A 68,802-nucleotide genomic window follows, 5' to 3' on the forward strand; every position below is an offset into this window, starting at 1 on the left:
AAGGCGGCTAGCTACCGAGTTATAGGAGGTGGGGGCGTGATTAGGCGGGAAACAGGGGCGGCTAGTAGCGTAGCGGGATTAATAGGAGGAAGATTCTTAATTAAAATAAGCTTATTAGAATTATTAAGGGACTATTTAGGGAGCTAGTAGCGACTAGTAAGGTTAGGGAGAACGAAAGGAAATCCTAATGGGGTAGTATTAGGGGCGCGAATAGGACGCTAGTCGCGGCTAGTAGGGGACGGGTTAATGGATTTAATTACCCTTTTAAGATAAGCTATTTACGCGGCATATTCTTTATAGTTAGTACGCTAACTGTTAATAAGCTAGTTAAGGGTCTAAGTAATACCGGCCTAGTTACGGTAAAAATCCGCGATTATCGCTTAATAGCCGGGATCCTAGTAAATAGCAGCGCTCCTATAACGGATAACGGGCGTAAGGGACGTGCTAAGAATAACGGCTTACTAGGCCGTGAACGGTAAGTCCTAGTTAGACTTAGCGGGGGAGTTAATCGTTTAAACCAGATTAGAATTAACGCGGGTATAGGTAAGCATAGACCGGAATTTTTTCGCCGTAAAGGAGAACTCGCGCGAGAACTTAGCCCGAGAAGCCTTAACGTTAGCGCTCTTCTTAACGGCCTTAGTAGTAATATAGTTATTACAGGCGGTAATGCGCTTAACCTTCTTTTACTAATAATAAAGCTTAGAATTTGCTGCGTAAATATATAACTCCTAGTTATACCATTAACAAGTATTGCGGTAAGGTTAGTAGGCTGTACTAGGACTAGGGGCGTATTCGTAATAACCGGTATTTAAAAGTTAGTTTTAATACTACGTATAGGGGTTAACGAGCTCCTTACCATTAGAAATATCGTCCTTACTAGAGTTACCTTCCACGATAAAGTCGCCTAAATAGCGCCTAAAGCGCGGGGTAAAAGGGGGTAAGGGAGCGCTGGTAGTACTAGTTATATTATTGTTTTTCTTTTTTTTTTTTTTTTGAATTAACGCAAGAATAAAGGGACCGGTTTAAAAGCTTAATAGATAGATTCTATAGGGAAACGCGTGTAATAAGGTTTAAAATCGTTCTAAGAAAGGGGCAGGAATAGGGGGTTATAAAGAACGAGAAGGAGATACTATAAGAGATTTATTTTATACCTAGCTTACCCCGCCCTTGCAGAGAAATAAAAACAAATAAATACGAGGGGCAGGAAGGGGGTATAACGCGCCCCGCACGGCCGTTAGCTAAGCACTAAAAGGGCCCGGGTAAGTGAGGGGGTATATTATAGGCTTAAGCTAGCAGCTTAAGCCTAGGCCGAACCTATTACGGAGGCAGCTCGGACCTAACCCGGATAATCTACGGGCTAGGTAGGGATATAAAGGGGGGTAAGAAGGGGGAAACCTTTCTTTCTCTTTCTCTTTCTTCTTAAGTTTATTCTTACTTTCTAAAGACGCATACTTGCAGTAGTATAGTATGGCCAGTCCTTAACAATAATTATAAATACTTTTAATTATTTTTATAAGATTATATTAATTATTCTTTGAAAGATTATTAATACGTTAATAAGCTTAAAAGATATTATTAAATATTTATAGTATTCTTTATTAATTTAAAATACTATTATTTACTTATAACTTTTCTTTATTTATATAAGATTATAAGCTTCTTTTAAATTAAGTATAATAAACTATTTAGCTTTTTTAAGTTTATCTTTAATTTCTATTATAAGTAAGAATAGATATTAATTTTTAATTATAATCCTATTTAGGTATTAATAATTAATATATAATTATAGTTTCTTATTCTTCTTTAATACCTATAAAATTAAGTATTTTATTAAAAACTTTAATAGTTTTATATATCTCTTTTATAATATATTCTTTAAATACTCTTTAAGCGCTTTATTTTACTTAAGGTTTTAAGAATAAATTTTATTAAATATTAATTTAATATTAAGTTAAAGTTTAATCTTATAATCCTAATATAAATACTTTAATAGTTTTATTTTTAACTCTCTATTAAATAGCTTATTATACTTTAAGTATTTCTTAAGAATCTCTATTATTTTAGCTTTTAGCTCTTTAATAATTATATATACTCTTAAAGGCCTATTATAATTTAATTAAGGTACTTTTTATAAGCTACTTTTAACTTTATAATTATATTCTAGTAAATTCTATTAAAGTTAATTAGTTCTTTAATTAACTTATAAATTACTTACTTATAACTAAAATATTCTTAATATAATATTATATTTTAAAATTATTATAATACTTAATATAACCTAATATTTTATATCTTATATATTAATAAGAAGTTACGTTACTTTTATATTAATTACTTTTTAGTTATACTTTATTATAATTTCTTTTATAATTATAAGTTAATAAAGCTTATTTTTAAGTATTTAAGGTAATTATAATTTATTAATAAGATTTAATAAGATAAAATTTTCTTATACTTTATTATTAATTATTACTTAAATCTTTTATTTTATTATAATTATATTAATTATCAGGTATATTATACTATTAATATTTATAATATATAAAAACCTATTAGATTTTTATTAAGAAATTAATTTTAATTATAATAATAGCTATTATTTTTTAATTTATTAATTTTATTCTTATATTATTCTTTAATACGTTATTTTAAGTGCTATTATTAATAGTTATTTTTTAACGTATTATTAAAGCTTTCTTAATAGTTACTTAATTTATTATTTATATTAATTAAACTTAAGTTAAGTAAGTTACTTATAATTATATAATTCTCTTTCTTCTTATATTATAAGCTTATAATTTAAGTAATATATACGTTATTCTTAATATAATATAATTTTTTATTTAATATCTTTAAATTAATTTATTATAATTTTAATTATATTATAAAAGTTCTTTTTTTTTATTACTCTTATAAAAACTATTTACTTTTTTACTTACTATTAAGGTATATATAATAATTATTATTATAATAAAAGGTTAAATAAAAAGTTTATATTTAATTTTAAGTTTATCTTTCTTAATTAAATAATTCTTTTTCTTTTAAATTAACTTTAATAAAGATTTACTTTTTAATAAAAGTATTTAATATTTTGAAAAGTTATTAAATATTAATTAGGTTTTAAATTTCTAAATTTTATCTAAAATAATATTATTTATTAATATAAGGTTTTCTTTTTTACTTATTATATTAAGATTTTATATAAGTAAGTTTTTTTAGTTTATAATATAAAGTTTCTTACCTTTAAAAATTAACTTTTATAGCTTTTTTAAGGCTTTATATTTATCTATAAAGTATTTAATTTTATTATAATTATAATAAGTCTTCTCTTTTTTCTTATTTATAATATTAAGTTTTATAAGTTTAATATAATATTTATATATAATAAAAGTTTATTATAATCTATTATTATTAGCTTTATTATACTTAATATAAAATTAATAATTCTTATTATTTCTTTCTTAATATTATTTATATAAATAATTATTTATCTTAATAATTATTTTAATAAAGTTATTAAATAACTTAAAATAATCTTTTTAATAAATATTATTCTTTACTTTTTCTTTAAGTTTTTAATAAAAACCTTTTATTTTAAGTTTAATATTTTAATTAAGTTTTATTATAATACGTTTAAATTTCTTAATATAATAAGCTATAAATTTAATTTACTTAAGTTAAGTAAGTTATTATATAGCTTTCTTATACTTATTAGAATTTTTAAGTATAATAAAAAGTTATTCTTTAAAGGTTTTATAATTAAAGAAAATATAAATAACTTTTACTTTAACTTTAATATTATACTTAAAATATATATAAAAAGTTAACTTTTATTATTTTATTATCTTTTTAATTAAAAGATTATTAATATAAAGAATTTATAATTTAAGTATCTTATAAATTTTCTTATTAACTTAAAGGTAAGCTTAAACTTATATAAGAAAGTTCTTAATATTACTTTTATAATTATTATATAATTTTAATTTAAGAAATTTTAATATATTATAAGTATTTATAAGAGTTATAAGTATAATTTTATAAATTATTATAAGTTTCTTTTTTTACTTATTAAGCTTTTTATAAAGGTTATTCTATTATTTAAAAAGCTATTAATTTTACTTTTTTATTTTAATAATCTTATTATAAAGATACTTTATTATTTTCTTAAGGTTAATAGTCTTTTTACTTAAAGTAAATATCTTAAAAGTTATTATTACTTATAGTTTTAAGGTAACTTATTAAATAAAATTAATTAAAATATAATAATAGCTTAAGTTTTAAGGTATAGTAGATTTATTTCTTAAAAAGTAAGTTAAGTTAAATACTATAAAGTAGCTTTTAAGTAATATTATAATAAAGCTATTAAAAGTATAACTCTTAATAATAAAACTATTACTTAAATTAATTAATAGAGATTTAAATTACCTAATTATAAAAATACCCTCTTTTTAAGTACTTGTTTATCTCTTTATTATAATTCTAGATTATTTAAATTACCTAATAATTCTAATAATCCCGTCTTATTAGATTATTTATACGATTTAATAAGCTATTATATAACCTAATATTCTTATTAATTAGTAGCTATATCTTCCCTTACTAGTATAGTCTAGCTTCCCGCGTCTTATATAGTAACGTTCGTAATACTAGGCTAGTAGTAGCCTTAATTTTAAGCTTATTACGTAGTTTTTAAAGAATAGTTATATTAGCCTTTAATTTAAACGAAAACTAAAACTAAATTAAAGCTAGAGTTAAGGGTATAATAAAGGTATATACTTAAGGCTTAAAAGTATTAATAAGCTTAATAAGCTTATCTTAAAGTTAAGGTAAAATTAAATAGGTTTTAATATTAATAAAAACCTATAAAGTATTAATTAATATATAAAAATAATAAGATTATAGGTTAAGGTTAAATTAAACTTAACTTACCTTTAAGTAAAGATAATTATAAACCTAATAATTAAAGTAAGTAATAATACTAGATTTTATAAGAGTTAGTAAAGCTAAACTAAAGTTAAGGTATAAGAATAATCTTATTAAAAATAATATAATAAAGATAAGCTTAGCTTTTCTTTACGTTAATAATAACTTAAGCTATATAAAGTAAACATAGAATTTAACGCTAAGCGTTAACCTATACGAATATTAATATAATACTAGGCCGAAGTGAAATAGAGGTACTTATAGTAACCTTTTACTTAATAGCCTTTTTCTTCTAGGTAAGTGTAAGTATCTAGACCTTTAAATGTATTATATTTTTTGTATTTTTTACTATACTATATTATAATGTATTGTATTATAATATATTACAATACATTATAAGATAAGAATACCTATAAATGTATTATAAGGCTATAAAATATCTAATAATAGAAATAAATGCTTACATAAGCATATTATATATTAAAATAAAGCTAAAAATCACGTGATTTTAAATCTTTAAAAATTAACCTTAAAATGTGGATATTAAGCGAGATATCAAGCTTTAAAGTTATGTCTTAAAATAAAAAGTAAGTAAAGTGAGGCGAATTTTTAATTGCTTATAACTTTGAAAGATAATGACTTATAGTAAAAAAAAGTAAGGCATTTTAAAGAGCTAATTTAGCTCTTTTAAATGATATAGAATTTTCTCTTATAACCCTTATAATTAGCCTTATAATCTTAAGTTTAAAAAAACAAGGGTTTTTTTTACTTATAATATATTTATAGGTATTTTAGTTATATAGTATAATGTATTTAAATATAATACACGAAAATACAATATAATATAAAATACAATACACAATACACTTGTATTTACTATATTTGTAAGAGCTCTATAAGTATCTTACCCTTAAAAGGGCTATTCTTTTATAGCTAAGTTAATATTATTACTAAACTAGACTTAATTAATTAATTAAAACGTACCTTAAGGGTAATATTAAGCATAATTATTTTAAAAATAATAAGCTTTTATAAAATATTAATAGAAAGATATTAAGATTAAGTTAAAGTTAAGTAAATATATAAAGTAAAATAAACTAATATATAATTAAAAATAATAAATAAAATAAGAGAAAGAAACGCTTAATATTAAGCTAACGTTAGGTAAGAACTTACCTTAAATTAAAAAAAGCTTATAAAAGTTATAAAAGATAAGAAAAAGCCTAAAAAAATAACGCGTATTAGTTAAATTCACCTAAAAAACACCTAAAAAATAAGCTAATATAAGTATAGCTTTAATAAGCTTATAAAGAGAGCTAAGAGCTATTATAAGGCTAGCTTAATATTAAAGGCTATAAAAAGAGGTTATACGTATAAAAATTAAGGGTTTAAAGAAGAAAGAAAGAAAGGAAAATTAATAGCTTAATTTAAAGCTCTTATAAAAGCTATAATAAGCTTTAAATAATTAATAATAGTTAATTAAGCTTAGTTAAATAGCTTTAAAAGTAAAAATAAAGTAAAGTTTATTATAATATATTAATTATAATAAAAATATTTAAAATATAGTATTACGTTAAGCTTAAAATAATATAATATAATATAATACCTAAAGAAAACTACGTAATAGCCTTAAATACTTAAATACTAAAATAGCTATTTAATTAACGTATTAAAGCTAACCTAAACTTAGCCTAAACCTTTACTATATATACTTTAATAAACTACTATTAAATTAGCTAGCTTAATAGGTACCTTTAACCTATATAATTTAAAATACGCTTTATATAATTATAGGTTATAGTAAGGTAAAGATAATTTAAAATAAAAGTAAGGGGGTTTTTCTTCTTATATAAAGGGTTTTCCTACTTAAATTACATGTAAAAGTACTAGAATAGCTTATAATAGCTCTAGGGTACTCAAATAAATAAATAAATAAATAAATAAGTAAAATATAGTTATAATATTATTTATTAAAGTTAAATTATTAGCTTTTACACATATAATTAAAGAGATTATCGTAATATTTAAGCTTTTTTAATAGCTAAACCTTTAATTAAATTATTTAAAGCCTATAATATAATATAATAATTTAGCTTACCTTAATAGCTATTAATAGCTTTAATAGCTAACTATTAACCTAATTAAAGAGGTGTATTAATGCTAAAGGCCCCTTTTAATAGAAAAAGGCTATTATTTATTAGAGACTTTAAAAAGCCCTAAAACGCTTTAAATAGCTACCTTTTAATTATACGAAAAGCTTTAAAAAAAAGCTCGTATTACTATTATATTAAAGCTAGACCTTTAATAGCTAAATATTATAAAAACCCTTAAATTACTAACTTTTTAGGTAACCTATTAAATAACCTTAATATTTATAAATAAGAACCTATTTTCCGTACCTAAATAGCTTTAATTAAGGACAATTCCACTCTTTAATTTGCTTTTATAGCTGCTAACGTAATACGTTTAAACAAGCAGCGAGCTGGGCTCTTAAGGCTCGAAATCGTTTCTTTGCCTGCAAGGACTGTATGGGAGGAACGTATCTCCCGCTCACGGCCCCAGAACTCCTGGACAGGGAGAAAACATACGGTGATAAGTTGGCTGAACTGAAACAGATGAAAGCAGAGGATAATCCGAATAGGGTCTTCAAGCATACTGTACCGGCTTTAATCTAGACGAGCAGTCACAGACGGAATTACAAGGTTCTGGCCGTGGTTAAAATAAAGGAATAAACTATCCAAGGCTACTAAACCCCCGTTAAACTACGTTCTACACGATCTAGAAAGGCTTGCGGGGCCTAGGCGCCGTTCCAGAAGGCAGCTACAAGCTATTTACCACGGATAAGGTAAAGTAGGCGGTGGCACATGTAGAATTTCTGTCGTAATAGTCCGGGATCGAGAATTATGAGCCGGCGTATTTGTGGCCGCTTAATTGTCAGAAAGATCTGCTCAACTTACGTCTGCAAAGAGCCGGGACGGAGCATAGACCGCGGTTCAATGGATTTTCCACTCTTCTTCGGCGACGACAATAGATCAAGTCCTCTACTTGGTCTGATGACGAGTGGTAGACTTAGGACTTAGTAGCAACCAAGAACGTTGTCAAATGTCGGTATTTCCATATCCGTCTGAGTTGTCACATAGGTGTATAGAAGTGATTGACCAATGCTACCCCAAGTCCAGTCAACAAGCATAGTCTCTCCCCGCAGACAAAGGTAAACATGGTCAGAACTTAGATGATCCACGTCCATTTTGGGAGTACTTACATTACTAACACTATGTATCACCACTAAGCTTGTAACCCTCAAAACAACAATGTAGGTAGCTTCTAAAGCATATCCATTGTATCTAAGGTTGCCTTCTCACTCGTAACAGCGCCGCCACAACTGGCGCTAAATCTAGTACACCTATAGTTCGCTCTGGACTCTTTCACCCCAACTCCTCGGGCAATCTCTCCTCTGTGAACCATTTGAGCTTTTACGCGGTCCTTGGGCGCTTTCCAGGTCTGCATAGAGGGCATGCTAGGAGCAGATGGTGCTTGACCTGACCATTTTTTATTATTCATAGCGACAGGCCAGTCTGCCCCAACCCTTATACTTCACGTTGGCTTGGTATTGTATATGGCGCGGATAATGCCTTTATACGGGCGCGACTTTTCGCGCGAGAGACAGCGACAAGGTAAACTGTTTCACTATCATCTTTGACCATCATCCAGAAGGGCAGATACCTGTGCGGGAACCACGGCGATATTCTTCTCTGTAGGCGTCACACCATTGCGTGTTGGGGAGGCAATTTGCTGTATGATACCGGGTGCATTAAGGTCCTCAAGGTTAAAGGTATTTTTACTCCAGGCAAGCATAAACGCACTCGCAGGCTCCTTGCTATACAAGGGGCCTAAATTTAGGCCTTGGGCCATAGCATTGCCAAGCTGCTGTGCCGTGAGGTTTTGGCCGTCATGTGGTCTGATTGGTTAGCTTTGCTAGAGTATTTTTCACGTTATACGATTTGGAACGTACAGGTAGCCATGATTAGTTAGTGGGTTTAACATTGGGGGGGGGGGGGGGGGACTGCGAGAATCATCTGGGGCTGGAACTTGCCATGGTCTTATGCTCTGTTTTGTAGCGACAGCCAAGGCAGCGAGATTAATGAGGACGAATGTGTAGAGCATGGTTGTAGGAAGTTTCTTTTCATTACACCAAGCAACATGAGAGATTGCTATCAATTTACTGGAGTGGCTAGAGTTGCTTTATATAATCCCTTTCGCAATAAGTTTTGTGAGAACCTCCAAAACACCAAGTCCGTTGACCCTAAGGACTCCGATACACATTCCAAGTACCTCGCTCTCTCCCCGAGGAAAATGTTAGAAACAGACAGATTACGCACAAAATTTAACTTAAATACTACCTGAAAAATCAAAGGTTGGATCACTGTTCGATATCTAGTCGGCGCCCACGTAATTGCTGCGGAAGGTACCTACTTGGCGCTGAATGTGTTGGCAATAATACCGACTGTGGCACGACCACCTCCTTCAGTGGCCATTCTGACGAAGTTGCCATCTCGCACGAGCCGGATGGAAAAAGCTAGGCGTGGACAGGTAAAAGAAAAAAAAAAAGTTGCACTCTTGATGTAGTCTATCTGTGGCCTGGCTCAACCCGTGTACGTAAACGAAATGTGCACGAGAGTGCGTGAGCTTGTCATGCCGTGTGCCGCCCGACGCGTTTGGGGCTATCGGGATCACAAGGGTATCAGGCCTGCACATTATATAGCCTGGAGTACTGTACTGTACACACATTTTGGTGACGGTCTATGTATATGCATTGGCACACTCGCTGTCTTATCGTTAGTTGACATACTTGCTTGAACGCCTCAAATCGGTCCAAGGAGCTCTGTATTTTGTAATGACTGCGGTAGCGTAAAGATTCTGGTAAATCTCCACTTTTCTCTTCCTGAAATTAGGACCTAAGAGTCAAGACTGACAACCGGTCGGACTTCGCAGCTTCTATCTCGAGTAATTCCAGCTGCAGGGGGTGGAATTACGCCTGGCTGTCTCCCTCAGCATGCATAGGTATGATGCCTCCTACATCGCCACCCAGACTTTGTGACTTCAAGACTAGCATTATATCTGCCGTGCTACTGGAAACTTAGCCTGTCAAGGAGATATTCAAAAACATTTGTGAGGAAATCGACCATGATGGGGATGGTGATGGAGTTGGAAGGGCTGCGGCGGGCAATAACGTATAGTCAACCGGCAAGATTGGCCGTTATAATATAATTTTAGCGTATATACCTGGCGGCTGTGGTGACATCTAGCCTGAAACAAACCTTCGGAAGCATCAAGCATGTATACTTGCTGGGATCTGCGGAGCACTCTCCAAAAATGATACCGAGAATACCACCAGGCGTGATATTATGCTCGGAAAGCAGACGATCTAATACGGTTTTGGGCTGCAGTATCTAGATGGATTTGAGAGTAGAGGCAAACTAGAGGACAGTTTTGGCAAGCGAGCGCCCGAAATCCGAGCGTCCGAAATCCGAGCGTCCGAAACCCGAGCGTTTGCGGCGAATCCGGAGTCCGCGCGGCGGGGCCTGAAGTACATCCAAATATCTCATACCAAGCCTGATTTCAAGAACGCTATCAACCCTCGTGCGCTTAAGGACAATCTCTTCTCCAAATTACTGGAACATGCACCACGATCGTGAGACTTGTGAGTGTAGCAGTAGCGACCAAATTTGCGAGGCTGCAAGGAACTGCTCTTGCAGAGGAACTCCAGTGTGATGTCGATAGATTGGAACGTCACGGGAAGCTCAAACAGAACCCGACATGTAATTTGGCTCGATTGCGTCTGGCGATGAAAGTTTTGAAGTCTGTAAGGACCGCGATAGACTTGCCACGAAAGACAATGCAATTGATTCTTAGAAAGATGGCGCAGGCATATGTCCTATGTGGTAGTTGATGGCGTTTGTGATAGCTCCCGGCTCGATGATGGTTTCTTCAGCTTGAAATGCTTGGTAAGATCTTTGGGAGATCGGCCCGAGTAAAGTGGGTGAGCTCGGATATTGCGCCGAGTCCCAAGGCATTCCCGGACTATGGTTTCAGCCCCTGTATTTACTAGTGAGGCCTTTTGATATTGTAGTAGACGATTATCCTCAAAGATCCTGTGGAGCAAGTACAAAGCTTGGCATATTGAGCGATTTTTGGATTTCCATAGATAACAGACTGTGGGTCTCGGTATCTACCCGTCGACACTTTCCTATCGCAGTTAATCTCTATTATGCGAGAAGCTAGAAATGAGAATTAATTCGATGGAAGATTGCGGGACTTCTGACAATCCTTTAGTCAGGTGGAGGCGAGGATCCCACACACTGGCTCAGTCCCTGATTCTGCCCAATCCTGCAATTTAATGAAGTCTGGAATTTGTAGGCTGAGTTGACGCGCCGATCATCCGGGAAAACGTACCAGTTTAGCTAGCTCCTACCGGCATGCTGGGACAAGTGGAAAACTGCCGGCTCGTTGAGACTTTTTCATGCAATTACGTCTGACATTTCGTGTTAATGGCATGATAGTCTCCACCGCTAAGTCTCGACATAAGAGGAGTCAAAGTCATTGTGGTATTAGTACAAGATGGAAATAACAATCTTGGGGATATAAAACCGCATGAGAGAAGCAGCAGTGCTTTTCTTCCAACCAATGTATCCAATACAGTCTTTTACTATGCTTCGTCAACTCGTTCTTCTCAGTACTTTGACGGCCACCTTGGCCTGTCCCACTCACCAGATCAAAACCACTTCCAAATACGACTACATCATTATTGGTGGTGGTACTAGCGGTCTGGTCGTTGCTAACCGCTTGTCGGAAGATTCTAATGTCTCCGTGCTCGTGATTGAGGCAGGTAACTCGGTGCTCAATAACCCCAATGTCACCAACGTCGGTGGCTATGGACTAGCGTTCGGCACGGATATCGACTGGCAATACAAAAGCGTCAACCAGACCTATGGGGGCAATAGAGAGTTAGTTTATCGTGCCGGTAAAGCCGTGGCTGGAACTAGTGCTATTAACGGTACTAACCCCCCCCTTTTCTTTTTTTTTTCCCTTTAAACGGTTTCTTTAAGATGGCATAAAAGTCAATCTAATCTTATCATCAAGGAATGGCCTACACCAGAGCCGAAGATGTCCAGATTGATGCATGGCAGACCATCGGCAACGAGGGCTGGACATGGAAGAAACTGCTGCCTTACTATCTGCAGAGTGAGAATTTGACCATTCCCAGCCAGAACCAGGTCTCCAAGGGCGCATCCTATAATCCCTCCCTTCATGGTACGTTTGGCCCTCTGGATGTTGGTTTCTATGATATCCCCGACAATGACTTCACCGGGATTCTCAATGCCACCATTAATGGACTGGGCATCCCCTGGGTTGAGGATGTCAATGGCGGGAAGATGCGCGGTTTCAACATCTTTCCTTCCACTATCAATGTGGCGGCCAACGTGCGTGAAGATGCCGCCCGCGCATACTACTGGCCTGTTGCCTCCCGCGACAATCTGCATCTTCTGGTGGACACCTTTGTCAACCGCATTGTCTGGCAGGACAAGGCTGACAATAGTGGCCATGTCACCGCGTCCGGAGTCGAGGTTACTTTGGCAAACGGAACGACGTCGGTCATGTCTGCCAACCGGGAGGTCATTGTCTCGGCCGGAGCCCTCAAGTCTCCAGGGATTCTCGAGTTGTCCGGTATTGGTGGTGCCACCCTCCTTGAGAAGCACAAAATTCCTGTCCAGGTAAATCTTCCCACCGTGGGCGAGAACCTCCAGGATCAAACCAATGCCGAGTCGGGCGCTGCTGTCAAGGCCAGCATGACTAGCGGGATGCACGTCGTGTACCCCAACGTGTACGACATCTACGGCAACCAGACCGAATCCCTGGCCCTGTCTATACAAAAGAAAATTAAGGATTATGCCAAAGTCACTGCCGAGGTCAGCAACGGCGTCATGAAGGCTTCAGATCTAGAGGAGCTGTTTCAGGTCCAGCACGACCTTATTTTCAAGCAGCGTACCCCCATCGCCGAGATCCTCTACGGCGCTGAAGGGGGTAACGCTGTCTTCTCCGAGTATTGGACTCTTCTTCCCTTCTCTCGCGGTAATGTGCACATCTCCTCAGCTGACCCTAAGGCGATGCCCATTATTAACCCCAACTTCTTCATGTTGGACTGGGATATGGACAGCATGGTTGCGCTGGCCAAGTACATTCGTGCCTCGTTTAGTGCTGGACCCCTTGGGAAGCTCGTCGAGCGTGTGACTATTCCCGACCCTGCCGTTATCGGAAATAATGCCTCTGATGCTTCATGGAAAGCGTGGCTATTGGACGGGCACTGTAAGTTTCCCGACCAAGAAAAAAAGTCATGGCTATAGCTAAACCTTCCGTTGATAGACCGCTCAAACTTCCACCCCGTGGGAACTGCTGCCATGATGCCCCGTGAGAAGGGGGGTGTTGTTGATAACAGGCTGAAGGTGTACGGCACCTCTAACGTCCGTGTGGTTGATGCTTCCATTCTTCCTTATCAAGTCTGCGGTCACTTGACAAGCACCCTATATGCCGTAGCTGAGCTTACTGCTGAGTTAATTAAGCACGACTCTACTTGATTCTAGAAAAAATTATGAGCGATTTTGCGCTACTATTGGATCTTTCTTATCTAGACAAGGAGCCTGCTATAGTGTGATAGCAATTATATTTATATATCTGATTATTAGTCTCCGTTTGTTCCGCCTTATCCCTCTCAAATTAACTTTTATTACCCTTTGGGGATGTACATAGTTGCCTGGTTATTGATGACCCCCCATATCTAGCAAGTCGGTCTGATGACAGTCTCGTTCCCGATATGTCTTCCCATGGATAATCCATTCTGCAACTGTACGCTAGTCTAACCACTCCAACCTCCTGATGGTTGCTAAATTCTTCTCATCTAGAATTAAGTCAAGAAATTAACCGGTTAGACTTCCTGAAGCAAGCTTATGCCTGTCGTCGATGTGCACATGGATAACTGAACATGCGCGGTGGTGTATTCGCACGCCGACGACTCCCCGACTGTATGTCTATTAAGTTTTAAGTCTATTGCTGTGGACATATGTCTATAGAGTCAAGCCTGCCCTTTTGTAGGAGGATAATTTCTAAATCAACACGATTCCGCAGTACACGTGCGAAATCTACCCAGCCAGAATCCTCGCGGACGTTAACGCTTGACCTATAACTCGCCTCCTAGTGTAAAACAACGTCGGTTGTTGCATGCAGATGTAGATATCGATACGGCGAGATCTGCCTGGCTGGTTAATCTTGTTGGATAGATAATATACACCAGACAGTAATGGCGTAAAAATTGCCGTTCTTGATGGCCAGCCTTCAAGCGGTGCACCGGGCACAGCTCCTTGGTGATTTTTCTTTCTTTTCAAAACTATAACTTGTGGTTGTAAGCGACCAGGCGGAAGGACTGGAGATGCGAATCAGGTCCGGGTTCAGGCTCTTCATAAAATATGGCACTTGATCTCGAAGCCATGTCTGTTCCGCTATGCGAAGATGATTCTTGGCAACCTCCAGATGAGAGCTGATAAACGGAGAAACTTGGCTGTTGGCCGTAGGAGCTGCCTGTCGAGCAAGCTGGGCAGCGTCAGCGACCTGTTGAAGTAATGTCCGTCATGTTGATCACAAAAAGCATGTACCTAGTTGGTTCATTGGCCTCAATTACAGGTCCAGCAACGAACGCCTGTCGTTGAACAGGGTAACATTGTCCAGTCTCCGAATCTACAAAACGCCCAGTCCCTTCTCCATTTCATCTCGAATCGCCTTCAAGATACCATCGACTCGCGCCGCTCCATAGAACGCCTCATTGTAACACGCACTAAACACCATCTGTCCCCTCCAAGTCCAGAGGTAGACCTGGAAATCACCCGTCAACATGGTCGAGCTAACCCAATACTTGGTAAGCTCCCAATATCCATAACGAGGACTGATAAAATCATCAACGACACCCATACTTGAGAGGTATCGCGTGCTGGTTGGGGGTACCTGGCCGGCCGCAAGCATTTGCTTATACATGGCCATACCGGGGACGAGACAGCTGACATCATCGTGTGCGAAAGTAAACGGCTTTTTATAATCCTTTTGAAGGCATTGAGAAATTTTGTCAAAGTTGCTTTCCTTGCCGAGATCGACCGCAAATGGAAGCGCTGTTTGAAGACTGCCAATGGAGTGCTGGTGGGCGCGGAAAGGCTCTGGAAACCAACGTCGTAGATCAATAGTGGTGAATTGAGTGTATGTTGTGCCCGCTTCACCTTTTTCTTTTTGAATTCTCTATTGTAACATGATTAGTGTTGATACTTCTTTGTACCGTTCTTGAGTTAGATCAAAGGACACATACCTGGACTGCTATGGCCAAGGCAGCGTGCCAAGCTGTGGTAACAGTTAAGCCCTTAATCCTGCAAGCATCAACAACCCTGTGCGAATCTTTCTCGCTTAAAGACAGCTCTCTGTGAACTGGCCGACCAGGTGTGCGTCTCAAGTCCACTTCGGGTAGTCTAACTGGCTTGTCTTGCACGAAACGCTTAAACAAATCTCGCGCATCCTCGATATTCTCCTGCGATGGACTTTGCGAAAACTTGAGCCACTCTTCCAGCGGTCTTGCAAGATTTGGACTGCTGGTGCAAGTACTGCCGTTAGTCTGTTCATCTTTTGGCTGCTTGGACAGGCTCTTGAAGAGGGCATCGAAAAGATACAACATGCCGCGGCCGTCCAAGAGGGCATGCATTGCCTGTATCGCAAGTTCGTTTGTGTCACGCAAGAAGTGAAGTGTGATGAGTTAGAGAAGAGTTGATCAGCTGTAATACCGTCGTGGACTTCAAACGAGCTCTGCAGCCACTCCTCCACCGATGCATCGTCGTCGGGCCCAACCACCAAGCGTTGATTGACCGGGTCAACCGTGGCGGGAATGCTAAAGAAGTCATGGCGTATGTCCTTCCATGCTTGTTTCAATGCCTCTACTACGTCCACAAAACCCTTTCCACGGTACGCAACGGAGACGCCAGATCCAATCATCCAGTGGACTGGCGTTTGGCAATTCAATGGACAGGATCCCAAATCTTTGTACGGTTCTCGGTTGACCCGCGCATATGGAATACAGATTTGCGCATCAATACCCTCTGCAAGCCGCGTGAATTTCGACCAAGGAATCAAGAAGATGAGCATTTCCCGCATCTAACAGTTGGCCAAACCCTCTCCTTTGCCGCGGCCGCCCGTGTACCACGTCAGCGCCCCCCCGACCTGACGAGACAAGAGTATGTCGACACCATGGTCAGTGTTGTCATGGCCGTGTTCGGTCTGTCGCACACCTTTGACACCAAGGTCGGCGACAGCTTCGTCCACGGCGTCAGCGGCGGCGAGCGCAAGAGAGTCAGCATTGCCGAAATGTTCCTCTCCAGAGCCCGCGTGGGAGCATGGGACAACAGCACTCGGGGCCTTGACGCGGCGACGGCACTTCAGTTCATCAAGTCCCTGCGGCTGTCGGCCGATCTGGGCCGAGCCTGTCACGCTGTTGCCGCGTACCAATCCTCGCAGTCCATGTACGGCCTCTTCGACAAGGTCGCCGTCTTGTACGAGGGCCGCGAGATCTTCTTTGGCCCATGCGGCGACGCGGTTGCGTACTTTGAAGACATGGGCTGGCATCGCGACTCCAGACAAGTCGCATCAGACTTTCTGACGGGCATCACGAGCCCGGGCGAACGCACACCGCGGCCAGGCATGGAGGGCAAGGTGCCTCGCACGGCGGCAGAGTTTGCGGAATACTGGAGGCGCAGCAAGGAGGCTGCAAAGCTCAAGGCCGACATGGAAGCGTATGAGCGCGCGCACCCGCTCGACGGCAAGGCCGGGCAAAGGTTTCAAGAGAGCCACGAGAAGCAGCAGGCCAGACACACGCGGGCCTCGAGTCCATATCTGCTCTCTCTCCCGATGCAGATTCGCCTGTGTCTGCGCCGAGCGTCCCAGCGCATGCGAAACGACATGCCGACTACCATGTCCACCGTCATTGTCCAGCTCGTCTTGTCCTTCATCATCGGGTCCATCTTCTACAACTCGCCCAACACCAGCGACGCCTTCTTCCAGAAAGGAGCCGTCCTCTTCTTTGCCGTCCTCATCAACGCCCTCATCACCATCAACGAGATCATGCAGCTCTATAGCCAGAGGCCAATCGTCGAAAAGCAGGCCAGATATGCCTTTGTGCACCCATTCACCGAGGCCCTGGCAAGCTCCATCATAGACTTGCCGATAAAGTTTCTGCGCTGCTCCCTGTTTAGCGTCGTGCTCTATTTTCTCGTGGGCTTGCGCGCGGAGCCTGGGCCGTTCTTCGTCTTTTATCTCTTCCCCATCACGACCGTCCTGGTCATGTCTGGGATCTTCCGCTCCGCGGCGGCGGCTACAAGAACAGTCGGCCAAGCCATGGGAGTCGCCGGCATCCTGATACTTGCCCTAGTGGTATACAGTGGTTTCATGATACCTCAGTCGTATATGCACCCCTGGTTCGCGTGGATTCGTTGGATCAACCCCATCTTTTACGCCTTTGAAGCTCTCCTTAGCAACGAATTCCACGGACGCGAGTTTGGCTGCGCCCAGCTTGTTCCGCCTTACGGAACTGGGAACTCGTTCACATGTGCTGCCGTCGGCGCGGTGCCTGGCCAACGGTCGATTGCTGGCGATGCATTTCTAAGGGCAAACTATGGTTATCAATACTCTCACTTGTGGCGGAACTATGGGATTCTGGTTGCCTTCCTTGTCTTCTTCCACGTTACATATCTGACCGCCACCGAGTTCAACAAGGGGAGACCCTCCAAGGCCGAGGCTCTAGTCTTTCGCCCCGGGCATGCGCCAAAGCGTCTTTATCATGGCGATGTTGAGGCACCAGAAAAAGACCGCGCGTCTGTTTTCCCGACTCCCGGCGACGACAAGATGGGTCACTTGCCTCGACATGGAGACGTTCTCACATGGAGAGCGCTCAACTATGACATTCCCGTTAAAGAGGGCACACGCCGACTACTGAACGATGTCAGTGGATGGGTCAAACCAGGGACACTAACTGCGCTCATGGGAGTATCTGGCGCCGGTAAAACCACGCTCCTGGATGTTCTTGCGCAGAGGGTTTCCATCGGAGTCGTATCCGGTGATATCCTGGTCAATGGCCAAGTGACTACTTCTGGGTTTCCGAGACGAGCTGGCTACGTCCAGCAGCAAGACCTTCACCTTGGCACAACTACAGTCCGAGAAGCGCTGCGCTTCAGTGCTGTGCTGCGCCAGCCTCGATCCGTGTCCAAGGCAGACAAGTACCAGTACGTCGAGGAAGTGATTCAAATGCTGGGCATGCATGAGTTTGCGGAAGCAGTGGTCGGTTCTCCCGGCGAGGGACTCAACGTGGAACAGAGGAAGCTGCTGAGCATTGGGGTGGAACTTGCGGCGAAGCCCTCCCTGCTCATCTTTCTCGATGAACCGACCAGCGGCCTTGATTCTCAGAGCTCCTGGACCATCTGCGCGTTTCTGCGGCGGTTAGCCGATCACGGACAGGCAGTGCTGGCTACAATCCACCAGCCCAGCGCTCTGTTGTTCCAAACATTCGACCGCCTCTTGTTCTTGGCACAAGGAGGCAAGACTGTATATTTTGGAGACTTGGGGCTCAAGTCCAGCACTCTGATTGATTACTTTTCTCGTGCGGGGGTAAGACGATGCGGCGAGCGAGAGAATCCTGCCGAATATATACTGGAAATGGTATCCGGGAGGGACGACACTGGCATTGACTGGGCAGAGCAATGGAGCAAAAGCCCGGAGCACAGCGAGGTGCTTGAAGAATTAGAGGCTCTAAACAGGCAGCAGGTCGTCTCTCGCGCCGCGAGTACAACAGATCAGGATGTATCCCACGAGTTTGCCCAGCCCTTGCACGCCCAGTTTGTCCACGTCGCTGGTCGTGCGTTTAGGCAATACTTTCGACAGCCAGAATACATCTTCACCAAGTTCGCCCTGGGTATCGCCTCGGGCCTGTTCATAGGATTCTCCTTCTGGAAGGCCGACCGCACCCAGCAAGGGTTTCAAAACGCCCTGTTTGGCGTCTTCCTGCTGGCAACCATCTTCCCGACCCTGGTCAACCAGATCATGCCCAAATTCGTGGCCCAGCGCGCCCTGTACGAAGTCCGCGAGCGCCCGTCGAGGGTCTACTCGTGGAAAGTCTTCATTCTGTCCCAGATGCTCGTCGAAGTGCCCTGGCAGGTCCTCCTGGGCATCTGCGCATGGGCATGCTTCTACTTTCCCGTGTTCGGCACCGGCGGCACATCAGACACCCTGGGCTTGATCCTCCTCTTTGTCGTTCAGTTCTACATGTATGCGGCCACGATTGCGCAGATGGTGGTGGCCGCGATTCCGGACCCGGCGCTGGGAGCCATGCTGGCAGTGCTCATGTTCGGCATGTCCTTCATCTTCAACGGCGTCATGCAGCCGCCCGATGCTCTGCCAGGCTTCTGGATCTTCATGTGGCGCGTCTCCCCCTTTACGTACTATGTGAGCGGCCTCGCCGGCGCGGCGCTTCACGCACGCAGCGTCGTGTGCTCCGAGGGCGAGATGAGCGTATTCGATCCGCCCCCTGGGCAGTCGTGTGGTGCGTACCTGGCCGTGTTCCTGGAGAAGGCTCCCGGCACGCTCTACAACCCCGACGCGACTTCTGGATGCGAGTACTGCGCTCTCTCCTCTGCGGATCAGTACCTGGCGGCTCGCCGGATCTACTGGGATGAGCGGTGGCGCAATTACGGCATATTCTGGTGCTACCTGGTGTTCAACGTCTTCGGCACGGCAACGCTGTACTACCTGTTCCGCGTGAGGACGTGGAAGAGTCGCAAGGTAGCAAGGCCGTAGGTGGATTTCTCAAAAATCAGCGAGGGATTGATGTTTATCATTCATGGACTCTGTAACCTTTTTGTGTATACTAGTATCCGCCTGTGGATGGCGGGTGGCCAATTTTTCCTGCTGTGGGATACATGCATTCATGAAACTGCTCGCTTTGCAAGGCGAGACCTCTGGCACGTTCATCATTATCTCCGTCGTTGATGATTAGGCAACCGTCCTTTCTGAAACCTGCACCCACATGTCTGTTATGTGAAGCAACCCGAGGCAATTCTGCAGTGTCCACGGCCGGGTCGGGTCAACTACCGCCATGTCAAAGTTGCGAAACGTCTAGACTTCAGAGTTAGCCCAGCATGTCTCTTTTTTTTTCACATCTCACACAACAGGTCCACCCGCCCCCTTTCTTTCTTTCTTTCTTTGGTGCACTCACCTCGAATATCAACTTTCCAATTTCAACCTGAGCGACCCTCTTCCCGAGGCATTGGAACTTGCCATGTCCGAAAATGAGCTCGTTGGTGGCCGTCATGACGCGTAATTTAGCCTCATCTGCCTCGAACCAACGCTCTGGCCGGAAAGCGTCCGCATCGTCGCCGTAGATTTCCTTGTCGCGGTGCATGGCGTATGCCGAGTAGCCAATAGACACGCCGCCAGGCAAGAAGGCCTCTGTTCCATCACTGCTGCTAATGGTCACCATGTCACCGGTCGCCGGGACGTCGCGAGAAAAGATGTTGGTGACGGGAGGGTGAACGCGGAGGGCCTCCCGCACAACAGCCTGCAGGTAGGGAAGCTGCTTCGCCTGCGCGGCAGATATGAGACGGTCTCCAGGCGCGGGCGCCCGGCCGTCACGCACGGCTTCGTCAATCTCACGCTGCAGCCTGGCGTAGACGCGCGGATTGGTCATGATGTGAAGCAGCGTCGCCCGAATAGCCGTGGCCGTGGTGTCGGACCCTGCGATGATCTGCTCCAGAGCCTCGGTCCTCAACTCGTCGCCAGACAGGCCGTGTCGGATAAACGACGCCAGCATGTCGGACCGCTTGTCTGTCGGGTTGGCGGCGCGCTGGTCCACGTACCGGAAACACGTGGCCATCATCTTGCCAAACCCGTTGTTGTCCTTGGGCGAAGGGGCGATGAATTTCCCGATGACGGGCGAGTGGGCGAGCCAGCTGAACCCCATGGCCAAGGCTGTGTTACCAACGGTGAGACCTTCGGCGCTGGACTTGAGATAGTCGTCGATGTCGTGGTCGGCTTGGAGCATGCCAAAGGCCGTGCCGAGCCCGACCTTGCTGATGACGTCGAGGGTCAAGAATTGGATTTTTGTGGCTAGATCCATGTGCGGTGCATTATCTGTGGAGGAGACATATTTACTACGGATAAGATGTATGAGTTGGCTTAGACATTCGTCTATGGAGGCTTCGAGATCAAGGTTCTCTCTGCCAGAGTACTGTCGCAGGCCGTCGTCAGTGGGATTAAACTCAATGCGCCCCTGCCCCAGGGCTCTCTTGTCTTGGGTGACGTGTGGATGAAGGGGATATATCGACATACGCCGGGGGCCATTTGCTTTCTCCTCCGGTCGTGCTTTTCGTTGTCAGTCTCACTAAAGACATTATCGCGGCGGTACTCGATGCGGCATGCGTTGTAGTACCACGGCGAGCGTCGGTACCCCGGAGTGTTGTTTACGTGTGTCCAAACCTCGGGAGATGAGGTGATGAGGACATTCGGAGCTACCCTCGCAATGGGGCCTGATGATGTCCCAAGTCACCAAGGTTAACAATTTGGCAGCAGCTGGATGGATGTGTTGCTACTGACCGTATTTCCTGTTCACATCAGCATACCACCTGTGGCAGTCCCCGCGAAGCATGGCTCGGCTGTGAGGAATATTGCTAAGACCTGTCCATGGCGGGCCCGCAAATCTTCTGAGCTTTAAAAATTGCCATGTCAGTCTCAGAATATACAGGCCGATGAGGCCCAGCGCCAGCGATGTCAGCTGCATCACGACAAAATCAGCACACGGACTGACAGATGTGGAATGCGATGCCGAAAGCGAAAAAAGTCACTAACCACTCCATGCTCATACAATATCCTCGCCGCGGATTTGGAATTGTGGCCATGACCTCGCCCCAGGACCATATAATCAGTGGCCCCGAAGGCGTGGAATCGAATGGCCTCCCTGTCGGACACGACATGGGTTGATGCAGCAGTGTATTACGGTCCAACCACGACTTGGCCCTTTTCAGACATTGCGTGTTGCCATTGGTAGCCAGTGGCAGCATGGTTTCTGCATGGTGGACTCGCGGAGCCCCCTTGCCTCCTGGGGGGGTCCGATTCACAAGGCCCTTTGTTTCCCACCCGGACCACGAGGCCGCTGCAACCTCGCTGCAAGAGGAAACCGACGATGGGCTGAACAGTTGGGCGGGAATGGTGGCAACATACCGATGCAGCGCCGCAAACCTTGGCTCGGTTTGGAAGCTAGTTTGGACTGACGTGTCGGTGAATCGGTGATAGCTCCGCGCCAAGGAAATTCCTTTGCTCTTCAACAACAAAGTGAAATCCGGTTTAGCTTTCCCTTAGCGGCACCACAGTTCCCTCCTATTGGTTGACTGAGAGTATCAGTGATTCGATAGGTGCGCACTCCACTTAATTTGTCGTCATTGGCTGCACGGCGTCGTGGTGTTCCGAAAGTCGATTCTTGCCCCACCTTGGACATTCGTGGACTTTGCTGACTGCAACCTCATGCAGACTTCCGCATTGTACATAACAAACTTTACCCGAGACATTGATTTATGACAGACGGACGGAAACGCCACAAGTCTACGGAGTAGCTGACGCCCACAACCAATCTCGGCTCATGGCCGCCGCCGTTTCCACATCAAGAGCCGTTACTTTTCAATGGCCTGATGCTGGTCGGATGTAATAATACTGCTGGGGCACACTCAAGAAATCGAAAAGGTGCAATGTTTGGTCTGGAACACTTGGCACGGGAGACACAAGACACGAGGACGCACCAGCTTGCGTATCCATCGGCGAGGGACTGATTGGGCAATCCGAGTTAAATCCCCCATCAATGCTCGACTGTTTTATCATTTGCACCACCCATCATTGTCTTGACTACCTTTTTGCTTGCGACCTTGAGCAAAGCAAAAGACTATTGACGCCTGACCTCAACCGCTTCTCCACGACTCTGTTCAAATGGGCATTCTCACCAGAGTTGTCTTATCATGCGCTTCTCGGAAGCCATAGAGCAAAACCCCCGTTCTTCGACTTCGTTGTAGACCACGAAGCGACCGAAATCATGTCTAGCCCCAAGATGCCAGATAAGGCGAGGCAGTCTCCGTCGCCCAAGCCTCTCTCACCTGCGAGCGACCCTGCGCCTCCCGTGCTCACCGACGACCGCCCTAGGAATACGCAAATCCCGTTTGTACGAAGTTACCCGTACCAGTTCGGTTGCCAATGACGAAAAACTGACTCTTGATCAACCTGTAGAGATGGACTGACGACGATACCGACTCGGCGCTGGGCGACGAGGGCAGGTACGAAACGGGCTGCATTATTCATTGGCAAACCAAGTCAATTTTCTAACTGAATCGAAAAGTATTCTGTCATCGACTGTTTCCCTAAACGAAAGCATCTACAACTACCGCAACCTCCATGGTCGCACGTACCAGAACTCCAGCACCACCGAATACTGGGGTCCAAATGATGACACACAAAACCTAGGGCTTGACATTGCCCACCACTTCATTACCCTGCTCCTGGGCGACCGACTCTTCGAGGCGCCAATCCCCGAGAGACCAACCAAAATCCTCGACGTTGGCACCGGAACGGGCATCTGGGCCATCGACATGGCCGACGCCTACCCGTCCTCTGAGATCATCGGCACAGACATCAGCCCCATCCAACCAGTGTGGGTGCCTCAAAATCTCACCTTTGAGATCGAAGACGCACAGCTCGACTGGACCTTCAGCCCCTCCACCTTTGACTTTATCCACATGCGCGCCTTATACGGAAGTATCAGTGACTGGCCGCGGCTCTACCGGCAGGCGTACACGGCCCTCAAACCCGGCGGGTGGCTAGAAGATTTTGAATTCACCATCACCCTTCACAGCGACTTGCCCGAAATCAGAGACGACCCTGATCACATCTTCAAGCGGTGGGGCACCGTCTTCATGGAGGCGGGTGACCGGATGGGCAGGAGCTTGCGAATCGGCATGAACGGCCGCATAACACGATACATGCGCGAAGCGGGATTCGAGAACATCACCCAAAAGTATTACCAGGTGCCGGTAGGCGGATGGAGTACCGACCATACCTACAAACAGATTGGACTGTACAATCTGACCTTTATGGAAGACAGCCTGGAGGGGTTCGCGTTGTTCCTCTTGAGAGAGATCATGGGCTGGGAGTACGCGCGCGTCCAGGTCTTCTTGGCCGAGATGCGAAGTGCGCTGCGGAATACTAAGAGCCGGCCTTACTATCTTGTGTAAGCATGCCTGCTTTATTCGAACTCGTTTTTCCTGACAAGCTCAGTATGCTAATGTGCTTATAGGACGAATGCGTTTGCGCAGAAACCAGAGACTGCTACGGGCTAGAGGCGGTCCATAATCCATAATGTAGCTGTGATACCCTCGCGGGCGTACAAGTGTGTTTAGGCGTTTTTATATTGCAAACATGGTACGACTTTACATCATTTTTCAACCGTCTTGGTGTCTTACTTTGAAAGCCCAACGCCTTGGCCGGCTGTAAGCCCTTCTCATTGTCACCCTTTCTCGACACCCGCCATATCGAGCACCACTTCCTCTATTTGATTTGACTACTCGGTCCTTTGTAAGCAAATAACTCACAGAGCCCTGGGTGTGCAAGCAGCGAAGTACAGTGCGTCAGTCCTTTTGTAGACACCCTAGACCGGTGTCAACTCATCTACTGTCAAGGTGTTGTAAAATCAAGACTTGCTCGACTGATGGATGACCTGGGCGCGTCTTGCCATATTGAATCAGGTACCATGCTATAACTGAGCACTGGTTCAAGCTATGTCATATGTGTGATTTCTTACGCCGTAGTCCCAATCTACTAGACACGTGGTGATGCTTTCGACGGTCCCAGTCCTCTCGGCCATCTCGCTTGCAACTGGGGATATGCAACAGCATGGCTGGTCTCAACAGGATCTGGCACCGAGCGCTTCTCTCCAAGTCCTGTGCACCACCTGACAAAACCACCATATCTGCGGCGCGTACATATACTTTAGAATAAAACTATAATTTCCACAAGAGACGTGTAAATCTACGGGTATTTTTCCATTCCGTCGGCATCACATCCTTGCGCCGGGAGGAGGGACCGCAACCAGCCCGGCGATCGGGGGTTCCACAACCCACTGCTGACGGCGCCGGGAGCACCGACATGTCGACGTCTCTTCTTACCACAAAACCCCAGCCCCAGCCCAAGGCAGCGCCCGCCCGACCAAAGCCCTCGGAAATGAACTGGCTCAGATCCCGTCCGGACACAAGCTGGATCCCCGCCGGCCCGGCGTCGTCGTTCCCGAATCTAGGCGAAGACGCCGCCAGCCTCATCCAGCCGCGGCTCTGCGACGCCCAGCTCACGCCGGGGTGCAAAATTTTCCACGTTCCCAAAGACCAGCCGTCGCAGGCGTCCGAGATACACGTCTGCCCCGAGAGTCTAGAGTCGCCCGTTGCGGGAGACGAGCTGAGAGATCAAGTTCTGGTGTTTCGGTACCGAGGGAAATTCCACGCAGTAGACCATGTGAGTTTTTTTAGTTTTTTTTCCGCTACAGACCCCCTTTTTTGTTTTCTCCTTTTCACAGACCAAAGATGTTGCTGGCTAATGAGGGCGGGGGGGGGGGGAAACGTGCAGCGTTGCCCGCACCAGTCTTATCCTCTATCGAATGGGAGCCCGTTCGACATTGAGGATTTCGGAGTTGTCCTTAGTGCTGGGCTGTCTTGTCCGAAACACGGCTGGTCGTTTGACCTGTTTACTGGCATGGCGGACCGCGCCGCTTACAAGCTTGCTGTTTGGGAGGTTCAGTTACGCGACAAGGATGGGGTCAAGGTCGTGGATCGCAGAGGAGACGATGATGTGGACGCTCGGGATAGGACGGTATGGGTGAGACGGAAGCCTAGAATGGGCTGAGCGGGTCGCCACGGGGGCATCAGCTTTGAACTCATCTCGATTGCTGTTCACGACTGAGATCGTATCTGGAGTATCGACGGGCAGTCTTGGTATGGTTGGGAGCAAAGGAACTGGTGCCGCCCTGAAAGCTGGTCTTGCATCCTTGTTGCAATGGACTCGACCCGAGGCAGAGAACAGCTACTGTTTGTGATCTTGGACACGATGCAGACCCGAGCTTCGAATCGCTCTCTAGGGAGCGGAGCTCTTTTTGCTACGGAACAAAGTACGGCCTTCAGACATGTACAATGGCTACGATTCGAACGCTGTTCTATCGAGCTTCAATGGCCCGCCACACAACGCAGTTATGTCATTGACTGGAGTCGGGGTTTGTATTCCTTTCATGGCCGGAACAAACCCATTGTTAGCATATAAGCATGGACTGCCGCACATGCCCTGACTTGGGGACCGTGGCAATCTATATCTCTGAAGGATAGGACATAAAAATAGGAACATAGACGTGATGCTGGAGAGGGCGCATGGCGGCCAATGCAACCAGATCCTAGCTTAGAACATGTGCCACACGATGTTCTCGAACGTTGCGCTCGTGGAACATCACAATGTCAGCTGTGAATGGAGAGTACTTGTGTGAATACTATGTGATTACAGTATGGTTCTCATTGGGGTGTTCGTCTCGTGGAATTGCGCGTCAAGGCCGGGAGCCGTGTTGAATCAGACTCTAGCCGCCGTGGCCGCAACCGTCCATCTAGATGAACCACTGATCAGCTTAGGCTGCTTCAATGGTTGCACATGACCAATCGGGTATAATCTTGTTCAGACATGCCGATTTCCTCCCACAGCCAGGCGGTTGATGGCCCGTAGTGTGTGACAATGCACACAACCAAAGCCATCGACTACAATCATGGCTGATAGGTTTACCAGAGATGCACGTTTCATCACTACCAATGCGGACAATGCACAAAAAACATGTCCCGTTGCGATCGTCATCACAGTGTACTTACCAGCTTGAGAAAACATGTCAACAGCTATGCATAACAGCTATTCAGACCCGATTCAATGGAAATAAAGAGAGTGGTTTGCGATGATCCGGGCGGACAGATTTGTTCGAAACCGCAGCATCCAGAGAGCGAGACGCACGGAAAAAGCTACCCAGCAATTGTTCTAGGTGGACAATCGAAGGCTGTCGTACAATATGTCACTTGCATCAGGTCATCACCGCATCATGGTAGCCGCACGAGGGGCCCTCGTGATGATGGTTTTAGGCAAGGTTAAACGGTTGTTCTTGACCACGGCTCGAAATCGTCAGCAGCGTCGGGGTTGAACAAAGTCAGTGCAAACTGCGATTTGTTTGCGAGTAGTGGTCTTGTTTGTTTAGAAACGAAAAAAAAAAAAAGGATAAGAAAGGACTATTCGTGCAGTTCCCCACCAGTGGGAAATATTATTCACAAGAACGGCATCATGTGACTTGTCGCGTGTCGCCGAACAGGCCATCTCAAATTGGCTAAAGGAACTACTTGCGCCCGATTTGGAATACGGAGCAACTTCACTAGCGGCTGTTGCATCTGCATCATTTACACTGCTCGAAGCGAGGAAACCTTCACTGCGATGGATGCCAAAATGGCTGTTTTTGGGCTAAACCGTATGACGAACTCCTTGCATAAAGTTCAGCCTTCAGACGTACGTATATATATAGGGTCTCGGCCATTCATTCACAGCCTGAGTGAACTTGACAACCTCAACAAAAAAGGCTGAACCTCTCCATCTAGTACGGTGTACTTCCAGGCAAAATCCGCCCTGATCCACAATGCTGGCCAGGGCCCCGCTTTTATCGGACATCTGCTCTCAGGGCGCGAGCCTCCACCTGGGCGCTCCATATTCTCCGTCCTCCACCACCGGCTGCATCACCATCCCACACTCCTTGTTACAAAATACTTCGGCCAGCGTAGCAGCAGTCGCAAACCTCGTCGCCCTCGCAGCCCAACAAGCTATGTCCGACGACTCACCGCACAAACGAAAGCGCTCGCTAGGCGATACCGGTGACCGCGACCGCGACCGCGACCAGAAGAAGATGCATCTCGGGGATAGCCGGTTGGGTATTGAGGACCTGCACCTGGACGTCGGGGAGAAATACCTTCTTTGCAGAACACGTACGTGACCCTTGCCCTTGCCCTCTGCCCGTCTTCATGGTTCAAGGCTTCTGTCGGTGTCGGTATTTCTCTGGGAGAATGGTCCTGTTGATAATCTTGATGCAGCACATCCTGAGCCTCTGACCAGGATAGCCCAAGACCTGTACGAGATGTGCGGCCTCACCAGCCTTGCCGCCGAAGTAGCGCGAGAAAAGCCCAACGGGGAGAAGAACGCTTTACGGAAAACATACAAGGGTCACATAAAACGATTAGGGGTAGCCGGTCATTTCGACGTTCAGAAGAAGAAGGAAGACGCGCCTTCAGGATTCATGGCGATCCTCCAAGTCCCCGAGCTGGAGTGGAATGTTCATCAAGTCAAAGGTCGCGAAATTACCGACGGGTTATCCGCGACGACGCTCTCGAATCTTGGCCGTGCCATGAACATGTCCAAAGGATCCATACCCAAGGCGGTCTGGGACTCGTCGGTACTGGGAGACTTAGCACCGTCCAGTGGCAATGCGTCAAAACCAATCTCTGCGAAGCCATCAGCACCGGGCACGCCACTAGCTTCAACACCCAACACTATAGGCCGACCAAAACCTCCGATTCTAGCTGGGCAGGATCCCAACCGACCTCGGAGGAATGTCAAGAAGCGATCATATGGCGACAGCAGTTTCGAAGGCTATGGCGAAGGATACCCCGATGACGACGGAGGTATGGATACCGGATACTCTACGGGAGAAGGCGAGGGCGGTCAAAAGCGTCGGAAGAAAGTAGGTTATGACAGCACAAATGGAAATGAGTCACTATCGTCTGACATGGCCTTGAAGAACACGGCAGCTTCGCCACCTAATGCTCTCATGCGTCAACAAAGTTACGGCCCGGGTATGGTCGGTGCTTGAGAGACACTAATGTACACTTGTATATAACTAAACCATAAAGGAGAGATTATCCATGATCCAAATACACCAATAAGAAACAGAAACGCTATGCCTGGTTGTCCTTCAACTCCGTCATCTCACATTGTCTCATTCCGAATATTGCGTCCAATATTATGTGTTGCCATTGACAGGGCATCAAGTGCTCATGCTGAAACACAAGGACGTAATGAAGCAGACATCTCAACACCTTGAAGGGAATTCTACGCACTATCGGCCGGTTGTGGACAGATCTGGTTGCTCGCTACCATAGTTCCCATTCTCAACTGACGGGTAGGCACCGCCGCTCATTTCGGCCCAGCTCCAATCCAACGTCGCTGGAAGACCGAACAAGTCTTGTGGGAGCAGGGGTTGCGCAAAAGGCCGAGCCGTCAGTGGTATAGGAGGCGGGGACACACCGATGGCACCAAAGGCATTCATGTTGTTGTATGAGTCAAAGTCTCCATTTTGAGGAGGTTGCAACTCCTGCTGCCAGCTTGTTGAGCCACCAGAGGGAGATTGACTATTCATCGACATGACTGCTGAAGGATCAAACGAACCTCTTCTGTCTGCTGGACTGGTTGATGCGAGACTTGCCAGCGCATCTCTGGAGGCAGAAGAAACGGAGAGATTGCGTGGCATTGGCGTGGATATTGTCGCGGTGGTAGGCCTGGGCGTTTCTGAGGATGCTGTCTCGCCCGGTGTAGTCTGTACAGATGGCTTGCTGGAAGTATTTGTTGCAGTGCTGTTTTTCGATCCCGAGTCTACGTTCTTGCGCTTTCGCCTAGAAGATTGCTCCTTTTCTGCCCTTTCAATCACCACTTTGGAAATACGTACGAATTCGGAGCATATGCCGAGCATGCGGTGCACGCCTCCTTGTTCAGCCTCCTGGCCCAACATCGACAAGAATGTAACAACAAGGTCCATCAACTTCGTATCGGACTTGGCACGAGGGTCAAGGGGATTTTGAAGAATGTTGCTAAACAAGGTCATGAGTGCTGACACGGGAAAATAAAGAATGAGCCTAGTCATGTATTGTTAGCCCTGTGTATATCCCGTCATGGAGACTACGACTTACCAAACGCATGAAAAGTCACCTTGCGGGACATATTTCAGCAGAGAGATAGAGGCTCGAGCGGCTGCTGTGCACAGTTGAGCAGAAGAGAAAACCCTTGGATTCAGCGGCCTCGAATTCAAGCCTTGAATGGCATAGTTTGACAGTCTGCTTGTCCAATAACCATGGTGAATTGACATACGATGAATAGTCGTCAAACAATTGTAGTATGTGAAATGAAGCATGACAACATGCAATATCAATGGTGTATGGGACGCCTTTATCTCATGTTCCGGTCGGAAGTCAACGGGAATTCTGTCTTTCCATTCTTCCAGTTCCTGGTCCAGTTCACCGATGGTATTTAAAAGCTCTCCATCGGATTGTTTCGTTGCCTTTGTCGAGTACAGCCGCTTGTAAACATTGCTTTCAATGACAGTAAATTCACAAATGACACGGAAGAGGTTCATTTTGCCCTTTCCGTCCGCCAGAGGGATGTTTCCAATGTTGTCGGCGGGGTTAGCGTCCGGTAGCTCCACATTCATATCGTCATCATCTTGTGCAGCTGGCCGTCCAGATCGAAGGCATAGGTCCTTGTCTAGCATGTATGCAATCCAAAACACTCTCTTTCGTTGTTCGATTTCGATGGGGTTTAAGTTGAATCCCGTTCCACGTTTATGAAGTCCGATACTGTGCGAAAGCCTAATGGCGGCAGCAATCAAGAGAGAGGTCGGCTGAGGATTCGGTGTTCCTTGCATGAACAACGCCATGCCGAGTAGAGCCTGCACACTTAGTAAATCGGTGTTCCGCATAGTTAGCTCTGAAAACACTGCCATGGCGTTTTTCAGATACGCCCAAGCTTTCTCATCCTCCTCCTGCGGCACCAGGTTGCTCATGACCCGTAGGCGATGCGCGATGGCTAGTGCACAATTCAAGCTTGCCCACCATCCGGAGCCTTCATACGGATCAGACGAGTATTGTCTCTCAACTAAATGCATGAAAGTCGGTTGGTGGAATAGGGGAAACATGCAGTTGAAGTTCTCGAAATAGTCCTGTAGAAGGGACATTGCTTCATTTTTCGGCGGTAGCGGCCTGAATACCCGTCGCTGAAACAGGTCACCGAAAACTTCAGGCTTCCAATTTGTCCATTTGTGATCATCCACTGATACCTCAGATATCATCTTGGCAAATGAATCGTCCCCAGTACGCCCGTTGACCCACTGAATACCCTTTGGTGAGAAGATGGAAAAGCCCGAAGACGAGCCAATGTATCGGGTTTCGCCACATTGATTGGTAACAAGAGAACACATCATTTCTGAAAGGGCTTCAACCTCTTCTTCTCCGTCACCGGCTCTCTCATCCCCGGGCGTCATGGATTTGCGTTTCTCGTCCTTGTCCTTGTCCTTGTCCTTGTCCTTGGTGGGATCGGGCGATGTGAGAGCACTCTGAGGTGTTGAAGCTGTGCCATCCTGCCCTGACGTTGCCTGTGAAGGAGAAATGGGACTGGTTGCAACAGTCGAGGCCTGACGTGATTTCTCTGTCAATTTCTTCTCCAATGCGCCCAGGTCGGTACCGCTGTCATCCTCGCTCAGTAAGCCTTTTTTTATCATGGCTGTTAGTCACCACACCCGTCAAGACTCATTGTGGCATAGAAAAGTTGACGTACCTGAGAGTCGCAACAAATGCTCCATGCGGCCCAATCTATTCTCTAATCCTTCGATATATTTGGCTCTACGAGGATGTACACGTTAGCAGGTATCCGACAGCACGTTAAGCTAGCTTGAGAATGTGTCGACCATATGACGGGGGGAACCAACCCTTTGGGAGGACTTCGCTTCTTCTCCACTTGGGTGAAGACACAATCCGTCTTGTAATTGATGCAATGAGTGCAGGCAGGCAGCTTGCCGTCACACTTGATCTTCTTCTTCCTACACATGTCACAAGCCTTAAGACCCATGCAGCATTAGCTATCAGCTCGACAGGACTGCGCATGGATTTTCTCTCACCCTCGCAATTCTTCTTCTTTTGGCTTCGTTGGTATCTTCCATGAGGAGGTGGGTGTCGGGGAACATGTGTGCAGCCAGATCAGCCGGCATCTGAGGAGCGTTGGGTAAACCATCCGGGCCATATCCGCCAAATATCTGGGGCGGTTGGTTCATGATGGGCGGTGGTCCCATGCCGGGTATCTGAAAGTTCATGTGGTCCATGGCAACAGCAACAGTATGTATATGCGTCTGGAAGCAGGGGAGTATCGGCAGACTTGCTGGACGGAAGGGCAAAGCTCAGAGAGCCCGGTTTGGAGCGCATGCACGGAAGGAGCAAATTTGGCGCAAAATGGCGAGGCGAGCAATCGATCGTGGTGGCTTGAGCTTCCTGTGCGAATTTGTCGTTGCAGAACCTCTTGAGTGCGGGCCAGTTTCGGGGCCAGCGATGGCTTCTGCAGGTGCGCAGTGTAATCCAGCGCAGTGGGATTTTGATGTCAATTCAAGTCCAACAACGATGCGGAACTCGACGAGACGGAGAGAACTTGCTAATGGTGGCACAGGGCTAGGTGAGACGGTTTGGAGGGAAGGGGGAGGGCCAGTGGTTTGTATTGGTAATTGCTAAGGTAGACTGGAGAAGGCGTATTCGGATGCCGATCTAAAACAACCATCCGATGGCTCAACGCAGATGGTCTGAGTGGCCACGGGGATTTCAAGTGCTGGAAGTCTGGGACTGGCGGGGGGCACGGACCAGTGGAGTGGCCTGGTGGATAAGCACAGCGGCGGATAGGCGGGACAGACGCAATCAATGTGCACATGCAAGCACTGTGCAGTCAAGTCTGGTCAACGGGTGCCAGCACAGGCCGTGAATGAAGGGGTGTACAGGGCTAGCGCAAAAAAAGCCAGCGTCTGGCGGCTCAACCAACCGTCTTGTTCTAAATAAACCAGCACAGGCGGCAAGATTCCGGCTGGGGCCAAGAGTTCGTCGAAGTCGCAAACTAGTTCTAGTTGGCCGTGAAGGGCTTTGAATGTATGGGCGCAGGTTGGCTGGCGTATTGATGCCTTGCTCAGAGAGGAAATCGGAAGCTTGACATTGATGAGAAGAAACCAAAGGAAACTCTGGGATGGGAGGAGCAGCATCCGGATTGGCCGGCAACCAGACAGGCGCCCAGCAACTAGCAGGCACATGCAGGCAGCTAGCCCTGACACCTCTGGTTCGATGCTACTTGAGATACCGGGAGACTTGACAACGGCTCCCTTTGGACCTTGGGACTTTTGTCACCGAGCATTGTATACATTGACTTGAAAGCAATGTCTATGTCGAGGCAGCCAGCCCATCTCGCCTCTTCCAGCCAAGCCGCACCGCTCTTAGACGGCATCTTGCGGACATGATCGGAGGGATTGACACTTGGAGTCGTATTACAAGCAAGTACCAGTTGAGGCTGAGGGCCCTGTCACGACGCATCAATTGAACCTGCTTCTCAAACCAATTGAAATGTTTTGCCCACGTCAGTTTACCACACTATCGGATCCTGTTCCGACCTTCCCCAGTGCCGTGGCCACGCATGGCTCCGTGTTGACGATGTCCACAGCATGACACTGCACGGCCAACATGAGACGAGAGCGCATGATGCCGTTCGTCTTCACCCGCTTCCGTCATGGCCGGTACCGACGTATGCCCTTGTCCGCCCGACTTTGGAGACGGTGGCAAGGCCAATGCTGGCCAACGATGCCAGAAGTAGCCCAAGCAACCATCTCGTCACTCACGGCTCGTCGTCGAAAGTCTCCTCGATCCCCCTTTACCCTGCTTTTCGCTATTTGCAACACTAGGGACCGATAACTACCTCAACTGTGCAGGAGAATCAATCGTTTTGTTCCGCAGTCGTTACAACTAGCAAGGTATTGCGTTTCGAGGTTATCGCCTTGCTACCTAGCAGCTCCTAGCCTCGGCCCAGGAGGACAACCGGAGAGGATGTTTGACGTTGTTTAAAAACACCAGCTGTGAGCTGGGTGATACATCCCCCATTGAATGCCAAGTGCTCCACTGGACCACACCGCACACATGGCAGGCAACAGGGTCTAGAATTCCTCGCCTGGTCAAGTCGAAGAACCCCCCATTGCAGAGTGGCTGTGCACTTTTAAGCGACAGGGAACAAACCACGAGAAAAGAAACAGTATTTGTCATGGCAAAGTGTCAAGTAGAATAGAAAAACCTTGGGCGTTGGCGTGCATAATTCCGTTTCTCCTCCTCCAACCCGCCCCACGTTCCTGTTTCAGTTGTGGTCTCAGACTTGCGGCAGTAAAAAAGGCTTGTGCGCCTGTCATACCATAATACACTGGGACTTGGTCACACTGATAAGGAACCAAGCGAACAAAAAAAAACAAAGAGGGAGAAAACCGCCCGCATGCTGCAGATTAACCGGCCCAGAGATTCGCCAAGCCTTATTTCCCGATGATGCGATGCGTCCCCGATTCCCTGAGCACGGATTGTGCGGACTTTGCATCGTCGCACCGTCGCAGTGCTGTGGCTGGCTAAACGTCAGCCAAGTGCCGATATGTGACCACGTGCTGCATCGTGTGTATCAGAAGCGCAAATGATTCCAAAGCATGCACGCCAGTTCATGCCCCAATTGAAACGAGGAGCACCATGGAAGTCAATTCATTGACGCTGTTCCTCTTTCATTATCATCATTATATATGTATATATTTAAAAAAAAAAAAAAAATCAACACCGAAACCCGCGTTACTCTTACATCTACGCGGAACGAACATGAGTACCCAGGGTACCTATCTTACCTGGTACCTAGGGTAGGTACTCTACATGGAAGTCCGCATAAGTTGCTGCTTTACAGGCGTTAACAAGAGATGTCGACTGTACTTGACATATTTCAACACTCTAGCCAAGAGCCACCATACCGGCCAGTGTTTCTACAAGGATCACTGTCAAGAATCGGCACCACGTACTGAAAAATGCGGTGATATCCAGTCGTATTTGCAGCAGCACTTGGCAGTTATATCATAGCATAGGAGCCTTAACCACAAGTACAGCAGTAGATACTTGCACGCGTCAGCTTGTCAGCCTTTACAATGGCCAAGTCAACCTATAGCTACACAGCCATTCTAACCATGACATCACAGAGATATATAAAAGACTCCTATTGAAATACGCTTTTTGATTCATAAGCCTTCCCTTCATATTAGTAAACCAATGGGCTCACATCAAACGCCGATAACGACGTCAGAAATTGCCCCAGTTGGAAATGAGGGGATCGAGAGCCCCAGTGTGATGCGTACACGAGCATCTAAGACGCGACAAATATGTACATGGAATCAAAGGCTCTAAATGAGGTTTAAAAAATTTGAATAAATACGCAACTCGCCGGCTGCAAGATGATTGTGCAAAATAGAACAAAAAAAGGTCCAGTTAGAGCAGAAAAAAGATCTCCTCTAAATTTTTTCTTGAAATTTTGACCCCGAAGCTCTTGGGCTTTCGCCGGATCCCAGCGTCCTCGTTGATAAGTTGTTAGTTGAAGCAGGCGGATCGGCGAACGGGTTCTGGGTGATAGGTATCCTTGCTGGGCCGGATCGAATGATGGGGACGCCGCTGACAGGTCGCATGGGCACTCCCAGGGCCAGTTGCCCTTTACCCGCAGATGTTGGCTCAAATGCCTGCGAGCCTCGATAGTAGTCCGAACTGCCGCTGGTTGCGCTTCCTCTAGGATCAGAATACCCATCTCCTCCGTTGTGCAACACCGATGGAAGTTTTCTGCCCGAAACTCGGTAGAATCCCCGTTCACCGCTGTCTGCAGAGTGTGAGGTTTGCGGAGCTCGTTTTCCCGTCAGGCTGGCGAGAGCCGCGGCGACGGCTCCGGGGGCTGCTGCCCGTTCCGCCATGGCTCCTTCTGACCCACTGTCGCCCGGTGTGCCAGCTCCAAGGGTTCGCGAGGTTGCTCCCCCTGATTGGTTGTTCAGTATGGTAGGGCTACCCTTCTTCTTCTTCCAACGCAGAAACAGCATCAAGAGTAAGCCAATGACTGCTACGCCGGCCACAGCACCAACTACTCCACCGATGACCTGCTTCAGCTGTGGCGTCAGGCTGTCTCCGCTGCTGGAGCCGGTTTCCGATTGTGTTGTTGGCAGGCTGCCGGGAACCGTGATCGTGCCATAGCCATTGCCCGGTGCGGTCGTCGTGGCCGAAGAGAAGGACGACGACGATAAGGAGGACGAGGAGGACGAAGAAGGGGACGACGAAGAGGAGGACGAAGAGGCCGACGAAGTCAAGTGGGTGGAGTGGGTAGATTTTGAGGTACTCTTGGTTTCCGAGGTGGTTGACGAATCGGTAGTTGATATCGTTACGGAGCTGGAACTTAATTTATATATTGACGAACTGTTTGAGGGTGCAGCAAATGACGAGTTGCTATGGAAGGCGGCTAAGAGTTTCAAGTTAAAAAAATGATACGTGCCATGATAATGCAACAAGGCGACAGGACGGAAACGGCTTACAGCTTGTTGAGTTTCGAATGCCACCTACGCTTGGGTAGGCGGGTTTGACAGTGGCAGACGAAGGTGTAGTAGATGTGGGAACTGGGCCCAGCGATGTTGACGTAGCAGAGTCGAGAGACGAGGAGGAATAACCGCTCCCGCTTGGGGTAGGCCCCGGAAGGGCTACAGTCGATTCAGGGCCGCTAGAAGTATCGATGGTTTTGCCGGACTGGGGATCAACGACAATGGTGTTTGGCGGCGAATAGATGGTCTTGGTCTCATAGGTCGAACCCCACGGGTCAACATACTGAACGAGCGAAATAGTCTGACGGACATGGGTAACGAGAGAAGTCTGCTCATCACCTACAGCATTGACGGCAACCTGTTGGGTAGTTTCGCTCGAATCGCGCTTGGCGAGAGCATTGTTGGAAGAGTCCAGCTCGACGTTGGCTCCGAGGTGATGCCCGAAGCCGTTGTCGCTAGCTGCGTCGTCGCCGAAGGACCGTTGTTCTGGGTCATGCGCATGGAGCAGGCGATGTCGAAATCGGTGAAAGAATGAATGGGAATGGGAATGGGAACGAGAGTCGCGGGCCTGAAGGAGTGAAGACCCGTGCGATGGTTTAGTCATGGTGGCCGCGATGAATTGCGCCAGTGGGCAGTGCTGTAGGCCGACGACGCAGGTCGTATTCCAGCTGCGGGGGCCTCTTGGCCGACTAGGATGCAGAGGCCCAGGCGGTTTTTGCCCAGACGGACAGCGGGCGAAACAAACGAATGGGGGGCTTCTAGTTGTGCACAGCAGGCACCGTCGTCATGATTGCCACAGAGAGCGTCGATCAATGGAGAAACAGCCAACTCTAACTTTAACCTGCAGCGCGTCGGACGGTCCAGCAGACGAACAATGGATTGTCGAGATACTAGTCGTCGTTGCTGTTGCCGTATATTTTTCGATCAGGCGTTGAATGCTTGATGCTGCGGTCTGGCCAATTAGGTGCCGGTGCGCTGGCGTGCACAGAAAAGAATTCGCCTGAGGATGAAATGAACGAGTGGCTTGCGGCACCGCTGGGCCGCTAAAGAATGTCGACTAAAGAATGGAGAGAAAATAACGATACTGGAACTGCGGCCGTTTTGCTCACGACGAGTTCATTGGCGACGCCCAAGGGTTGATGGAAGAGTAAAAGGGCATCGCGAGGCGACGGGGTATCACAACAGCCTGACGGGAGAAAAGGAAGAGGAAAAAACTAGACGCCCAAGGTGCGAAACTTGGAGAAGAATCGCGCAACAGTCTGGTAGGACAACACGACCGGAAACGAATGAGCCGCAGACTGTCGTGGGAAAAATGAGAGACAGATTAGCACTTGCAAGCATTGGGCCACGCAAGGCCCGGGCCATGCACGGCTGGGTCTTGGGCCGGGTCTTGGGCCGTATCCAGACTCGATGCCAGTCGATGGCACGAAAGGTAATTTCGCTTGCAGGGGGGTTCTGGGTGCGCCAACACGGCCAGGGCCGGGGCCTGTGACCAATCAGAATGCATCATAGTCGGAATTGGACAAGGGGATGCCAACAGAGGTGGAAGTTGGCTGCAGCACAGGAACATGCATGCAAAAGTCAATACGGAGTAATAATAGTTACCTGGTTCCGTACGGTAGACAACGACTGACGAGCAGTTATTCTTGTATCCATTGTGTTTACAATCCGTGCGTGAGCAGCTCACGATGTTGTGCATACACCAGTCTGGTCTCTCCGGATTCTCCACGTCAAGGTTGTTTGTATTATTGGTTATGCTGCAACAACGGGCCATTGACCACGACGCGAAAGGGAGAGCGTAAATTGAGCATTATGCTGGCAAGCCAAGCGCGCCGGCATATGATGAGAGTGATAATTGGCCGCCGAGTTGCGGAGGATCAAGGGCAACAAGACCGAAGGCTTACCGGCATCAACCCCATCAACCCTGTCAACACGAGGCCCCAACTCGACCAGTGAGGCCCGGGACCTCTCAACCTGAGACTCTAGATCGGGAATGCGAACAAGTTTGAATGCACTGCCGACGCACGCAATGGCTCGCGTGTACGAAGTCTTCACTTTGTTCTTTCCGATGAGCATTCGCCTCGTGGTGCCCATGTTTGGTCATGTTGGTTGTAAATTAAAGGCCCGAGACCAAACAAAAAGAGGAGTTGCGTCTGTCCGCAGCATCGACATGGTTACTACAGCTATGGCCAATGAAAGAAGCTGGACGCAGTGGCCGGTCCCCCTTCTGTCAATTATTCTTGGGGATCAACTCGCAGGCCCATGGGTATCCTGGCTTCCAAACTCTGGTTGCGTCGCGTCTAAATTGCACAGACGAAGCAACCACCAGAGCAGTGTCGGATTGTGATTGGCGCTGCCGAACGTCGGGTGGTCTTGGTGAATGTTGCAATGAATATATTGAAACAACTTTGCAAAGTTGCTCAAGCACCGAGGCATCCTTCCTGTTGCACCATCAGTCGTCCATGATGCGCAGTGACCCGCCGGCATTCAGATTGCTGGAATCGCTCATTGTTGTCTTCATTCCATTGCGCGTGTCATTGCACAGTAATACATATTATGGGGCAGCATTTGACACTTGGATTGGCGCTGTCTTGCCCTTTTCTATTAATAGTGGCACCACGCGCTCTCTTCATTTTCACCTGGTCTCCTCCCTCGCGAGGGGCTGGTGGGCTCTGGATTGATGTTAATTGTCAACTGGTATCCCGTAGTTACTCCGTACTCCGCAATAGACCTGTTGCCTGACAGCTGGACCCAGCACGCCCACCAGCCAACTACTTAAGTAGTTTCCCGATGAAGAGGGGACTGGAAACGGTTGCGTGTGGGGCTCCACGCAATCCTCTGACTTCGACATTGAAGCCATCATGGTGTTCTAGGTGCTCGTCGCCTGGGGGCTTAGCTTGCAAAGACGTCGACAGGTTGGTGGAGATCAAGTGATGGGATGTTGAGTCTTGACAACCTTCAACAGATCTAGGCCCTGATCCTATAAACCGCGACTGACCGTCAGCCGGCTGAAGACACTGCATAACACGTATAAATATAACACTTACCTATTTTTGGTAAGGGATTTACACATAAAGTTAAAGATAAAACCCATATTATTTATAACTTCTTATTTACAGTATATTACGCTAGTAAAGAGTCCTAAAGACCACTTAAATACCTATGAGAGGCTTAATTACCAAGTTTTTAGTTAATTTTAAGAGCTAAAAGTAATTCGCGAAAACGTGCTAAAAAATATTATCATACTACTAATTAGCTAGACCTGGTAGAGTTAATACGAGGGAAAACCCCCACTGTAGTTTAGTGGCGTAAGTCTCTCTCCAGACGGCTAACGTTCAGTCGCGGTTTGTGATGGCACTGCCACTGATGGACTGGCCATACCTGCGGGCCTGCGGCTGCACGTATGCCGCGGTATGCGTCACTAGACTCACTACTAACTAGATAGTAAGAATAAACTTAAGGAGAAAGAGAAAGAGAAAGGGCCTCCCCCCCTTTTCTCCTTATTATATGAATTTATATTCGCCCCCCTAGCCGAGGATTATCGGGGCCGGGTCCGGGTAAGCTCCGCTCAGGGTCCGACCTAGGCTCGAGCTACTAGCTCGAGCCTCGAGCCTATAAGTTATAAACTTATAACACGGTTTATAGTATTAGGGCCCTAATGTTAATGATGTCTGAAATGTCCCAGCCTGTTAAGACGTCTTCGGGGCTATAAGTTATAGGCCCACGAGGGCCAAGAAGGTTCTATTTTCCAGGAAGGCTCTAAAAAGCTAGTTATATAATTGTGTGGCACGTGACTAGAGGCCACGTTCACGTTGCTAGCCGAATTGAGCTGCGATGTGCAGCTGAATTCCTTCACATACTGCGATGTGCGGCTAAATTCCTCCACACACAGAGTATTGGAAGTAGTGTAGTTTTGTAGTTTTGTAGTTTTTGTAGTTTCGAATATAAAAAATTATATTAAATCTAATAAAATACTTATAGAATTATAAGTTTTACGAATAACTAGCATAAATCTAAAATTATAAGCTTATAATAAAAAAAGTTGGGTCCTTATATACTATTATAAGCCTAAAACTTCAAAAACTACATTTTGTAGTTTTTGTAGTGTAGTGTAGTGTAGTAAGTTTTTAGAAAACTATATAATCTAGTTTTTAAGCTTACAAAAAGCTAAAGGGACCCACTTTTTTAAATAAGCTGATTGGCTATAATATTAGCTATTTTATGTATTTATTATTATAATTCAAGTATTTTATTAGATTTATTATTAATTATTTAAGCTTTTTTAAAAAATGAAAATGTAGTTTTCTTGTTAATGCTCTGTCCACACATTACTTACTTGCATTTATAATAGGCTATAGCCTGTAATATATACGATTAGAATTACTAACTTTTAAAAGCATTTAATCACTCTATTTAAATTAGTTTACTACGTATTTAGAGCTCTTATTAGTCCTTAGACTTAAGCTACGAGAATTAGATATTAACTAGGTCGCGATATCGCGTACAGGGTCACAGGTGTGTGTGTGTGTGTGTCGCGTTTGGGCCAACAAAATACACATCGGCGACATCGCGATACCCTTAATTAACTATAATTAAAACGCGAAAATGTATCCCTTTAGTTGTATTAAGGCTCCAGTCGGGTATCTGCAGGGATATATATGATATATCCAATAAGATGCTAAATTTAAGAAGGTACATTTAATTACTAATAAGTTAAGTGATAATTAGATTACTTATAAGATAATACTTTACAACAAGTCACTACATTTAACTCAATACAGCCCTAACGCGATTAACGGGTCGCCTTACGGTCACCCGCTATCAGCATGGGCATTGTGGGGCTCGTGACCTCGCTGGAGCCTTAACACAATCAAAGGCATAAATATCACGTATTTACATTAAAATTACATGTGAGAGCGTGGCTGACGAGATGTGTGTTGTAAGGTGGTTAGGGCGACCCCGCCCACCTAAAACGCGATTGACAGCGTCACGTGGGGCGAGGGTTTCCCGACCACATCCCCCACATTTCGCACAATTAGAAAGAAGGATAAGCTTTCAAATGTTAGTTATTGCAATACAGCTACCCCTACGTTGGCTACCTGGCTTCGTGTTCCATCTTACAGGTTTGGCGCGATGTGGCCTACAGCGCTCATACATACAGCTCCCAATACTCCGTAGATGGACTCCTATATCGGTGTGTGACCGAGGCGGCCAGCCAGCATACCAACCAGTCGTGGACCCCTTAAGTGCTCTGACAAACAAATTTGTCAAATGCGTCACATTCTAACCTCGAGCCATTCATGGCTCGTCCATGACACCCATCTACCACAACCATCACAGGCACAATGTCCTCACCTCCACCACTTCCTCCCCGAACCCCTTCCTACCTTTCGCCTTACCCTCTCGATAATCCCCTGCTACATGTCTCCGACCCGCGCACCTCATCAACCCAATCCCTCGTCCCCTCCGAAGCATCGCTCGGCAAACGAAAGCTCCTCATAGTCTATATCCATGGCTTCTACGGAAATGACCAGTCGTTCAGATCCTTCCCCGCACATGTTCACGCGCTGTTAAAGGAGCTGCTGGCCGAGACTCATGTTATTCATTCCAAGATATATCCGCGGTACAAGACGTACAAGGCAATAGAGGTCGCCAGGGATAACTTCAGTGCGTGGTTGGAACCGCATGAGGGCGACGGCACGGATGTGGTCCTTGTTGGGCATTCGATGGGGGGGCTTTTAGCTGGTGAGCTTGTTTTGATGGTGAGTTGCTTGTCACACCGTGCGTCATGTTGCATTGACCACCGCCGTGTCCTTCCTGGACATGTCAGTTTGTATGATATTGTGTGAGAAATGCCCTGTTGTACCTCTTGCCTGTGTGCTCGCCCATGCTATGGTGCAGTTTGGTGTATTATATTATTCATACTATTGCTTTCAAGTCAGGCGGGAAACAAGGCGAATATGCTGCTAACCCTGATAGCCAAATACAAATCCCTATAAAACGCAGCCCTTCAAGCATCGCATCTTAGGCACCGTTGCCATGGATTCGCCATTTCTGGGATTACACCCTAGCATTGTAGTTTCAGGTATTGCGGGATTATTTCAACCCTCACCGAATCAAGGGGACCTGCATGAGCAGCAACAGCAACCAGGACAGGAAGAGCTGAGCACTTCTCCTGGCCCCGAGCCATCTTCCTCAACTGAGAGACTGCCATCCATCGACTCACGGATTGACCTGATAGACACTGGAGCTTCGCCACGCCCACAGCGACAGCCTACCGATCCCTATTTTGATCCACCTTTTTACAATGACGCCCCGTTCCTGGAGAAGCCCTTGGTCAAACGTCTCATCAACTTCACCACCAAACACAAACGCGAGGGGCTGCTCAACGCGGTTGGAAGACACATCATTTCGCACTTGGAGTTTGGTGGATGTCTGGCTGACTATCGTGGTCTACATGTGCGCTATAACCGACTCCGGGCACTAGAGGATGTTGATGAAATCAGAATGATAGCTGAAGGTTACCCGACTGGTGCGTATGCCAGAGTTCGGTTTGTAAATTACTACACTTTATCTCCTGGTCGACCTAAGCCAGTCAAAGCCGACAAAGAGCAGAGCCAGCAAATACAAGCAGCGCGGAACTCTGCAGACCTGCAGCTTGCGGAGCTTGATATCCAGGATATCTCAGCCCCAAAGAGTCCGGGTCCCCCAATACCAAATAAGCCAGAGAAGGAAGGTGAAGAAACCACCCAGTTCGGCGCAGATCCGGGTCCCCAAGTAGCGGACACCGCCGAACTTAGCACCGTAGAAAATTCACAAAACAAAGGAGATGGACAGCACGAAACCCCAGCAGAGAATGCCCTCGAAATAACTCCAGACAATGCTCGCCGAATATCCATGCAAGATATAGACCCCATCCCCTTTGTCGAAGTCGAAACCAAAGAATCCCGGGGCCAAACCGCAACCGCATCCGCAACAGATGATCTCGATCTCCCTCCTATTCCTGACCTCCCACACAAACCCACTTTCCCAGATATAGACGCTAATCTCGACAAGGACGCCAAAAGGCAAGCTGAAAGAGAATCAAAACGCCTCCAAAAAGCCTACCTACAAGCTGTCAAGGACCGCGCCGAGGCGGTGCAAGAGCGCGAGAAGGTACTCGAGAGGAGACGCAAAAAGGCTGCCAAAGAGGCGGAAAAGCAGGCCAAGGGCTCCGAGAAGTCGAGAGCTAAACAAGAGAAGCAGGCAGAAAAAAGGCGTGTTCGTGAGGGAAAGCAAGCTGGCGAGTCCGTTCCCGCCGGGGGATACGGGGAACGGGACGGCGCCGAAGATGCAGAGAGGCCAAAGAAACTGAAAAAGTTTTGTGTCTTGCCGAGTAAACGGGACGGGGCGAGCGATCCAACCTGGGTAGATGTATACATGGACGGGCTGGATGTAATCGGTGCGCACTGCGGACTGTTTTTTCCCGGACCGCATTACGATGTGTTGGTCGGGGATGTGGGGAGTAGGATCGCGGCATGGGTTGGAGACGAGCTGACCAAGAGAGCTATATTAGAGGCTGAGTAAGGATGATGCCCGTGTGTGATGAGTTCGAACAATGACAACTGTCATGCTACTGATGTACAGAACACTAGGGCTCGCCGACCTACGCAACGCAGTTCGACTATGGTAGACTGTAAATTGCAGATGCCATCGTCTTCAACAGGGTAACTGGTCCAACACCCAAGCTCGCTGGGAGCGCCACTTGATCTCAAATAGTGGCCCGTTCAAGACTGGCAGCATGTATATCACTCGTTACGTGGCATATCCATCATACTACTCCAGAGCTTCATCACAACCCATACAAGACCGGCAGTATATGTAAATAACTGATTATGTGGTATCTATCATAAGTACAAGGGAAATCAGTCGCTGTCCATCTATTATCAGTACAGATCAAGTTCTCGTAACCGGACACTCAGGTCCTCCTTCTTGCCCTCATCCACCTCAACCCCCTTCAGAACGGCCTCCTCCTGACTGTCTACAAACGCCTCACACTCAATCGCCACAGCGCCGAGTCGTACCCACGCACCAGCGTCTTCTCTCGACGTCTGTCGGCCGCAAATCAAGGCCGTAGCCGCACAGTCAGCGCCTCCCTTCCAGTTCCGCCCCGACACTAGGACACCGAGACACGCAAACTCCGACGCCTTGTCCTCTTGTCCCGACAAGGACGCCGTGATCATGGCCTCCACAAGCGCTCTGTTCTCGCTCGTTAAAGCAACGTCCCGCAGCTTCGCCTGTGCTCCTTCAATCGTGAACCCGACTTCAAAGGATAAGGTCTCCAGGCGCAGAAATGCAATGGGGTCGCTCTTCTTGGAAATGGCATCCCCGTCAATCTCCCACGACAAGACGGCAGCGTCCTTGAACCCCACGGAGATCTCCATCCTGGGCGCCGCGGAAACGCCGTGCAGGATAGGCGATACATCCCCCACGAGGTTGAAGGCGAACTTGCTGTCCGAAGCTGTTAGACCTTCTCGAAGGTTCCAGGCCAGCCACGTCCACGACGGGAACAAGGCTGCCCTGTAGCACGACGGTTCGACCGACCCCGTCCAGTCGCAGATCCACCCCAGGCTGGCGGCCAGACGATCCGTTTCGCTAACAACCCCGCTCGTCACAAAGTCGTCGGGATGAAACAGCGGCAGGCCGAGGAAATGTTTCACCGCAAGGCCACCCATGCGCGCGTACTCTCGGAGGAGGGCCCGGAAGGCATCGAGGCGTTCTTCGTTGTTGGCCAGATCGCGGCACATGTAGGTCTTGATGAGGTCCTTGAACTGGCCGGATTGCCGGGGGCACCCGTCACCGGCCGGGAATACGCGCCCAAGTGAGACCGAGGGCGCGAGGCGGAGAGGCAGGGAGAGCGATTCGTGACAGTGGAGGGTGCGGCATTGGAAGTACATCTGCGATGGGGTGAAGATGAGACGACGGCGGGCAAGCAGACCCTCTTGGAAGGCCCACGCGCGGGAGGCCCATTTGGAGGAAGCGACTTCGAGATCAGGCCGCACGAGAGAGGTTGCGTAGAGGCCAGTTTTGGCTTTGAGGGAGAGCTGCTCCTCGCGGGGGGTGCTGAGGCCGGGAATGCCGCTGAGGGACGTGTCTTCTGCGGCGACGACGAGGGTTAGCAGTGACTGGGAGAATATCTCGCCTATGGCGTCGACCTGTTTCTTGCGCTCGCCGGGGGGGACCTGCAGACAGAACCGGTCGATCCAAATGTATCGAAATCCAAGGCTGCTCGTGAATGCGATGGCGTCGGCGAACAACAGCGGCACGCTTTCTGGCAAGCGGCCATCCGGGTCGAGAGACAAGGCTGAACTATCCAACGGAGCATCGGGCGATGAATCCAGTTCCGGCCGCTCCCACACATAGCTCAAGGTAAGATAGTCCGTCTCGCCACCAGCCTGAATCTTCCCGGCTGCGACGACACGCATCTCAGTGCAGTCAACCAGCCTCAGCCCTGGCACCATGCTCACGGGCGCCATACACGCCGTGTCCGCGTGTTTCTTCCTACAGAAATCCAGCCAACACCTCGGCAGCGCAGGATCAACCATGGCCGACACCACCCTCGCCCTGATGCCCGCCTCTCCCTGCTCCTCGACGTACCTCGACATGCCCTCGTCCTCGTCGGCCTTGAAAAGATACCCCCACGGCAGGCTCTTCTTCCTGGTCATGACCTCGATCATGACGGAGCCGGCAAGCTCATGCCTCTCCCCAACGCCATCCAGCCGCTCAAACGCCCGCCTGATCCTCAAGTACGGGTGAAACTTGGCGGTGCCATCGCCCACCGCCGGCACAGGCCCAATCATGGCCCGGAAGAAGACGCAGAACGGACACTGCGGCGCACCAGGCGGCGTCTGTCCCCTCTGCGAATCGCCATCGGCCGGCGGCGACGGCGGCAGGCTCGGCGGCGGCAGGAGAACATGCGACAGCGGCACCCACGGCCTCGGCTGGCCGTGTTTCCAGTCCAGCAGCCGCGGGAAGTCAATGGCCGCGCATCGCGGACAAGTCTCTGTCAGGAACGCCAGGCCGCCGCTCTGCCCGGCGTCGTCGTCGTCCCGCGTGCGAGCGGCATCCCGGGAGCCGTCGGCCACGATGCATCCCCCGCTTACACCGGAGCTCAGCTTGCGATGCGTCCTCGCCAGGGCAACCTCGCTGCCGGTGGCTCGTCGAGAGGGCAGCTGGTGGAAGCCCGTGGCCGCCGGCGGCGGAGGCGTGGGCGTGGGCGTGAGCGAGCCCGCGTGGCGTCGTGACCGTTCCGAGTCTGAATCTGCGTCCTCGGGCCGCCGCCGAGACAAAATCCGCGAAATCCTCTTCATGGCGTTTTTTGTCGTCTGCAGTAGCCCATGGTGTTGGATTTCTCCCCAGCCTGCTAATTTACATGGGATGATGCTTCATGCGAATAAGAAAAAAAAAAGACCAAAAATATATTAAAAGAAGGAATTTACAGAAAAGACGGGGACAAAAGAAGAAAAGAAAATAGGTCGTTTCAAGCAGTTTGGTTTACAGTTTGGGAACTATGGAGTAACTACTGTGGCGATCAATAAATTTGTCAACCGGCACCTAGCCCGCCGGCCGTCTCCACGCTTCCCCCCCTCCTGCGGAAGATGGGATGGATGGTACAGGAAAATGCTCAAATGAATTGCGGGTGTAATAAGTCATTCTCCGATGAAATAGGTCCCGGAGGCGTTGACGTTGGCGAGCTGAGCCTGTTCGACCGGCGCTAAGGTTTCCTAGGGTCCTTTTGAAAGAGCGGATGAGGAGGCAGCCGTCGGTCGTTGGTAGAAGCACGGCGTTGCAGTATCGACCGACCAGTTGACCCCTGTTGGAAATTTTCCAGCGTCTAGGGAGCCCACCAGACCCTTGCCAATATGCCAATTAAACGGCGAATGACCCAGGAAGGTTGGGGACTTTGCACCCGTCGCTGCCGCGCCACCACCAGTCGAAAATGTCGCCGTCGCAGACGTCAGGCCGCGGACGTGAACAGGGCCTGGCGATTGGGGTTTTACGGTACATCGGGGGTTTGAAGGAGGGGGACCGCAAAACAAGTAGACACAGGGGAGATTGGCAATCTTTTTTTTTTCTTTGACATGTCAGTGGTGATTACGGAAGCAGTGACATGGTAATTTCGCACGTCCGAGTGGCTTGAAAAAATGAACTCCATGATAGGTTTTCCAGAAACTTGTGATTTCAAGCCAAATCCGCTACATAAGCTGGGTATAAAACAGGTTTACACATAGGACAGGGTATTGTCATCGTTGATCTTCCCAGCAACTCCGAGACGGGCTTCGCCACCAGACACACAGGGCCCGCGAGCCACAATCTGCAAGCCCAATGTTAGCCATCGTCATCAAGCTAGTAGGGCTGAGGGAACGGGTGAGCTGGTTACATACCTCGCCTTCGACGATATCGTCCGTAGTCTTGTGCTCTCCCATGTCCTTGAGGTAAATCTCAACTGACGACGGCGGGACACCAAAATGGGCCTTGATGCCAGGCGTGAGCCTGTAATCAAACAAGGCGGTTTGTGCAACAGCACCAGCGACTCTCGCCGCAGTCAAGGCATACACTACCCTTGCGCCGGTGTACACTCTCAAATCAGACAGTATCTGGGACGAAAGCAGCGGCGTGTCGCCGCCAACACGCTCCGCCACGTACACAAGACGCAACTTTCCAGGCGTCGTGCCAATGCGAGGGCGAGTACCGGCAGCAAAGGCAGAGAGAAGGTTTGTTCCCCCGTGGACGCCGCGCTGTGTGAGAGTGCTGGTAGCCAGGGAGTGTGAGAGCTTGGCGAGTCCACCACCGAGGCGGCGGGTGGATTCTTCATGCGTTCGAAGCAAGGTTGCTGGGCTGGCGACAATGACGGTAGGCGCTACACCCTGCGTGGCTAGAGCGAGATCTGGTGATCGGCCAGCCACCGAGTTGAATGCCACCGAGGCGTTGGAGTACAAGGCCGCGAGAGTGAGCGTCAGTGTGTGCATGTTGGAGAGCGACTCCGCGGGGAGGAACAGGTCAGCCTGAGTGAGGCGTTCTCTCGTGGGAATGGCTGCGATTTGACCAGATATGCCCGAAGCAAGATTCGCCTGCGTAAATCGCACCATTTCTTCCAATTCGCCTTGCTTACCTTGCCAGAAGGTAACAATGTCACCGGGGGCGCCGGCACTGTCCCCAGAAGCGGGCAACTCGGTCCCAGCTGCTGCAGGCGTATCGTTCACGATGTCCTGCCAGGTAGTCACGTTGACCGCTGAGCCCATGCCCTCGGGGACATCGTTCCAGTCCATGTGGCGACTGCCTTCATCCACGACCCAGATGAGCTGTCGGAGAGACGGGTATGCCTTAACCACAGCGTCGAGCGGGAATGATCCCGTGGCGGTGACAACAGTGTCGACAGCGGAGCGACGGAGCATAGAGATGAGTTCGGACTCGCTGACATTGAAAGGGATAAGCACCGCGGTGAGGTTCGGGTAAAACGAGCAGGCAAGAAGGGTGATGAGATGTTCGATAGAGTTGGGGAGATAGATGGCCACTTTGATGGAGCCTTGTTCAGCAATGTACCGACCGATAACATTAATCTGGCGATTGATGTCGTCTTCAAACGGCGTTAGCATAAAACGGTACTTGGTTAGAGTTGACTGTGGGAAGCCTTATGGGCGAACATAGATGGACGAAAGAAAGAAAGCAACCCACCCATCTTGTGTTCGACTACATTCTCTGATCCCAACACGGTCAACAGTCGTCCTCTGGCACCGGTATCACCGCTAACTGACTTCCTCCAGACGTCGCGCAAATCGCCATCCCGTCCGCGCGAAAATTTGGGAGCACCCGGATCCTTGACATTCAACCCAGCATTAAGCGTCATGCCATGCGGCGCAGACTGCGAGCGGTACACAGCACTCTCGCCTTCATTGCGGACCGACGACGGCACGGACTGTCTGGCGAGCAACAGAGGGTGGGCATCTGGCTCCGTTGCGGACATTATACGATAGGTGATGAGCACGACGAGCGTGGTCGCCAACACAGTCGAGTAGCCATTCCATTGGCCGAACAGATCCGTGATGGACGAGTCGAGCGATTCGAGGAGACCCATAATGAGGGCGATACGGAAGGGACGGTTTGTTGAGGAGGACGATTGGGCTGTTAGCTGCTTGCCCAGGCGACAGATGCGTCTGGTGTGCAATCTGCGACAGGAGTTGACGAAAGGCGCTCTCCAAAACCGGTGGGTTGTGGTTTGGGTTGTGGCTTCCGAGGCCAACGGAGACGGAAGTGGGGGAACTAAAGGGCTGATCGCTTATCTGAGCCGTCGACTGCAAGCGTCGAGCCATGAGCTGTCAGCCGTCAGCCGTCAGCCGTGGAAATGACGCGAGACGAGTGGGTGGCTGCCTCCAAACGGCTTCGGACGTATGGAGTTGAAGACTGCACTTTGACTGTCCAGATTGAGATTGGGCTGCCTGCGCCCGGTGCCACAAGCGGGTTGGGAGGATCGAGATAAGCTATCCCATGGAGCACAGTGAAGGCTCCAACATGGTATCTTCCAAGGATTATGGCCCATACATGTAAGCAGTTCTGCTGATTAGTATTTCCTATTATCTATCACCTTAAGCCTACCGGAAAAGAAGTCTCGACAACGCAGGCCAGGCTTGCATTTTACTACCGCGGAAAGGTCTGGTACTGTACTCGGTGTATATACGTGGGTTGGGACATGCCTACCTTGGTACCTACCAGTCTGGTTGGCAAAAGGAAGCAAGTAAGTCTGTCTAATGGTAATCTAGACTACCTACCTAGGTACCTAGTAGGTATAGGTACCTAGGTAGTTACTATAAAAAGCTATCAACCAGACTCCCTCTGCCTGAGAGCTACTAATACGAAAGTAGTGTTATAGCCCAGCTTGGGAAAGGGTTAGTCAAAAGCTTACATGCTCCCTATACGTTTTGCAGTCTGGTTTGGTAGATTGGGTTCAGATAGCATGTTTTAGCGCTGTGAATGGTGCTGGTGGTCTCTCATCGTGCAAGAAAAAACTAACTTGGACAACTTTTTCTGTTTGGACATTTATTGACGACCCACATGATTGAAAGACCCCTTAAAGGTCAAATCTAATAATAGAAAAAAAAAGGGTCAACTCAATCAAATACATACCTCTATTAACAAGACCTCTATTTTTGTATTCTAACCAGTTTGACACTTGATACGCCGATTCCAGCTTTACGAGAGCTGCCTGGCATCTATCAAACCACTTATCCGGAACGTAACAGCGGGCGACTTCCTTGCAGTTTTGCCTTGATGGGCGACCGCCCCCACAGGTACATTTTGCATGTGCTAACTTCACAGCGCCTACCTCCGTACACCAAGGACTAAATATTTTAACAGGATTAATAGATTTTTTATTAAATACCTAGAGATTTTAACTTTTAAGCTTTTAATTTAACCTTAACTATATGCTATTTTTAAGAATCAAGTACATTATTTATATCAATATAGTGCTATAAGTAAGAGTATTCTTGTACCTACCTATGTACCTACAGGTACCTAGAGTTGTACTGTGGGGTGTGGTAGTAATAAATGGGGCAAAATCGCACCCCGAGAGAAAAGTGGTCGCCCGCTATGAAACTCGCTGTAACCCCACTCACGCATCTCGACGCGTCTGGAAAAGTTTTTTGTCCATTGCATCGCATCGCCAAACTTCGATCCTTTTGTTTCCCCTCGAGCAGACTTTAATCGACTATCAAGATGCGTGTAGTCCTTGTCAGCGGCGGTGTCATCTCTGGCGTGGGAAAGGGTACGTCCATAGCATTTGTCCCCGAGGTTCACGCAGTAATATGTTGTCAGCACTATCATACTGACTTATTGGGGAATACTTAGGCATTATCGGTAATAGCAGCATTCTAGCACGGCATTCCCTTCTTTTGCAATCGCTGACAAGTTCTCATAGCCAGTAGTTCTGGGCTTCTTCTCAAAACCCTTGGCCTACGAGTCACCGTACGTCAACACCATCACGATCGCCAAATGTACAATTTTACACTCACACCGCGAGTTACAGGCCCAGAAACTTGACCCATATCTCAACACCGATGCTGGATTGTTGAACCCTCTAGAGCAAGACTCCCCGACTACTTTCCGATCCTCTCACGATACAAACATCGGCTGACCGAACTATCAGGCATGGAGAATGCTTCGTTCTTGCGGACGGCGGAGAGACAGATCTCGACCTCGGCAACTACGAACGGTATGTGCTGCAACGTCTGGCACTGGCAAAGGCCCTGCTAATGTAATACTCAGGTATCTCGGCATTCAACTTAGCAACGAGAGCAACATGACCACTGGCAAAATCTACAAGCTCGTCCTCGTACGAAAAGACTCTCGACGCCGCAATTGCGTAATCCCACACTAATTCTGTTCTCCCGACAGGATAAAGAAAGACGAGGCGACTACCTAGGAAAGAGTACGGAATTGGAAATGAGCCTGGCCTTGTCTGCCTTAATGCTGGGATAGTCATGCCATCGGCCTATGGCACCAACGAGCTGACTATTCTCAGTATGCTTTAGCCTCTTTGTAGGACGATTGCTAACCATAAATCAGCTGTCCAGGTTGTTCCACATATCACAGATGCGATGCAAGAATGGATCGAAAGAGTGGCCAAAATTCCGGTAGACGACTCCGGAGAGGAACCTGATGTCTGTATTAGTATGTTATCGGCTGCCAGAATTCACATTCCCAAGTAGAAATATGCTGACATTTGCCGCAGTCGAGTTGGTAAGTTTTTTTCTTATCACACCCTCGGTGTTTATAGGATTCTCTGTGCGTTAAACGTATTGCCTTCTAGGGTGGTACTGTCGGGTATGTGTCTCTCGCTGTGTTGACCCGACTTGAAACCGGTTCCGCACCAAGCTGCTGGGATTTTATGCCACTGACACACTACTAGAGACATCGAATCTGCCCCCTTTATTGAGGCTTTGGTGCAACTTAGACACAGGCTTGGACGAGAAAATTTCTTCAGCATCGCAGTGTCATATGTACCCATTATCAACGGGGAGGAGAAGACCAAGCCAACACAACACGCTATCAAACAAATGCGAATGGCTGGCTTGATTCCCGACATGGTAAGCTAGAAAGAAAAAGAAAATCCGGAGTTGGCGTCTTGCAGCTGCCTAACCAGTGCTAGGTTGCTTGTCGTTGCGAACGGGAGCTTGATGACGCGACGATCCAGAAAATCGCTCGAAGCTGTCAAGTAGAATACGAGCAAGTCATTGGCGTTAGAGACATGGAGACCATCTACCAGGTTCCTCTACTTCTTGAGCAGGAAGGTCTGTTGAAACAGCTGCGAAAAGGTTTAGCTCTCGACAACACTACTTTGCCACCAGCCAGAGTCCAGAAGGGGCAAGCATTGTGGGACATCTGGACCGAAACCGTCAGCCCCAAGCATCATCTCCAGCCCGTTAACATCGCCTTGGTTGGAAAGTATGTGACTCTCGATGACGCATATCTCAGCGTGCACAAGGCTCTTGAACACTCAGCTATGCGATGCGGTCGTAAGCTGAACCTCGTTTCGGTGGATTCCGAGCACCTCGAGCACGACATGCAGCAGAAGGACCCCACCAAGTACCACAACGCTTGGAAGTCTCTTTGCGAAGCTGAAGGAATTATAGTTCCTGGTAAGTTGTAGGAATCGCGAGACGCCTAGTGTCAAACTGACTGTAGTTCAGGCGGTTTCGGCTCTAGAGGAGTGGAAGGCATGATTGAAACCACAAAGTGGGCTCGAGAGCGCAAGATTCCCTTCCTTGGAATCTGCCTCGGTCTACAAGTTGCAGTTATGGAGTATGCCCGCAATATTATGGGATTAAAAGATGCTACGTCTGAAGAAATATCTGCCCATGCGGAGCATCGCGTCATCATTTTCATGCCAGAAGGATCCAAGGAGTATGTCGTCGCAATCCACAAACAGTTAAGAACGACCGCGGACTTTTACTGACCAAGATTTTTAGGCAAATGGGCGGCACGATGAGACTTGGCACTCGAACGTCTCACTTCAAGCCTGGGACGGAGTGGAGTAAGCTTCGCGCCATGTACGGTGGCGCTGACGTTGTCGAGGAGCGTCACCGACATCGTTATGAGGTCAATCCCAAGTACATTGAGGATTTGGAGAATGCTGGACTCAGCGTGACTTCACTGGATGACCAAGGCGTGCGAGTGGAGACGATTGAACTGAAGGATCACCCTTTCTTTGTCGGGTAAGCAACGGAAGCGAGACAATGCGGTGGATATGACTTGTTTTTACCGAAGATTACTAACGCTGTTGACTAGACTGCAAGCACACCCCGAGTTCACTAGCAAAGTCCTGAGCCCCTCGCCTGCCTTATTGGGATTTGTAGCGGCCAGCGCTGGGTGTTTCAACGAGATATCTAAGACGGCTCCGAAGAAGGAATTGCTTGTAAACGGGGCTAGTGATGCGTCATTCTAAAGGTACTAGGTCACGTAGGAAATCTACATAGGTCTTGTGTGATTACTTCAAACTCTGGGGAACCAAAAAAGAAATCAAAGTGCTCGTATTTCAGAGCGCTGGCGTTGACGTTGATGAGGTTTGGGGTACTGCATAGGTCGGCGTTGACTGGTTCAATTCAAGAGTTCTCTCTTTCATATACACGTGCATATCTATCTGGCATCTTCTAGACTTCATCTTGAGTTGAAATTGAATAGATATGCGCCTGAAGTGTTCGTGCTGTTTTCTACCTCTTATGTCAACTGGTCATGTAGATAAATGTCCGTGATGCACATCGTAGCCATCTCCAGTTGCTTGGATGATAGTCGCCATCTACACAAGTCCAAGATGAATCGGCTTGAGTGGAACCTTCACGTAGCTCTACCCGTTGGCAACTAAGTGGGCTAGCCACTTAGTTGGCCATAAAATTCCGGGATAGCTATAAAACACCGGGATACTCTTAAAGCTTTTAAAAATTTAATAATATTAATATTAAATTAAATAAATTATATAATAAAGTAGTTTTAAAATATATTATTATACATTATATTAAGAATAATATTATATTATATTTATAAGTATTATTAATTTATTTAATTTGTTATTAATTATTTTTATGTAAAAAATATTAAGTTTAAAAATTAATTATAAATGAAATAAATTATATTTTATTTCTTTTTAAATAGATATTATTATAATAAATAAAAAGGTTTTTTTTAATATAAAATACTTTTATAAATATAAGTTTTTAAGTAAAATATTAAACCTTAAAATACTTATATTATTAAATAATTAATTAAAATTCTAATATATATATAATAATTTTTTTTAAAAATCTTATATTTATAAGTTATTACTTAAATAAAAGTAATAAGATTTAAAAATATTTTTATATATTTTATTAGCTTAAACGCGATACACACACACACACTTATAACTCTATACGCGATATTATAATCTAGTTACTTTTTAATTCTCGTAACTTACTTCTTAAGAATAATAAGATCTTTAAATAAGTAATAAATTAATTTAAATAAAGTAATTAAATACTTTTAAAATATTAATAATTTTAATTATATATATTATAAGCTATAACTTATTATAAGTGTAAATAAGTAATTAAATAACTTAAATAATTTAATTATATAATATAAGCTTATATAAAGCTAATTAAAAGACTTAATAAAATATTAATAAAAGATCTTATAAGATTAATTATAAAGGTAAAACTTATTAAATTAAAGACTTATACGTATACTTATTCTCTTATATTAATAATATAATTATAATTAAATATATTATTTAACTTTCTTTAACTTATAAGTATAAATACTATTATATAAATTCTTCTTAAATAAGTAAAGCTTATTACTTTTATAAGTTAATAATAAGTAATAATAATTAAGTAAATTTATTATATAATTCTTTAATTTATAAATTAATTATTTAATTATAGTTTTAACTCTCTTATCTTTTTACTTAACTTTAAGGTCTTTAATATTATTAACTTAATCTTCTTTTTTTTTTCTTTATAATATTAAAATATTTTAGTCTCTTAAAGACTTTTATAAAGTAATATCTTATAGATTTAATAATTATCTCTTAAAATAATTAATAACGTTTAATAATATTATATTAAAACTCTTTTTATATTAATTCTTTTAAAATCAAGTTTATAAAGCTTATATCTATAAATAATCTATTATATATTAATTATTCTTATATATACTTTTATAAAAGGTTTATTATATTACACGTAATTTTCTTAGTTAAAGGGAGGTAATAATACCTTACTTAATTTATAAGAGCTTTACTTTAATTAAAGATTATTATATTTAAAATTACCTCTTAAATATTTTCTTTATAATTAAAGTATTTATTTTTTATAGCTCATAATATAATATTAATTTTTACTTTTTTCTTAGCCTTTTTAGTTTCTTTAAGGTCTTTTAAGTAATTAAAGAGTTATTTAATAGTTAAAAGTTAATTTAATATTATTATTTTCTCTTCTTTAATAAAGCTTTTATAAGATAATAATAAAGAAAAAAATAAATTAATATTAAATAATAAAAGTTAATTTATTAGTTTCTTTAATATTAATCTTAAAGGCTTTAAAGTTATAAAACCTTAAATATTATTCTCTTTATTATTACTCTTTTAATTAAAGTTACTAAAACTTTATTATTAAGGTATTTTTTTTAAGTTTAATATAATAATATTCTTTTTAATCTTTTTTAAGACTTTTATAAGATTAATAACTTTCTTATTTATTTAATCTCTTATAACCTTAAAGTATTTAATAATTATATTAATCTTATATTTAATAATTAATTATTATAGGTTATTATAAGTAATTAAGTATTCTCTTAAAATTTTAAGCTACGTTCTTTTTATATAATATTATATTTTAAATATAATTATATTCTTATTAATTATAATTTATTTAATTAATCTTAAATAATTATATTTTTATTAATTAATATAAGTGCTTTTTAAAATAAAGGTTTTAATTAATATAATAATATTCTTTTTTATTATAAATACGTGTAATTTACCTTTACTTTTATAAAGACTTTAATTTAAGAATTTAAGGTTATTATCTTTTTCTCTTATTACTTTAAGGTATACTTTAAGCTTATTTATAATTATATTTTATAGAATTTATAAAACCTTATTTACTCTTTTATTATTTATAATATAGCTTTCTTTTAATAAATATAATTAATCTTTTAAGTATAACTTATAATTACTTTTAATTAAAATCTTCTCTTTAAGTATTATTATTTCTTAAATATAAATATTCTTTAATTTAGCTTATTTTCCTATTATTTTATTTAAGTAATAGCTTATAAGTTCTTTAAAGTAATTAATTTAAAAATATTAAATACATGTAATTATATTCTTAGTTTTTAATTTATAATATATATAATATTAAAATATAATTAAACTTATAAGAGTAATTTAATAATTAAAGTATTTATTATTATCTCTTAATAAATTACTTAAAACGTTAATTTTTATCTCTTATAAGAGAGTTAAATACGTATAATATCTTACGCTTATAATTAAATATAAAGTATATTTAATAGCTTAAAAAGTATATAAATCTTATAAAGAATTATATTTTCTTTTAATATATATAAATATTTTATAAATTATATTAAACGTTATATATAATATTTATTAAGGTATTATTAAGTCTTTTAACCTTATTATTAATTAATTTATATAATTTTTACTTAATAAGTTATTTAACTTATATAATAAATAAGTATAACGTAATATTAAGAACCTTTTTAATTTCTTTTCTTATAATATAATCTATTATTATTAATTTAAATTAATTTAATTAATAGTTTAACTCTTTTTTAACGTAGCTTTTAGCTATAAATCTATAAATTTTTATTAAGTAATTATCTTATAACTCTTTAAATATTATTATAAATATAAGTAATAGTTCTTTATAATACTTATTAAAGATTTTTAAGTTTTTATAAACTTTACACTTATAATTCTATTACTTTTAGGGTTAATATAATAATAATTAAAAGAGGTAAAAGTTAATAAGGTTTTACTTAATAAGTAATTTCTCTCTTTTTATATAAAACTTATTAATATATATAAAGTATATTCTTTTATATATAATAATAGTTATATTCTTAGTCTTTAAAAATAAGTATACTTAATTCTTTTTTAGTTTAATAACGTTAACTTATATGTAACGGTAGCTTAGGTTCTAAGGCATAGTAGGTCTATTTCTTAGAAAGTAAGTTAGGTTAAATGCTATAAAGTAGCTTTTAAGTAGTATTATAATAAGGCTATTAAGAGTATAACTCTTAATAGTAAGACTATTACTTAAATTAATTAATAGAGAACTAGATTATTTAACTATAGAAATACTTTCTTCTTAAGTATTTATTTATCTCTCTATTATAGTCCTAGATTATTTGGATTACCTAATAATTCTAATAATCCCGTCTTATTAAATTATCTATATAATTTAATAAGCTATTACATAACCTAATATTCTTATTAGTTAATAGCTATACCTACCCTTACTAGTGCGGCCTAGCTTCCCGCGTTTTATATAGTAACGTTTGTAATATAATACCCCTTCTTTATTAGTCTTATCCTTAAGGCTATTAAAATAGGTCGGCTAAGGGCTTAGGTAATTTTCCCTTCTTTATTCTTCTCGTATATTATTATGTTAGCTAATCGTGTCTTAAAACCTTTCGTTTAATTCTATAAACCTTCTCGTAAAATAGACGAGTAAAACGCTCTTCTTAAGTTAATAATTAGGAATCTAGTTAATATACTCGCTTATTTCTTTTACTAAGATTAAAGCCTTTAAAATTATAAGGCGTTTAACGTAAACTTATTCTATTATTATAAGTGCATTTATTTAAATAGGTTTTACTATAATATAAATCCTCTTACCCTATAGTAATTACGTTATATTAGTACCTAATATTAGAAAGCTAAGTTTAAGTTAAAAGCTACTAAGAAAAAACTTAAAAAGGTAAGCGCTAAGGTACGTTACTTATAAAAATAAAAGAAATTATAGCTTAAGAAAATAATACGTGCGGTTACGCGTGGTATTAATAACGTTAAAGAGTTAAAACGTGTAAAATATAAGAAAGTAAAATAGCTTTAAAAGACTATAAGGGTTCTTTTTACTTCTTCTAAGAATTTAAATTCTACTTTAGTTTATTCCTTAAATACTAAGTTTAATATTAAGTTATTAAATAGTATTTAAGAGATTAATTAAAATACGTTTCTTAGAAATAAAACTATTTAAGTAACGTTAAGTAATTTATAAGATTTTTAGCTGGTTTTTAGGTGTTTTTAAAGTTTAAATATCCTTTTTATTTAACGAGGTAATAACGATTTTTTATATCTTCTTATACTTTAAGTATTCGTTTAACTTTATATTTATTAGTATCTTTTATTATAATATTTATAGTAATTATAAATTTATCTAGTACTTTCTCTAATAGTAATATATAAAATATAGGATAGATTTTCATTTTATTTAATAATAATAGTTTATAATTAATATTTAAGATTTTCCGTTTAATAAGAAATAGTTTAATCTTCTTTTAGTTAAGTTTATTACTAGGTTACTTAGTTTTAATGTTTTTACGAATAAGGTATACTTTATATCTCTTCTCTAGAATTAGCGCTAGTAATCTCTTTCTATTCGCGTAGTATTTTATTTAATTCTATAAAAATATTTATTTCTATTATAAGTGTTTTTATATTTCTATTATAATTATTATATACGTTATAGCTACTAGCGCGTTTACATTCTATATTACATGTATCTTAATAATAGAGTTAAATTCGTAATTTACTTTAAATAGTAATATCTTTATATTATTAATCTTAGAGCTATTATAAGCCTATTATACTAGTAGTAGCTATTCTACCTAATTATTCTATTAGTAATTAATATAGCTTTACAGATATTATTTAAGTATTTAGTTTAAGATTTTTATTTATTTATCTAATTATAGGTAAAATACTATTAATAAGCTTTATTTAATCTTTATAGTTTCTATAAGGCATTTTTAAAAGTTTAAGGTAAATAATTTATTATAATCTAATATAAGCTTTATTAGTAATCTATACTATATAATAATTATTTTAAAGAATATATACGCTAAGTTCTTAGTATTACTTAATTTCTTATATAGAATATAATAGGCGTATTTTATAAGTTTATTTATAATAATTAAAATACTATTATAAGCTACTTTTATTATAGGTTCTTTTAACTTTAATAGTTTAATAATAAAGTCTATTATAATAGTTTATTATACTCTTTTAAGTAGTAATATTAGTTATAGTTTACTATATAATACGTGTCGCGCTAATTTTACTTTATTACACGTATTATATTTCTTAATAACTTCTTATACTATTTTTCTGCTTTCTAGAAAGTTATATGATCTTTTTAGCCTATTAATCGTTTTTCTTACACCCTAATATTCGTGTAATAGGTACTTATATATTTCCTTAATAAGCTATTCTTAAAGTGTACTAGAAATATACTATTATTTATTATATAAGAAGGTCTTACCTTCCTTAAATAAATGCGTTTTCGTTTCTTAATTATTTAAGTAGCTATTATTCTTAATATATAATATAATTCGTTATATTTATATTTTATTTAGCTTAACTTATTAGGTTATATTAATTTCTTAGGTACCTAATATAAGATTCCTATTCTTAATAGCGCGTAATAAGGGTGTATTACTTACTTACTTATTTAATTTTAAATTCTCTCTTTAGCTAAGCGCGTTTACTCTTTCGTTTTTAAATTCTTTATAATATATAATCTTAAAGTTATAATTTATAAGGGTTTTATACTATTTAATCTATTATTTATTTAAATTCTTTATAATTAAGAATAATATAAGATTCTTATAATTAATATAAACCTTAATTTAATACTTTACTCCTATAAGATAGTATCTTTATTCTTTAAAGCACTTAATAATAGTTATAAGTTCTTTATTATAAATCCTATAATTAAGTTTAGGTTCGTAGAGTTTCTTTAAGAAGAATATAATTAGGTGTAATTTTCCCTAGTTATCTTATTATTTAAGCTATTCGCCTAGTATAAAGTTTAAGGCGTTTATTTTAAGCTTATAAGGTTTATTTTAATTAAGTGCTTTTAATATAGGTTTTAATGTAACTAAATCTTTTATTTTTTAGAATACTATAGCTTCTAGTTTATTCTATTAAAAGCTAACTTCTTTCTTTATTAGGTTTATAAGAGATTATAAAATATCTTTATATTTGCTTAAGAACTTATAGTAAAAGTTTACGAATACTATAAATCCTTTAACTTCTTTTAGATTCTTTAATGTAAGCTATTTCTTAATAGTTTTAATCTTATTTAAGCTTATTTATATTTCTTCGTATATAAGCACGTACCTTAAAAAGTATATAGTATTCTAGTAGAACTAGTATTTTAAGGCTTTAATTAAGAGTTTATTATTCTATAGAGTTTATAATACCTTATATATACGTTATTTGTATTTCTTAAGGGTATTTAAATAAATAAGGATATTATTAAGGTATATAACTATAAACACTTTTAGTTATTTTCGTAAGATCGTATTAATTATTCTTTAAAAGGTTACTAGTACGTTAATAAGCCTAAAAGGTATTACTAAATATTTATAGTATTCTTTACTAGTTTAAAATACTATTATTTACTTATAGCCTTCTTTTATTCGTATAAGGTTATAGGCTTCTCTTAAGTTAAGTATAGTAAACTATTTAGCTTTTTTAACTTTATCTTTAATTTCCATTATAAGTAATAATAGGTATTAATTCTTAATTATAATCTTATTTAAGTATTAGTAATTAATATATAGTTATAGTTTTCTATTCTTCTTTAATACTTATAGAATTAGGTATTCTATTAGGGACTTTAATAGTCTTATATATCCCTTTTATAATATATTCTTTAAATACTCTTTAAGCGCCTTATTTTACTTAGGGTTCTAAGAATAAATCTTATTAAACGTTAATTTAATACTAGGCTAAAGTTTAATCTTATAGTCCTAGCGTAAATACTCTAATAGTCCTATTTTTAGCTCTTTATTAAATAGCTTACTATACTTTAAGTATTTCTTAGAAATCTCCGTTATCTTAGCTTTTAGCTCTCTAGTAATTACATATATTCTTAAAGGCCTATTATAGTTTAAATAAGGTACCCTTTATAGGCTACTCTTTGCTTTATAACTGTATTCTAGTAAATCCTATTAAAGTTAGCTAGTTCTTAATTAACTTATAAATTACTCGCTTATAATTAAAATATTCTTAATATAATATCGTGTTTTAAGATTATTATAATATTTAAGGTAACTTAGTATTTTATACCTTATATATTAATAAGAAGCTATGTAACTTCTATATTAACTACTTCTTAGCTATACTTTACTATAGTTCCTTCTATAATTATAAGTTAATAGAGCTTATCTTTAAGTGTTTAAGGTAATTATAATCTATTAACGAGATTTAATAAGATAAAATTTCCTTATACTCTGCTATTAATTATTGCCTAGATCTTTTATTCTATTATAATTATATTAATTATAAGGTGTATTATATTACTAATATTTATAGTATATAAAGACCTATTAAATCTCCGTTAAGGAATTGGTTTTAATTATAATAATAGCTATTATTTCCCGATTTATTAATCCTATTCTTATATTATTCTCTAGCGCGTTATTCTAGGCGTTATTATTAGTAATTACTCTTTAACGTATTATTAAAGCTTTCTTAATAATCGCTTAATCTATTATTTATATTAATTAAACTTAAGCTAAGTAAGTTACTTATAGTTATATAATTCCCTTTCTTCTTATATTATAGGGTTATAATTTAAGTAGTATATACGTTATTCTTAGTATAGTATAACTTTTTATTTAATATCTTTAAATTAGTTTATTATAATTTTAGTTATATTATAAGGGTTATTTTTCTTCCCTTTTATTCTTATAAAAACTATTCGTTACCTTACTTACTACTAAGGTACGTATAGTAATTATTATTATAATAAAAGGTTTAATTAAGGAGTTTATATTTAATTTTAAGTTTATCTTTCTTAATTAAATAATTCTCTTTTTCTTAGATTCGTTCTAGTAAAGGTTTACTTTTTAATAAGGGTATCTAGTATTCCTAAAAGTTATTAGGTATTAATTAGATTTTAAATTCCTAATCTTTATTTAAACTAATATTATTTACTAACGTGTAGTTTCTTTTATTACTTACTATACTAAGATTTTATGTAGGTAAGTTTTCTTAATTTATAGTATAGAGTTTCCTGCCTTTAAAGATTAGCTTCTATAGCTTTTTTAAGGCTTTATATTTATTCGTAAAGTATCTAGTCTTACTATAATTATAATAAGTCTTCCCCTTTTTCTTATTTATAGCGTTAAGTTCTATAGGTTTAACGTAATACCCGTATACTATTAATATTTAACGTAGCTTACTACTATTAGGTTTATTAAATCTAGTATATAATTTAAATTTCCTATAACTTTTTTCGTAACGTTACTTATATAAACGATTATTTGCCTTAATAACTATTTTAATAAAGTTATTAAATAACTTAAAATAATCTTCTTAATAAATGTTATTCTTTACTTCTTCTTTAAGTCCTTAATAGAAGACTTTTATTTTAGGTTTAATATTCTAGTTAAGTTTTACTATAATACGTTTAAATTCCCTAGCGTAGTAAGCTATAAATTCGGTTTACTTAAGTTAAGTAAGCTATTATATAGCTTCTTTATACTTATTAGGGTTTTTAAATGTAATAAGAAGTTATTCTTTAAAGGTTTTATAATTAAAGAAAATATAAATAACTTCCACTTTAGCTTTAACGTTATATTTAAGATATACGTAAAGGGTTAGCTCCTACTATTCTATTACCTTTTTAGTTAAGAGGTTACTAATATAAAGAATCTATAACTTAAGTATTATATAGATTTTCTTATTAACTTAAAGGTAAGCTTAGGCTTATTTAAGGAAGTTTCTTATATTACCCTTATAATTATTATATAGTTTTAATTTAGGAAATTTCGGTATATTATAAGTATTCGTAGGGGTTATAAGTGTAATTCTATGAACTACTATAAGTTTCTCTTCTTACTTATTAATCTTTTCGTAAAGGTTATTTTATTATTTAAGAAGCTATTAATTCTACTTCTTTATTTTAGTAATCTTATTATAAAGGTACTTTATTATCTCCCTAAAGTTAATAGTCTTTCCGCTTAAAGTAAATATCTTAAAAGTTATTACTACTTAAAGTTTTAAGGTAACTTATTAAATAGAATTAATTAAAATGTAATAGTAGCTTAGGTTTTAAGGTATAATAGGTTTATTTCTTAGAAAGTAAGTTAAGTTAAATACTATAAAGTAGCTTTTAAGTAGTATTATAATAAGGCTATTAAGAGTATAACTCTTAATAGTAAGACTATTACTTAAATTAATTAATAGAGAACTAGACTATTTAATTATAGGAATACTTTCTCCTTAAGTATTCGTTTATCTCTCTATTATAGTCCTAGATTATTTAAATCGCCTAATAATTCTAATAATCCTATCTCGTTAAATCATTTATATAATCTAATAAGCTATCACGTGACCTAATGTCCTTGTTAGTTAGCAGCTATACCTACCCTTGCCAGTGCGGCCCAGCTTCCCGCGTTTCGTGCAGTAACGTTCGTAACATTATACTTATATTTAAGTAATTATAATTAAATACTTTATAAGTTTAATTTCTTTAAAGATACCTTTCTTAATTAAAAATACTTAAAGAGCTTAAATACTTAATTTAATTAACACTTAAATATTTTTTTATAAGGTTTCTTATACCTTATAAGTAAAACTTAAAGGGTAAGTAAATTAAAAGATTTAATGTTTAATAGCTTAAACCTAATATTATATAAAATAATAAGTAGAAAAGCTTTATAATACTCTTAATAATAATAATATTAAGAGTTATAAAGCTTTAAAAAGAAAAGATATAAAGGCTATATTATATTAAAGAGAAGAAAAGATATTAATATGTATAAAAGGTAAGAAAATTAAATACTTAAAAGGTATAAAAAGCACTTTTTTATACTAATAATATATAAGGCTATAACTTTAAGTACTTAATTTAAACTTTATAATAAATTATTATATAGTTTCTTACTTAATATTACTTAATTATTAGTTTTTCTTTTTTATAACTCTCTTCTTTTAATATCTCTCTTTTTTATCCCTTAATTATTTAATTATAAGTAATTAAGTTTATTATATTTATAAGAAAACGTTATTTTAATTATTTTAAAGATAATTCTTAAAGATAAATTTATATTTTTTATTACTATTAAAATTTAATAAGATTATAATAATAAGCTTTAAGTTAATTCTCTTATTATTTATTAAGTACTTTACTTTTCTTTATTTAATTAAGATTTCTTTTAAGTATATATTAATTTTCTTTAACTTAAATACGCTTTTTACTTTTAGGTTTATAGTAAGTATAACCTTAAATAAAATAATACTTTTATATATATTAAGATAGCTATTTATATAAAGCCTTTAAAGAGCGCTCTCTTAAATAAAGCTAATTATTAGGGTAAAATAAAGCCCTTTAATTATTTTTATTAGTTTATTCTTAATAAGCTTAAAGATAATAATCTTTTATATTAAAAAACACTTTACTATTAGCCTTATAATATAATTCTTATTTTTATTAAAATAGCTTATTTTAATAGTTAATTTCTCTTAGCTATAATTAATTATCTTAAACGTATTTATACTTTACTTATTTTATTATATAAGAGATTAAATTATATTTTATACTTTAATTACTTTAACTTCTTTAAGAAAACTATTATTATATTTAAAGAATATATTATAACTTCTTTTTATAATTATATATTCTTTAAAATATATTTATATAAGTCTTATAATAATTACATTTAAAATAACTCTTATATTACTTTTTATAAATAATATTTATACTTAGCTTATAAGCCTTATAATTTTAATTATAATTTCTTATTTAAGCCTTTTCTTAAAAAGAATTACTTATCTTTAATTATTAAGGTATATATTAATTTAAATATTTCTTCTTATATTACTTTAAAGAATACTTTACGTATTATAGTTAATTACTCTTATTCTTATAATAATAAGAGACTTATTAAGGCTATTACTTATAAGATAATTAAAAAACTTAATAAAAAGATAAAGAAAAACGCTAAATTTAAGGTATAAGTAAAATAAAGCTATATTTTATTAATACTTTAACTTTACTTTATATAATTAATTAATTTATATCTTATTTTATTAACTTTTATCTCTCTTTTAAGTGCTTATATTATCTTTTCTTAATATTAATATCTCTTATTTCTTTTAGTTTACTTAATTTACTTTATAATATCTTTTATTAGTTATAATTTATAGGAGATTTAGGTAATATTAGGCTTTTTAATAAGAAGTTTTATCTTAAGATAATAAAGCTTATTCGCTTTTTTCTTTATAATTAATATAATAAATTAATTTAATAGTTACCTTTTTAGCTTATAATTATTCTTATAATATACTAGACTATTTAATCTCTTTATACCCTTAATTATCTTAGCTTTAAGTACTTATAATTAAGGTTAATTATTAAACGATTAGATTTATTAATAGTTAATATTATTAATTATAAATAATAATAAAATAGCTTTTATCTTTAAGCTAAAATCTAATACTCTTAGGCCTTATTTAATTATAAAGAATTAAAATCGCTTATATTAAAGTTATACTTATATAAGTCTTATATAATAATTATATAATTTTTAAAGTAAAATTATATATTTCTTATTAAACTTTTATAATTTTTAATATTAATTTATATAAGTTAAAATAAAAGTAAGTTCTTAGGTTTTTAAGCTATTTTAATAATTCTTTTATTAACTTACTTACGTTTAATATAAGTATTATCTTTTATCTTTTATTTTAAGCGTTTATTTCTTCTTTAATTAACGTTTTCTTACTTTTTAAAAGTATTTAAGTATTATTAATATATTTATTAATCTTTCTTCTTTTAGCTCTTATTTTTTACTTTAATTATAACTTTCTTCTTAAAATAAAATAATTAAAAATAATAGTTTTATCTTTAAAATAAATATTTTTAACTTTAATTAATTAATATGTTTATTAAAATAAACTTATCTCTTTTCTTAGCTATAATAAAAGGTAATTTAATCTTAAGGTATTACTATAAGTATTATTTAAGCGAAAGTATAATTTTTACCTTTTTATCTTTAAGCTTTTTTACTTAATTCTTAATTAAATTAACCTTATCTTTAATCTTAATTATTTAATTACTTATATTATAAGTAAATTAACTTAAGTAAAGTCTTTTAATCTTCTTATTACTCTTTATAGCATTTAGGTTTATTTCTTTTTATTTCTTTAATAATTAATTATTTATTATAAAGAACTATTAACCGTTTTTATTAGGCGTAAACTTCTTTAAATAATTACCTAAGATTATTTTACTTAATATAACCTTATCTAGCGTTTTAATTTAATAAGCCTTTAAAATAATAACGCGGCTAATAATTTTAAATAAGCTATTCTATCTTATAATAAGCTTTTTAATTATAAATATATTTATTTATTTATTTAAGTACGCTAAAGCTTTTAAAGCTATTCTAGTATATTAACCTGTATTTTAAGTAGAAAAACCCTTAGAGAAAGAAAAACCCACTTGTATTCGTAAAGCCTTTCCCACCTTATACCACGTTATAATATAAGGCGTATTTCTTCTTATATAGGTTACAGGTATTAATTATTCGCTTTCGCTTATTCTTAACCTATTATCTTAATTTTTCTGCGATATATTATATTATAGCTATAATATATACTAGCTTAATTTTCCCTTACCTTAAAGCTTTAAGCCTACTAGCTAATTTTTAAGGTAAGCTTAGCTTAATTCCACCCCTAAAACTCACGTGCTTAGGCACGGGTTAACCTCTTTTTTTAGGTAACTAAGCCGAAAAATTAGGGGTACCTCTAGCTGGGTTTAAACCGGCTCCCTATTAGGCTAAGATAAAGCTTTATAGCGTTTAACCACTACGCTACGATAGCTATAAATATATTAATACTTCTTTAAACGTTATAAACGAGTATAAGGTTATTTAAATTTAATTAATCTTTATCTCTCTTAATTAACTTAGCTTATAAGCGGTTAATTTATTTAGCTAGTTTTCTTTTAAACTTATACACTTTTTTCTTAGCTTTTATAATATTTTTCGCTTTCTATTATAATAAGTATACTTTTACTTTAAAGAGATCTTATTTTAATTTTATTTTATTTTATTTAACTAACTTTTAAGTAAAAAACTTAACTTTTAAAGGTAATATAAGCTTTTATTTATAAATAAAATAGAACACGAATTTTCTATAAAAAGATTAAATAACTATTCTATTTATTAGTAATACTTTTACTAGATATCAATACTATTTTTTAGCTAATTCTCTTATTTTAAATATAATTAAAGTTATGGATTAATACCTAGCTTTTATAATTATATTAGCTTTTAAGTTATATTTAAATATTTAAATTCTATAAGCTTTAATATTCTTAAGAGCTTTCCTTAAATTATTCTATATTTTAAGCTATTATTATAAATAATATACCTATAAACTTTAAATTTAATAAGTATTTTATTTAAAAACTTTCTTATTATTAATACGTTTACTTTATAAATTAATTTTACTTTAACTTAATTAATAAGATTACACTTAACTTTAAGTAGGTAGCTAAAATTATAATTAAATAATAGATATTAAGTGTTAATATATATTTTACTTATAGGGTTTTTAAAGGCTACTAGTATTAATATCTCTTATAGCTATTATAATATAAATTATTAGTAAGTCTTATAATATACTATTATTTCTTTAATTATATTCTATATTATTTACTATTAATACTATTATTTAATTACTTAATAGATTATCTTAGCGCTTTTATAACCTATAGTTTCGTAGATCTTTTTAATTATTAATTATTAATAATTTACTTTATTAATTATTAATATTAATCTTTTTATTATTTTAGTTAATCTCTTTTAAAGCTAGCTATTTTTTATAAAGAATTACTTAACTCTTATTCTTAATTTCTTATATTTATTATTCTTAAAACTAATTAATCTTTTTAAAGTTAAAAGAAATTTTATAA

General features: G+C 41.5%; 13 protein-coding genes across 13 annotated transcripts; 7 read left to right on the top strand and 6 right to left on the bottom strand.

Moving 5' to 3' along the window:
• The first annotated feature begins 11,563 nt into the window (after positions 1-11,563).
• On the top strand, positions 11,564-13,745 carry J3458_022217 (uncharacterized protein). Its single transcript, XM_066123005.1, has 3 exons — positions 11,564-11,977; positions 12,064-13,287; positions 13,345-13,745. Exons 1-3 carry the CDS (start codon positions 11,575-11,577, stop codon positions 13,554-13,556), a joined length of 1,839 nt encoding a protein of 612 aa, XP_065972227.1. The 5' UTR covers positions 11,564-11,574; the 3' UTR covers positions 13,557-13,745.
• A 926-nt stretch (positions 13,746-14,671) lies between these two features.
• J3458_022218 (uncharacterized protein) lies at positions 14,672-15,712 on the bottom strand (the record flags this gene model as incomplete). Its single annotated transcript, XM_007811025.2, has 2 exons — positions 14,672-15,258; positions 15,326-15,712. The coding sequence occupies 2 exons, from the start codon at positions 15,710-15,712 to the stop codon at positions 14,710-14,712; spliced, it is 936 nt and encodes a 311-aa protein (XP_007809216.2). The 3' UTR covers positions 14,672-14,709.
• Positions 15,713-16,251: 539 nt separating this feature from the next.
• On the top strand, positions 16,252-19,845 carry J3458_022219 (uncharacterized protein; the record flags this gene model as incomplete). Its single annotated transcript, XM_007817749.2, has 1 exon — positions 16,252-19,845. The coding sequence occupies one exon, from the start codon at positions 16,252-16,254 to the stop codon at positions 19,843-19,845; it is 3,594 nt and encodes a 1,197-aa protein (XP_007815940.2).
• Positions 19,761-21,990, bottom strand: J3458_022220 (uncharacterized protein). The gene is made up of 5 exons (XM_066123006.1): positions 21,892-21,990; positions 21,640-21,817; positions 21,376-21,572; positions 20,264-21,274; positions 19,761-20,163 (listed from the first exon to the last, which is right to left on the bottom strand). The coding sequence occupies exons 1-5, from the start codon at positions 21,958-21,960 to the stop codon at positions 20,041-20,043; spliced, it is 1,578 nt and encodes a 525-aa protein (XP_065972228.1). The 5' UTR covers positions 21,961-21,990; the 3' UTR covers positions 19,761-20,040.
• Positions 21,991-22,586: 596 nt separating this feature from the next.
• J3458_022221 (uncharacterized protein) lies at positions 22,587-25,092 on the top strand. The gene is made up of 4 exons (XM_007817751.2): positions 22,587-23,248; positions 23,314-23,360; positions 23,423-24,310; positions 24,377-25,092. Exons 1-4 carry the CDS (start codon positions 22,895-22,897, stop codon positions 24,417-24,419), a joined length of 1,332 nt encoding a protein of 443 aa, XP_007815942.2. The 5' UTR covers positions 22,587-22,894; the 3' UTR covers positions 24,420-25,092.
• A 132-nt stretch (positions 25,093-25,224) lies between these two features.
• On the top strand, positions 25,225-27,326 carry J3458_022222 (uncharacterized protein; the record flags this gene model as incomplete). Its single annotated transcript, XM_007817752.2, has 2 exons — positions 25,225-25,584; positions 25,696-27,326. 2 exons carry the CDS (start codon positions 25,225-25,227, stop codon positions 25,969-25,971), a joined length of 636 nt encoding a protein of 211 aa, XP_007815943.1. The 3' UTR covers positions 25,972-27,326.
• Positions 27,327-27,772: 446 nt separating this feature from the next.
• Positions 27,773-28,996, top strand: J3458_022223 (uncharacterized protein; the record flags this gene model as incomplete). Its single annotated transcript, XM_007817753.2, has 2 exons — positions 27,773-28,115; positions 28,221-28,996. 2 exons carry the CDS (start codon positions 27,773-27,775, stop codon positions 28,994-28,996), a joined length of 1,119 nt encoding a protein of 372 aa, XP_007815944.2.
• Positions 27,862-33,175, bottom strand: J3458_022224 (uncharacterized protein). Its single transcript, XM_066123007.1, has 5 exons — positions 32,069-33,175; positions 31,880-32,007; positions 31,729-31,793; positions 30,090-31,659; positions 27,862-30,035 (listed from the first exon to the last, which is right to left on the bottom strand). The coding sequence occupies exons 1-5, from the start codon at positions 32,267-32,269 to the stop codon at positions 29,243-29,245; spliced, it is 2,757 nt and encodes a 918-aa protein (XP_065972229.1). The 5' UTR covers positions 32,270-33,175; the 3' UTR covers positions 27,862-29,242.
• A 1,615-nt stretch (positions 33,176-34,790) lies between these two features.
• On the bottom strand, positions 34,791-37,881 carry J3458_022225 (uncharacterized protein). Its single transcript, XM_066123008.1, has 2 exons — positions 36,548-37,881; positions 34,791-36,474 (listed from the first exon to the last, which is right to left on the bottom strand). The coding sequence occupies exons 1-2, from the start codon at positions 37,152-37,154 to the stop codon at positions 35,492-35,494; spliced, it is 1,590 nt and encodes a 529-aa protein (XP_065972230.1). The 5' UTR covers positions 37,155-37,881; the 3' UTR covers positions 34,791-35,491.
• Positions 37,882-41,895: 4,014 nt separating this feature from the next.
• J3458_022226 (uncharacterized protein) lies at positions 41,896-44,116 on the top strand (the record flags this gene model as incomplete). Its single annotated transcript, XM_007817756.2, has 2 exons — positions 41,896-42,312; positions 42,530-44,116. The coding sequence occupies 2 exons, from the start codon at positions 41,896-41,898 to the stop codon at positions 44,114-44,116; spliced, it is 2,004 nt and encodes a 667-aa protein (XP_007815947.2).
• Positions 44,117-44,475: 359 nt separating this feature from the next.
• On the bottom strand, positions 44,476-46,899 carry J3458_022227 (uncharacterized protein; the record flags this gene model as incomplete). Its single annotated transcript, XM_007817757.2, has 1 exon — positions 44,476-46,899. One exon carries the CDS (start codon positions 46,897-46,899, stop codon positions 44,476-44,478), a length of 2,424 nt encoding a protein of 807 aa, XP_007815948.2.
• Positions 46,900-47,810: 911 nt separating this feature from the next.
• J3458_022228 (uncharacterized protein) lies at positions 47,811-49,664 on the bottom strand (the record flags this gene model as incomplete). Its single annotated transcript, XM_007817758.2, has 3 exons — positions 47,811-47,903; positions 47,974-49,166; positions 49,265-49,664. 3 exons carry the CDS (start codon positions 49,662-49,664, stop codon positions 47,811-47,813), a joined length of 1,686 nt encoding a protein of 561 aa, XP_007815949.2.
• Positions 49,665-51,200: 1,536 nt separating this feature from the next.
• On the top strand, positions 51,201-54,289 carry URA7_2 (CTP synthase ura7). The gene is made up of 15 exons (XM_066123009.1): positions 51,201-51,350; positions 51,434-51,442; positions 51,504-51,550; positions 51,612-51,667; positions 51,732-51,797; positions 51,851-51,917; positions 51,980-52,013; positions 52,151-52,255; positions 52,317-52,324; positions 52,395-52,408; positions 52,494-52,671; positions 52,734-53,223; positions 53,275-53,488; positions 53,554-53,799; positions 53,873-54,289. Exons 1-15 carry the CDS (start codon positions 51,302-51,304, stop codon positions 54,027-54,029), a joined length of 1,740 nt encoding a protein of 579 aa, XP_065972231.1. The 5' UTR covers positions 51,201-51,301; the 3' UTR covers positions 54,030-54,289.
• Positions 54,290-68,802: the final 14,513 nt, after the last annotated feature.

Source organism: Metarhizium acridum, assembly GCF_019434415.1.
Source record: "Metarhizium acridum strain ARSEF 324 chromosome Unknown scaffold_587, whole genome shotgun sequence".
Lineage (NCBI taxonomy): Eukaryota > Fungi > Ascomycota > Sordariomycetes > Hypocreales > Clavicipitaceae > Metarhizium > Metarhizium acridum.

Coding starts and splice junctions, on each gene's coding strand:
- J3458_022217 (XM_066123005.1), top strand. CDS start 11,575: ATGAGAGAAGCAGCAGTGCTTTTCTTCCAACCAATGTATCCAATACAG. Junction 11,978..12,063: donor TGGAACTAGTGCTATTAACG/GTACTAACCCCC, acceptor CTTATCATCAAG/GAATGGCCTACACCAGAGCC. Junction 13,288..13,344: donor GTGGCTATTGGACGGGCACT/GTAAGTTTCCCG, acceptor TTCCGTTGATAG/ACCGCTCAAACTTCCACCCC.
- J3458_022225 (XM_066123008.1), bottom strand. CDS start 37,154: ATGACTAAACCATCGCACGGGTCTTCACTCCTTCAGGCCCGCGACTCT. Junction 36,475..36,547: donor CATTCGAAACTCAACAAGCT/GTAAGCCGTTTC, acceptor TGAAACTCTTAG/CCGCCTTCCATAGCAACTCG.
- J3458_022220 (XM_066123006.1), bottom strand. CDS start 21,960: ATGGTCCTGGGGCGAGGTCATGGCCACAATTCCAAATCCGCGGCGAGG. Junction 21,818..21,891: donor TATTGTATGAGCATGGAGTG/GTTAGTGACTTT, acceptor GTCGTGATGCAG/CTGACATCGCTGGCGCTGGG. Junction 21,573..21,639: donor TGATGTGAACAGGAAATACG/GTCAGTAGCAAC, acceptor GGACATCATCAG/GCCCCATTGCGAGGGTAGCT.
- J3458_022224 (XM_066123007.1), bottom strand. CDS start 32,269: ATGGACCACATGAACTTTCAGATACCCGGCATGGGACCACCGCCCATC. Junction 31,794..31,879: donor AAGCGAAGTCCTCCCAAAGG/GTTGGTTCCCCC, acceptor ACATCCTCGTAG/AGCCAAATATATCGAAGGAT. Junction 30,036..30,089: donor GGTGACTTTTCATGCGTTTG/GTAAGTCGTAGT, acceptor ATACATGACTAG/GCTCATTCTTTATTTTCCCG.
- URA7_2 (XM_066123009.1), top strand. CDS start 51,302: ATGCGTGTAGTCCTTGTCAGCGGCGGTGTCATCTCTGGCGTGGGAAAG. Junction 51,798..51,850: donor GACCTCGGCAACTACGAACG/GTATGTGCTGCA, acceptor TGTAATACTCAG/GTATCTCGGCATTCAACTTA. Junction 51,918..51,979: donor AAATCTACAAGCTCGTCCTC/GTACGAAAAGAC, acceptor TTCTCCCGACAG/GATAAAGAAAGACGAGGCGA.
- J3458_022221 (XM_007817751.2), top strand. CDS start 22,895: ATGCTCGACTGTTTTATCATTTGCACCACCCATCATTGTCTTGACTAC. Junction 23,361..23,422: donor GCGCTGGGCGACGAGGGCAG/GTACGAAACGGG, acceptor TGAATCGAAAAG/TATTCTGTCATCGACTGTTT. Junction 24,311..24,376: donor AGCCGGCCTTACTATCTTGT/GTAAGCATGCCT, acceptor ATGTGCTTATAG/GACGAATGCGTTTGCGCAGA.